Source organism: Staurois parvus, unplaced genomic scaffold (genome assembly GCF_062004578.1).
Source record: "Staurois parvus isolate SC_StPar_1 unplaced genomic scaffold, SC_StPar_1.0 ptg000287l, whole genome shotgun sequence".
Classification (NCBI taxonomy): domain Eukaryota; kingdom Metazoa; phylum Chordata; class Amphibia; order Anura; family Ranidae; genus Staurois; species Staurois parvus.
Genome location: NW_028318083.1, coordinates 22,063,568 through 22,135,656, shown reverse-complemented (window position 1 = coordinate 22,135,656; position 72,089 = coordinate 22,063,568). Strand labels below are relative to the sequence as shown.

The 72,089-nt window shown below is 42.3% G+C and overlaps 1 protein-coding gene across 1 annotated transcript; it reads right to left on the bottom strand.

Annotated features, from left to right (window-relative positions):
• Window positions 1–17,376: 17,376 nt before the first annotated feature.
• On the bottom strand, window positions 17,377–71,070 carry MCUR1 (mitochondrial calcium uniporter regulator 1). Its single transcript, XM_089682298.1, has 9 exons — window positions 70,732–71,070; window positions 58,680–58,796; window positions 52,720–52,823; window positions 47,125–47,226; window positions 44,960–45,001; window positions 43,663–43,734; window positions 41,453–41,506; window positions 25,292–25,406; window positions 17,377–17,795 (listed from the first exon to the last, which is right to left on the bottom strand). The coding sequence occupies exons 1-9, from the start codon at window positions 70,829–70,831 to the stop codon at window positions 17,740–17,742; spliced, it is 762 nt and encodes a 253-aa protein (XP_089538424.1). The 5' UTR covers window positions 70,832–71,070; the 3' UTR covers window positions 17,377–17,739.
• Window positions 71,071–72,089: the final 1,019 nt, after the last annotated feature.

Genomic DNA, 72,089 nt, shown 5'->3' with positions numbered 1-72,089 from the left:
TGATAAGAAAAGCTTAATACCTGGGAGGTGGGAGAGATGAAACGGCGAGGATAGTGGTAGAGGAGTAAGAGCTGATTCACACATATGAGGTGTGGATTGAAGCTCAGGTTTCACAGCTAATTGATACAGTAGTTGTTCAGTTGTTCATGTCAGGTTTTCATCAGGTTCAGGACAGGATTAGGTCAGGATTTTATCCTATTCACACATGTGCGGTTTAGCAATGGTTCCCACAGAGGTCAATAGCCTGTAATCTGCACCTGAACCAGAATGCACTGCTCAGAATTCCTACGGTGCTCTTTTTCAAACCACAATGAATCCACACCGCCAGTGCACAGGACATATGTGAACTGGCACCATAGGAAGCAATGTTATTTCATATGTCATGCGGATTGGATGCCGTTCAAACCACATTCATTTCACATATATGTGATCCGGTACTAAGTTGTAATATTTACTGTATTCCTCATTCTGGCAGGTTCTCTCTAACACCCCAGGTTGTGGGCAAACCCTATTGGTCCTGCATTCTATTTAACAACATCAGTGTGCAACTGCTGGTCATGGCCATGGTAGAAAGAAGATGCTTTGGAGGACCAGCTGGCTAGCAAGGAGGATGTTTGCAGTGCGGTTGCGACGCGGTTGTGGGGCGTTTGCAGAGCGGTAACACCATTCAAACTGCATTATAGGCATTTGTGGGGTGTTTTTAACGCTCGGCAAATGACTAGCAACCTCCGCTAAACCGCGCATGCGGCGTTTTCATAGCGTTTGCAGAGCAGGAAAAAACGCTCCGCAAACGCCGGACCAACGCTTGGCAAACGCTATAGGGGCGTTTGGCAAGCGTTGGTAAAACGAGCCCTAACTCTAGATTTAAAGAGCATTTAACCAGTGCACCACGGGGAGGTCACACTGCAAGGGTGTTTTTTCTGTTACCTGGTGAGGGGATTTAATGGTTTTACTTAGCTTTGCACTTTAACTCACCAATAGGAATGAGCTGAGGCCTATTTGTACATGAGTTTCAACCCGCCTGTACTATCCTGCCTGGAAGCTATCAAAGCTGACAGTCAATCATAGGCAGTGGAAGCATCCCCTGCCATGCAGTTGCATGTATACACACCCCTTACATACATGTGGCTGTGGAGCAGGGAAAGCCTCCACTGCCTGTGATTGGATGTCAACTTCTTCCAGGTTGGATAGTTCAGACAGGTTTGGACTGATGTCACCTGAGCTCATTCCTGCTTACTAATTTGGCTTTTGTTTTGTGGAAGTTTGTTGCAAATACAATTCTGTTACAAATCATGAAATGAATATCTGTCATAAAGTGTTCTAACTTACAAAGCAGGATTTGCTTATGGGGTTTCCAACAAATATTTTGTAAATAAGCATCAAACTACTTGCTTTCTTTTTTTGATTATAATTTTTATTGTAAAAATTCCCAGAGGCAGAAACACAAAAAAAGTCCACATTCCTAAATGATGGATTAAGCCCGATACAAAGTCATGTAGAGTAAAAAGTACAGCAGAAATAGTCATAGATCCAGACGCCATCTTAAGTATTTGCTGAGATCGGTAAAGTTATTGGAACTGTGTGGATGTTGTGTTATAATGTATCCTGGGTGTAGATATAGGTAGGGGTAGTCATTGGTCTCTCTGAACTCTACAGATCCTCATTTTGAAAGTTTTTACAATTTAGATTAGGTTTTGAAAGCAAGAAAGAACAGCGATAGGGTGTTAAGGTTTAGCTAAGTAGAGAGAAGTGAAGTGCCTTGGAGAAGGGATTAAGGGAAGGAAGGGAATGGTTTAGGAAGATAGGGAGGCCTGCAGCAGAGAGGTTGGAATGGAGGGAGGGGGTGGGACAGGAGTTGATTAATGTTGGCATCAAGTAGAGACCAATTAAGGTCAAACTGAAGGAAACAGCTCTGTCTCAATTAGGTTGTAATAATAAGGGGGAGATATATTCCAGGGAAGAGCAAAAGTCTAACCAGTAATACCAGGTATCCCTGAATTTGTTGTCCCTGAATGGAGGGAGGCTGTAAGGTCTTCCATTTGCATTGTTTCATTGATGTGGGTAAACCATTGTGACATAGATGCGGTGTGGTTTGTTTCCATAACACTGGTATTCAGGATCTAGTGGTGTTTAGTAGGTGAACAGAGAGCTTTTATATCTCTTGATGAAAAGGTGGTTGATATAAAATAAAAAAGAATGAGGGTCAAAATTGAGAGGGACTTCAGTTAATTTAGGGCACACCTTCACAGAGGTGAAGAGAGAGAAGATGAGGGCATAGAAAATATGTCTGGGCTAGGCAATGCCAACAAAGTGGGGAGCTCTGAGGGTATATCTTGTGTAGTAGTAAGTCTGGAGTTTTTTTTTTTTTTTTGCCAGTGTGTAAAAAAAGTGTAGAAGTTTATATCCGGATTCCTGAACTGTTCCTAATGGAAATTGAGGATCTATGTGCAAGTAACAAGCTACTTGCTCAATAATGCAAGCAAATCTTCCATGCTGTAATTGTCCCTACTGTTCTCACCAGCCTACATGATTTAGGCTCCTTCATTCTGTGCACGAGAAACCGCACGACAAGCATGTCAAACCATGTTGAAAAGGTGCTGGAGCTTCCTTCGCACATTTGTTGTGCAGCCCATTCAAGCAAATTGGTTGCCCTATGCTTGTCATGCAGAAAAATGTGTTTGACGCAATGCACATATGTGAATGGGGCCTTAAATTAAACTGCTGCTGACGGAATATGTGGACTACCACTTCTGAAAAAAAGATAGAGAACCATAAACTGCCAAGCAAATAGCAAACGGCAGCCTATATACTGTATTTCTCCTAGCTTATTTTTTTATTTCTTTTGAAGCTGAGATCACTATGTTGATTAAAACTTTTCTATTTCTCTGCCCCAGATAATGTTGGCACTATGTTTGCTGTTCTATGTCTGTCTTCTAGTCCCATGCAAGGTTCTATTGTACTGCTTCAAACACCATGCAAGATTCTATTGTACTGCTTCTAGTACCCTGTGAAGTTCTTTTGTAATGTTTCAATACTTGGCATCTAGAGACAGTCAGGACATAGGAGACAATTATTATATACAAATTATTATATTGCAGCTTACTGATTCTTAGATGTTGTGGCTGCATCTGTTTTAGGCTTTTTTTTTTTTTTTACCTTTTTTTCTATATGAAAAGCAACATGCTTGCTTTAATGCCATCCTCCCCAACAGCACATACTTTTTCTTTTCTCATTCCCAACTCCAATCAGTCAACAGGGGGGTGAAGCAAAGGTTATTATATATCAAAAACAGAAAAAGCACTATCTCCAATAAATGTGCCCTCACAAACTCGATAGGATGTGAATGAATGTTTTTAACATATGATAAAAGCTGTCTTCTGAGATACTTTGATGTGCATCCATTGCCAAAGGCCACACAGGGTATCAATGTGCACCTGGCAAGGTGCATCAACTTACATGCATATGTACAAGTGCATTAAGTTTCCAGCAACACCCCCTAGTTTGCAACATGGTGGTCCAATACCAGCCAGCTTGTACTCTAGGATAGGTGTTGCTTCCATGTGTTAGCTGGATTCTAGATCAGTTTACATTTTGTGAACCTGCACATTCTTACCCACACAGCTTTATAAAAATGCATTAATATGGTGTAGTTAGGTGAAAGCAGAATTTCAATTTAATTCCTGTAGATCCAGCCAGGATCATTAATATATGTAAGGTTATTTGAATTAATGAAATTTTATATGAATCTAGATATTTGCATAGCTAAAGACCACAGGTGATGGAATTTAATAAATTCTATTGCCTGCCATTGAATAGGAGTGCTGTTATAGAAGAATGGATCTGCATTGCCCCATCCAAACATCAGTAATAGATGCTTTTGGAGAATGAAAAATCTTAAGATCATTTAATCAATTAATCAATCAATCAATCATTAATCACCAATTGCTTTCTGTTCAAACACATTCTATTTCTGTTCAGTCAGCACTACAGGGTATAGACTGTAGTACTGAACTATGTATTTGGTTGGTGGTAAGCCTTTCTTCTGTCAAAATACGAAGGGCATTCAAGTCAAACCAGGTCTTTTACAGGAATAAAAAGGGATGCTAGCATGGCGGTACTACATGCAGTAGTAAGTGACAAGTGTGTCCTATTACTGATATGCGGTGCACATGTCACGGGCAGTCCAGAGACCATTAATCAAGATGGCAGACAACAATGTTAGTGTGTGCACGGAACAGTGTGTGGTGATTAAGTTTCTTTTGAATGAAGGTGTAAAACCAGCAGAGATTTACAGAAGACTTCAAGCACAGTGCAGTGATGAGATGCTCAGCCGCAGTAAGACATTTGAATAGTATAAACATATCAAAGATGGCCGTACGTCTGTCAGTGATGATCCTTGCCGTGGTGGTTCCCAGCCCACAGCTGTCATTCCTGTGAACATTCAGCGTGTGGAATGCCTGATCCTGGATAATCGATGCATATCCTGTTGTGAAATTGCACAAGAGGCAAATCCTTCTGTGGGAACAGTGAACACAATGATGACGAAATGAAGCAGGCTGCCCTAGAATGGTTCAGGTGTACTGACAGATCCTTCTATGCTGAAGCTTTCTAGGCATTAGTTAAATGCTGGGATAGTTGTATAAATGTAGCAGGGGAGTATATAAAAAAAAATAAATGCAGTTTCTACTCCAACAAATGTTCAACAAATGCTATATCAGCTTAGCTGTCATGCTGACATACTTTGATTAACTGATCCAGGTATGCAAATAGGGACTTCAGACTTTACTTTGGCTTCACTGGTCTACATCCTTGTTTTAGGTCAGTGACTAATTGAAGTCAGTGTATCAGCATAACAGCTGGGTAACTAGTATTTTTAAAAGTAGGAAAGCAATGGCAGCCCCAAAATTAACTTAAAAAAAATAAATGGGGGGGGGGGGAAGGAGTAACCCCCTCATAGTGGGCACAGCAGGCATGCAGAGATCTTAAGCCTGGTTCACAATAGTGCAAAGTGTGATTTGACTTGAGTGGCACAGACAATGTCTTCTGAAATGCTTTGATGTGCATCCATTGCCAAATGCCACCCAGGGTATCAATGTGCACCTGAAGTGCATCAACCTACATGCAAGTGTACAAGCACATTAAGTTTCCAGCAACACCCCCTAGTTTGCAGCACTGGTGGTCCCATACCAGCCTGCTTGTACTCTAGGGTAGGTGTTGCTTCCATGTGTTATCTGGATTCTAGATCAGCACCTTGAGGGTAGTCACATTTTGTGAACCTGCACATTGTTACCCACACAGCTTTATAAAAATGCATTCCTATGGTGTAGTTAGATGAAAGCAGAACCTCAATTTAATTCCTGTAGATCCAGCCAGGATCATTAATATATGTAAGGTCATTTGAATTAATTACATTTTAAATGAGTCTAGAGATTTGCATAGCTAAAGACCACAGGTGACTGAATTTATTAAATTCTATTATCTGTCATTGAATAGGAGTGCTGTTATAGAAGAATGGATCTGCATTGCCCCATCCAAACATCAGTCACAGGGGCGGACTGACAACTCATGGGGCCCCTGGGCAATAGGGGATCATGGGGCCCCTGTGTCCTTGCCCAAACTCAAAAAAGCCTATGAAAAAGGTACCAGGGGCATCTCATGGGGCCCCTACTGACCCCGGGCCCTCGGGCAGTGCCCAAGTTTCCAAATGGTCAGTCTGCCCCTGATCAGTCATATATGCTTTTGGAGAATGAAAAACCTTAAAGAATGAAAAACCTTAAAGGAAATCATTTCATCAATTAATGGCAATGGAAATCTCACTGTTTTCAATAGTGTCTGTTTTAATCAATGAGCAGTGCGATTTACAGTGCAACTTAGTCCCATAGAATATGTGAAGTTGCATCAAAGTCACACTGTAAATCGAATCAAAATTGCATCGCAGTAGTGTACATCACGCCTCAATAATGGAATCCTCAATATATTTTAAAAAATGTCAGTTGATTTAACTCTCTAGGTTCTACCAAAAACTGAAATGTGAGTTTTAAGCAAAATATACTGTTTTTTTTTATTATGGCTGACGTGATGTGTAGAAGATTAGTTTTTCTTGATTTTTTTTTTTTGTGGTGGTGGTGGGGGGCAAATTGTGTGCAATCTAAAATGCAGTCATGAGCCAGCTCCTCATGCTCAGCATTGTATATCCTGACTGGAAGTGAGCTGGCAGAGAAACATACAAAGCACCCGCTCCAGGGCTCAGAGGGATGATTGTTCACTCCTAGGGCTTGAATTGTTTAAAGAAAAATACACTGAGCCAACACTGAAAGCATGAAAGGACCCAGTGTCTGAAGTGAGCGCTTAATAGGTTTTGTACAGATTAACTAAGCCTAAAACCATAACATAAATGGCCACCATTTGATAACACTTGATGTATAAGAGTTTTCCTGAAATAACCAAATATTTTATCGTATCAGATTAACCCTGCCTAAGCCTGGGTTCACATCTGTGCGGTATATCGCATGTGATTCACACAGGAACCACACTGCATTCCTGTGCAAATCAAATGCGATTTGTGTGCAGTGCGATTGGAGCCACACATTTTATATGTCTATATTCGCACCGCACCCGCACTAAAAACGTGCAGGACCCTTTTTTTGGTCTGCACTAAAATCAGATCGCATAGGTATTCACACCCATGTGTGATTATGCACATCGCACCACCTTTTACGGGCCACTTTCGGGGTGTTGTTAACTTAACATACACACCCACGGCGGTTCGCATGAATGGGGTGCGATTCTGATGCAGTGCAGAATTCGCACTGAAAACGCTGCAAATTCCGCACCGCATCAGTGTGAACCAGGGCTCAAGAGGCACTGTTGCAAGACCATTCATTTTAACAACAATCTCCCATTAAAATTATGTATAATATATATGATTATTCAGTATAGGATGATTTAGGGGTAGCACAGTGGCTAAGCGGTTAGCACTTCCATCTGGCAGCACTAGGGTTGTTGGTTTGAATCTCAACCACGGCACCATCTGCCTGGAGTTTGCATGTTCTCCCTGTGCCTGCGGGTGTTGCATGTTCTCCCTGTGGGTTTCCTCTGGGGGTACTCCCATCTCCTCCCACACTCCAGACATGCTGGTAGGTTAATTAGGTCTTGTCTAATTTGGCCCTAGTATGTATGAATGTGAGTTAGGGACCTTAGATTGTGCGCCCCTTGAGGGCAGGGAATGATGTGAATGTATAATACATATGTAAAGAGTTGTATAAATTGACAGCGCTATAGAAGTACCTGAAAAAAATGATATTTAACATATTTTCTGCATGCTATGTACCTGGAAATACCTCCATTGTGTAGATATCCAAAAGCCCCAATGCTACTGCTGTGTGCAAGCATGTTGGATGTGATGTCAGCAGTTCCAACAGACTCAGAGCTGTCACTCACATGACGCTAAAGATGTGCATGAAAGAAAATTTTGTTTCAGATTTGTCTGTTAATAATTTAGTTTCATCATATTTGTTATGTTAGAAATATTTGTTTTCGGAATTCATTTTGTATATTCATTAGTTTCAAATTGATTCAAAATTCGAATTTCAGAAAATGGCTATATTCGTTCTATTTTTTTTCTATTCTACTCTGTTCTTTTATTTTCTATTCTATTCCATTCCATCATTTTCTATTTTATTCTATTCTTTTCTATTCCTTTATTTTCTGTTCTATTTTATTCTATTCTATCCTTTTCTGTTCTAATATTTTCTATCCCATTATGTTTTATTTCATTCTATCCTTTTATTTTCTATTCTATTTTATTTTATAAAGCAGCAGTAAGAATCATCATCTTATTTCACTTTTAGAATTTACTGTATTTATTGCAATGTTTCCATTTCAAATTCAAATTAATTTTCAAATTTGACCTAATTTTCAAATTCGGATCATTTGTTTCGTTATAATTAATTTTGGATTCGTTAAAATTCATTACTGTTGTAATCTGGAAATTCGGATTAATCCGAACCTCCGAATACCAACAATTTCTTCCAAATTTCGATTTGTAACAAAACAAATTGCACATGTCTGCATGACACTCTGTAGCAGCCATGCTCAACCAGAGTTCCAAGGAACCCTAGGGTTCCTCCAGAGGTTTTTAGGGGTTCCTTGGGCTGATTGATGTCACATCTGCCACATAAAAGAGCCACTGGCATGATATCAATAATCTTTTTAGGTATCAGTAAGGGTGGCATTGTGACCACCATTGTAAGGGTTGCATTCTTCTCAATGACTACAAATGTCGAGGTCATGCTTCCAATTGTCCCCCGATTAACTGATTTTAGCAGATCTAAAATTATTTTCAAGGATTCCTCTGGGGTAATAAAAAAGAAAGAAAAGAGAGAAAGGCTGCTCTATAGTATTCCCCTTCATTCCTTTCGTGGCATCTAGATAAAATGTTATGTAGAGAGTTAAATAAAGGAGGTAGAGGAGCTGGCCAGAACATAGGGTAGTTAGACACTCATAGAATAGGAAAGGGCTATGACGTGGAAGCTGCGCTAGGGAACTGACTTATTCTAAAGCAGTCAGATTTGCTAGCAAGTTCAGAGGCACATTGCAAGCCTATAAACAACTGCATATGGAAAGAAAAAAAACTACTATAGCTATTTAAGATTAAGTTGGTGACAGGGTCTCTTCATCGCCACACTGCATTACTGTGCCTTCCTTCTATCCTGCTCCCTGGTCTCCTCCTCCCATGCACGACTGCAGGACTTCTCCAGGTCCTCCCCCATCCTCTGGAACTCACTGCCCCAATCCATCAGACTGTCGCCTTCCCTATTCACATTCAGGCGCTCCCTCAAAACCCATCTCTTCAGGGAAGCCTACCCCACCCTCACCTAACGGCCATCCTCCCTCATTCCTCCCACCACTTCATCCCCCTCAGCCACTTCCTACTGTACCACTACCCCCTCCCTCCTAGATTGTAAGCTCGTAAGAGTAGGGCCCTCTTACCCCTCGTACGTTGTTTGTTGTTGTTGTACTGTGCCATGTATTGTCCCCCCTATTGTACAGCGCTGAGCAAACCCTTTGGTGCTATATAAACTCGTAGTAATAATAATAGTAATACTGTGCCAGTTACAGTTTATTGTACAGACGCCCTACAGCACTATGTACATGCAGACATATTCTAACTAATTGATTAAAGGAGAATTTCACTCCCCCTTCTGTTTTTTTCCATTCCTTTGTTACCTGTTAGTCAGCATTGTCCTCAATTAACATACTCACCTGCCCATTGAACTCAACTTTTTCCTGCTGCAATTCGCTGCCACATGCTGTGTGCTAACCAAACTTTCTAAACAAACGGCCAGTTTACTGTCTTTCAGACTTTAGGGGGGGCCGGAGTGTGGCCAGTGAGAGTAGAAAATGCCCCATCATTAGTGTCAGTGGGAGGCATAGTGCCCCATCGTTGTTATTTGTGGGAGGCATAGTGCCCCATCGTTGGTGTCATTGGGAGGAAAGTGCCCCATCCTTGGTGTCATTGGGAGGAAAGTGCCCCATCGTTGGTGTCATTAGGAGGAAAGTGCCCCATCGTTGGTATTAGTGGGAGGAATAGTGCCCCATCATTAGGGTCAGTGGGAGGAATAGTGCCCCATCATTGGGGTCAGTGGGAGGAATAGTGCTCCATCATTGGGGTCAGTGGAAGGAATATTGCCCCATCATTGGTGTCAGTGGAATAGTGCCCCATCATTGGTGTCAGTGGGAGGAATAGTGCCCCATCATTGGTATTAGTGGGAGGAATAGTGCCCCATCATTGGTGTCAGTGGAAGGAATAGTGCCCCATCATTGGTGTCAGTGGAAGGAATAGTGCCCCATCATTGGTGTCAGGGGGAGGAATAGTGCCCCATCATTGGTATTAGTGGGAGGAATAGTGCCCCATCATTGGTATCTGGTATTAGTGGGAGGAATAGTGCCCCATCACTGGTGTCAGTGGGAGGAATAATGTTTCATCGTTGGTGTCAGTGGGAGGAATAATGTATCACTGGTGTCAATGGGAGGAATAGTGCCCCATCATTGGTATCAGCGGGAGGCATGCCCCATCATTGGTGTCAGCGAGAGGCATAGTGCCCCCTTGTTGAAGCCAGTGGCAGAAATTATGCCCCTTTGCTGGAGTCAATGGAAGGAATAGTGCCCCAAGGGCCAGATAAAGGCTATCAAAGGGCTGTATCTGGCCCCCAGGCCACAGTTTGGAGGCCACTGTGCTATACCACCATCTTTTTCTCTGACATCATTGGGAGCTGGGCTGTCTTTTCTAGGTTCAGGCAGCTGTCCCTCAGTGACATATGCATCTCTGCCCTCCGGTCATTATGTATTTCTGCTCCTGCAGACTCTCGAGAATATCTGCAGACTCTCGAGAATATCGCAAGAGGCTGCGGGTTAAAGGGAAAGGTCACCTAGGCAGAAATGGCAATGGGGCTGGAATTAAAAAAATGCAAAAAAAATGTAAATAGTCAAATGGCCTTTTAAACCTGTGGAGGAAGGTGAGGGGGTGGCAGGATGGAAACAACCAATTTTGGAGTGATATGGGTAGAACAGCTAACAGAAGGCTCAGAAGCACATAAAGTACTACAGTCAAGATAGAAAAAAAAAACTGTAAATTTGCATAATATTGTTGAGTAGCAATGTCTTCATACTGATGGCTGATGGGAGAATTCACTACTAAATGAATAATGTGTAATAATTATTTTAGTGCTTGAAGCTCGCAGAAGAAGGATGTTATCAGAGCAGGCTTCATTTCTTTCTGCAAAATTTAAAATTCATGGAACATCATTTTATTTTCAAATTGTTCATCCAAACTGCAGAGCTAAATAAATGGTTGTTCACTTTATATATTATAAAATTTTGTGTATTGCTTTAGGCTTCTATTAACAGTATGGGCAGAAGTTAACCAGGCCAGGATACTGTATACAGCTGGAACAAAGCGTCTATCCTTAATGCATAGCAATAAATGAAGCCTGTGTAATATAGACAGAATGGCAGATCTAAGCCTCAATACTGTATTTACAGCTATAACCAGATATATTTCCAGAAATGGCGAGACTTAATTCAGGGCAGCTTAAAGTGATTCTTAGGCTCCATGTACACGGGACACTTCTGAACGATGGAAACTGACTGCTGGAAAACGTAGGTTAAAAAAAAAAATGGGACTCAGTGAGCGCTTATAAATAAAAAGCAGCTGATACACTAAAAAGGAAACCATAAACCTTCTAAAGACAAATAAAATAAAAAGTGCAGCGCTAAAATAAATATAAAAATCAATATAAATGCCAAAGACGCATAAAAGCTGAATTTCACAATAAAACAACTGGTAATGACATATAAGACTGTTTAAAGTACTCATAAACCTAAAGGTATTACATTAGAATGAATGATATAAATAATATAAATAATAAATGTCCAGTATAAGTACAGGTAAATAGCAATTAATCCAGGTAGGCGACTCTTATTATCCCAGTGGAAAATCAGGTAATCCAGTGACGTGTAGAGTATAGCAAAAATGCACACTCACCAGATGCGCATTTGAAAATGCGCATCTGGTGAGTGTGCATTTTTACTATACTCTGCAACAGCATCTGGAAATGGAGTTAAAAAAAATTTCAAACGCAAATGCTTGTAAACGCAGTTAGCTGCATTTACAAGCGTTTGAAACGCTGATAAAATCTACTCCTGAACGCAAGTTTTCTGCGTTCAAAAAAACAACTGTAAACTCAACTTCCTCTAAACGAAGATGTGTACAAGGACACATAGGAAAACATTAGGGTGAGTTCAGGGGCTGCTAAAAAAAAACGCAGAAAAGCTCCTAAAGGTCAGTTTATCAGCTGCAGTGTACATGAGCCCTAAAGGCAGAAGGTTTTTTACCATTTAATGCATTATTGTAAAAAACCTTGTGTTCAGTTCCACTCCCAGCCCTCTCTTATAATTACCTTAGCTCAGTCATGATCCAGTGCTGTGCACAAGAACAGCAGAGCTGTTGCCTCTCTCTACTCACTCCTCATTCTCGTTAAGCTCCTGGTGCTGTCAATTACCAGTCTGGAGGAGGGAGCCATGAGGTGGGGGCCAAGTTTTGATATGGGCCCGGATCGACACACAGGGCCTGGATCGAGATTGAGCTCACACAAGTGCCGCCACCTAGCAAGCAGCTTGCTATGGGGTCACTTGGAAGGGGGGAGGAACCCAGAAGATGAGGATTGGGGCTGATCTGTGTAAAACCATTGCACAGACCAAGCAAGTATGACATGTTTGTTGTTTAAAAGAAAAAAATAACCTTTGCAGTCACTTTAACAGACTGATTAGTCAATGGCATACTAATCAATATTAAACCATTACTTAATATCACACACACACGGACACATTTATAGCGTGCACAATTCATCATATTTACTTTGGGTCTAATTATTAAGCATTGAATGTGACTTTAACCAAACACTGTCATTAAAACACATGAACCTGGAATTTTCTCCTGCAGAGAATAATTGCTGAATGTCACCATCACTGCTTTATAAATATGGCCCTTTGTGTTTTATGTATTTTGATACGTGATTTGTCATGTTAGGCCTATTCCAAACAGCCATGTTTTGGTAGCTCAGCTCTGCTATTAAAATTAAGAGAGACTGGGGGCTTATCCCTTTAAAAGTGAAAAGAGGGATAAGCACACCTGTTTGTCTCAATTTGCTAGTTAGGTCCTGTGCTCAGGCTTAGTATGCGCGGCTGTCTGTACGCATGGTATACACTTTTGTTTATTTTGCAGTTTCTGCTACTAAATTTGTAAGAAGGTGTTAGTACAATTCCCTGTTTGGCCACTAAGTGTCGCATTCCCCTCATTTGAGCAAATCAAAAGGTGGGTGGAGTTCAGGTGGAGAACTGGTGAGGATCTAGGCTCCATAGCTGGACCCCGTGGGACTTGATGGGGTCCAATCTGCCCACATGTAGTGCTCCCACTGATTGATATTCCCCGGCTGCGGAATACGTGGAAAGACCTTGGTGTCTTGGATAGAATGGAGTAAGGAGACAGGACAAAGATGACCCAGTCTGGGAAAGTGCTGATGGCCGTTGCCATATTGGTGAGAAGCTGTATACCTTGGAATTGCGTACCTTGAAGCTATGCAAATAAAGCTCTGAAAATTGATTGGACTTGTCTCTTCTTATTACTAAGGGTCTATCCTAGGAACTAGTACGTGGTTCTGCTGGGAAGAATTTGGGGTGAAGTGTTAGGCATGGATAATGTATCGGGGCTGATGGATACAGCTATTTAGCTCCATCGCGCTGATGCACAGTAAGGGCATGAGGCCTGTAAGTGGTACCCCGGAACGAATATATTCCCAAGCTCGTTTGGCTCCACCTATAAAATTGCTTGTAATCCAAGCCAATTTACCATTAGACATATGCCTATAGGCAATGCTAGCAAAGAAGTGACTTTTGCCTGTATGATTATTGCCAATGCATTTTGTTTTCATCAACATTAGGAGCCCTTTCACATGTGCTTTCTGATCGGGTCTTCATTTCAGCCTTTCAAGCAGACCTGAACAGAAACACCATGTAAGGCAGACTCTAGACCAAGGGTCTATAAACTATGACCCTCCAGCTGTTGAAGTACTACAAGTCCCATCATGCCTCTGCCTCTCTAAGTCTTGCCTGTGGCTGTCAGTCTTGCAAGACCTCATGGGACTTGCAGTTCCTCAACACCTGGAGGGCTATAGTTTGGAGACTCCTGCTCTAGACCTTCCAAGCCATCCAGTGACACCATGGAACGCTTGATATCGCTGGAAACAGATGGTAGCTTCAAAGGCTGATAGCAAACAGAAACACGGATAGCATTAAAAAGGGACTCATTTAGAAATGTACTAGGACTTCTTCACAGTTCTGACTCAACATGTACAGGTTGAGCTTCCTATTTAAGTTTGCTTTGAGTGAGTAAAGCAATGACCTTTGCAGGTACTTCATATATGCCTACTGAACATGACAATCTTCAGACAAGTTTATGAACCAAGATTAAAAAGTTCAGTCAAGGCCCATGAGCTGGAGTACATATTTAACTTTATGATTGTAATGACTTCTCAAACTAATAACACTGTTCCCAGTTTTTCCTGTTTTTGATAGATAATGCATCCTTGCTTAACCACATGTGTACCAGTCTGTAATACCAATTCATTTCCAGGACATTTTTTAGTTTGACTGACAATTACTCATTCATACAACGCTGTACCCAAATAATTTTTAAAAAATGTTTTTGGGACACATTGAGCTTTCTTTTTGGTGGTTTTTCATTTTTTTTTCTATATAAAAGGAAGAGGGACCAAACATTGGGAAAAAACAACTATACTACACTTTGTTATAAAACAGCAAATAAAAAAGAGATTTTGAAAATCGGCCATGCTGGAAAATCCTGGGACGATTTGTTAGATCGGCCGATTTTCGCGGTAATTTATGGTCAAAACAGCCGTTCTTCTGGCCGATTTGACAATAAATTGACTATGAAGAAAAAGAAGTAATAGAAGAAGCAGATTTTGCAGGAGAATAAGAAATAGAATATCAAGAAGAAGAATAGAAGAAAAGAGGAGACGATGAAATAGATTTTGCAGAAGAAGATGGAGAAGAAAAAAAGTTGCAACATTGTATCTATTTGTATGCATTTCGGATACAGATGTTTCTATTCAAGCACAAATAGATACAATGTTGTTTCTCTTCTTCTTCTGCATAATCTATTTCTTCTGTCAAATATAATAGCGGGTCTATGCAGGGACACCGCTATTATATTAATTGACGTCCCGCCGACTTTTTTTTTTTTTAGTGGCAACGTCGGCCGTCTGAACGACCAGTTTACAATTTAAAAACAAACGGCCGATTTTCCCCACGTAACGGCCTGCATAAGACTTTCATTTCATTGGGGTGTATTCATTATTGCAACATGGTCTTGAATGAATTTGTTAGGAAAAATATTTTTTTGTGTGTGCAAATTAACAAATCTTGTTTTCAATCAATGGGAGTATTTTGTAGTATAGTGTCCCATAGAAAATGTTGATTCTGAAAGGAAAGTAAAGATTTTCTGACAAATCTGTTGGGGTGTACTCAATTATACTGAACAATATACAGTGGGGCAAAAAAGTATTTAGTCAGCCACCAATTGTGCAAGTTCTCCCACTTAAAAAGATGAGAGAGGCCTGTAATTGGCATCATAGGTAGACCTCAACTATGAGAGACAGAATGAGAAAAAAAATCCAGACAATCACATTGGCTGATTTGGAAAGAATTTATTTGCAAATTATGGTGGAAAATAAGTATTTGGTCACCTACAAACAAGCAAGATTTCTGGCTCTCACAGACCTGTACCTTCATATTTAAGAGGCTCCTCTGTCCTGCACTCATTACCTGTATCAATGGCACCTGTTTGAACTGGTTATCAGTATAAAAGACACCTGTCCACAACCTCAAACAGTCACACTCCAAACTCCACTATGGTGAAGACCAAAGAGCTGTCAAAGGACACCAGAAACAAAATTGTAGACCTGCACCAGGCTGGGAAGACTGAATCTGCAATAGGCAAGCAGCTTGGTGTGAACAATTCAACTGTGGGAGCAATAATTAGAAAATGGAAGACATACAAGACCACTGATAATCTCCCTTGATCTGGGGCTCCATGCAAGATCTCACCCCGTGGGGTCAAAATGATCACAAGAACGGTGAGCAAATATCCCAGGACCACACGGGGGGGACCTAGTGAATGACCTGCAGAGAGCTGGGACCAAGGTAACAAAGGCTACCATCAGTAACACGCTACGCCGCCAGGGACTCAGATCCTGTAGTGCCAGACGTGTCCCCCTGCTTAAGCCAGTACATGTCCGGGCCCGTCTGAAGTTTGCTAGAGAGCATTTGGATGATCCAGAAGAGGATTGGGAGAATGTCATATGGTCAGATGAAACCAAAATAGAACTGTTTGGTAGAAACACAACTCGTCATGTTTGGAGGAGATAGAATGCTGAGTTGCATCCAAAGAACACCATACCTACTGTGAAGCATGGGGGTGGCAACATCATGCTTTGGGGCTGTTTCTCCGCAAAGGGACAAAGACGACTGATCCATGTACAGGACAGAATGAATGGGGCCATGTATCGTGAGATTTTGAGTGCAAACCTCCTTCTATCAGCAAGGGCATTGAAGATGAAACGTGGCTGGGTCTTCCAACATGACAATGATCCCAAACATACCGCCCGGGCAACGAAGGAGTGGCTTCGTAAGAAGCATTTCAAGGTCCTGGAGTAGCCTAGCCAGTCTCCAGATCTCAACCCCATAGAAAACCTTTGGAGGGAGTTGAAAGTCCATGTTGCCCAGCGACAGCCCCAAAACATCACTGCTCTAGAGGAGATCTGCATGGAGGAATGGGCCAACATACCAGCAACAGTGTGTGCCAACCTTGTGAAGACTTACAGGAAACGTCTGACCTCTGTCATTGCCAACAAAGGATATATAACAAAGTATTGAGATGAACTTTTGATATTGACCAAATACTTATTTTCCACCATAATTTGCAAAAAATTTTTTTCAAAATCAGCCAATGTGAATGTCTGGATTTTTTTCTCATTTTGTCTCTCATAGTTAAGGTCTACCTATGATGCCAATTAAAGGTCTCTCTCATCTTTTTAAGTGGGAGAACTTGCACAATTGGTGGCTGACTAAATACTTTTTTGCCCCACTGTATATGTATATATATATATATATATATAAATAAAAGTATATATACACACACACATGCAGGGAGGATTTTTAAAGCAGAAGAGATATGCTTTGTCTCTTCTGCATTAAAGTTACTTTACTGCCTGTATGCCCCTATACTGTAAGCGGAAGACGTGCAACTCACACACATCAGCAATGCTGAAGCTGACGGCACTCCCATGCATATAGGAGTGACATAACCCTTTTCCAGCCACATGAAGAGGTCAGTGGCCACTGGGGAGCTATGGGACGTCGCATCTCAGGATAGAAGGTGAGTATAGTTCCACTTTAAATAACTATTCCAATGACATTGAAACTGAATAAATGGATCTGCAGCTGTTGCTACTGATCAATTAATTTCCCTATTCACACTCTTCTTCTATTGTAAAATGAAGTAGAGAGATCATCCATTGTAACAATAGCATGTGACTGCTATGATGACCAATTACCGCAATCTCAAAGCTATCCAATGATTGCTCAGTACTCAGAAATGAGCGAGCAAAACGTCCGCCCAATGGTTATTTATCCAACACCATTTATAAACAGTGCTGGGTAACTAACAGGCTGCAAATCCACTGATTAAAAATGTACCCTGGTACAAAAGGGGTTAAGGAAAAAAAAAGGAAACTAGTATTAGGAGGAGCTTCAAGTTCTTTATAGCATCTTCACAGTATGTAGTTAGTGTACATTCTATGACTGAAAAGAACAGAAACACACATTTATGCTTAAAAAATATTTTGACAGGGTTTCTTTTTTTGGAAATAAAACATTTGTTGGTATAACGCTTTTTTTTTTATTGAACGGACGGAAAATCATTCACTTAACAAAATGTAATATCTTGTTGTGACATTAAGTATGTGGTTATTTCTCACTCTTTGGTTATGCAGCTCCTTTATAAAACAAATACATGCTTGCCTCTGAATCCATCGTATATCATTTGTTTTAAAAAATAACACAGTGGATTAGGATGTATGAAATTAAACAGATTGGCAAGTGTTACATCCACAAACGGTAAAATCCAAGAGCTATTGTGAGGCATGTGAATACAGAACCTGTTGGGAAGAAAGCACAAGTTTAAAGTCATAAATTGACTCACAACACAGTGTAATGTACACACAGACAGTGATGAGCAATGTACACAGTGCAGTAACCCATGCCAACCAGTCAACAACCATCTTTACATGATAAAACATCACTAAACCTACATTTTGTTGGTTTCGATAAGTTACTGATCATCATCAGACTTTGTACTGACTCATTAAACCTGTAGATATTTTTATAATTATCACTGATATAAAACAGAGGTAGTGTAAGAGCTCTTTCACTCCATAGCTCATGCGTTAATACGTGCACTGACACCGCTAAAAAACCAAACTTGCTCTATCCTAAGGCAGGCCATAGATGAGGCAAAATGTCTTTCCTGGGCTTTCCCATGGGTTGATAGGGGAATCCCTCTGGAAGTGCTATTGTTTTTCCCCAGCAGCGGGTGTGGTGTGAGGAGCAGTCCCTCCTGGGAGAAAACAGTGATTATTGCTAGCGGCCATAGCCGTTGGCAACAATCACATGCTAGACATCCAACATGCTTATTGTACCCAAGCTGATCAATGGATAGACTTGGGTACAATCAGCCTGCCCATACCTGGATGAAATTCCAGTCCCCGCTGAACTGGCTGAGATTTAAACCTTTGCCCAGCTGAAGGGATCTCACATTTCCTTTCTATCCATTATGTAAATAGCTTTTTCAAAGGAAAAATATCAACATCTTGTTTTGCGTGTTTATATTAATAAATGTGTGTAAGTAAATCTAAATTCTACATGAAAAAATAAGTTACAGAAAAGGTATTTTCCTCCAAATAAAAATGGATATACCCGCACGTGTAAGCACTAAAAAAAAAAAAAAAATTATTTTCTACTTAAAGCGGAGTTCCACTCAAAAGCGGAAGCTCCGCTTATTTGCCTCCTCCTCCCCTCCACTGCCATATTTGGCACCTTTAGGAAGGGGAGTGGATACCTGGTTTTGACAGGTACCGGCTCCCACTTCTGGCTCAGTCTGCCGTGGCGAACTGAAGGATAGAAGTGGAGAAGGGACAGTGCAGGTGAGAACATCTACAGTTTTTGTAGCTGCTGACTTTTAATAAACACAAAAACAGCTGGAACTCCGTTTTGACATGAATTTTTGTTTTCTTGGATTACATTACAGGACACAGAATGAGTATTAAGGTGCAAAAAGATATTCTGCTGCCTTCAGGAGATCAAACAATGGCAAAACAAAGCTTCAAGGACAGCCTGGTATAACCCCTTAGACTCCCGTCATGCCTCAGTTTTGTTAGCAAGCAATAGAAGTAATGGATCATAAGAACAGAGGGGAGGAACCAGAATTTATAAAGCTTGTCAGAGTACAGAAAAAAAGGGGGTGGACAGCTGAAATTACACTTTGCAGAGCTCGGTGACGAGAGCTCTGAGAACTGATTGAAGGGAAGGGAAAAACCCGTTCCACACAGCACCCAGGAACAGAGCTGAGGCTGTCAATCAGCTGGAGCCAACTCTCCTGTCACCTTTTTTGTCTTGGGGTCCGGAAAGCTTGTCAGAAATGATTCATGCTAATAGCAGAGGAACAAGGCAGAAGACAGAAATGACACATTGTGCTCTTAATTGAGACAAGTACACATTATAAAGGGACATGCTTTGTTCCTTTTTTCATGCCCGAGGTTTGAAACCACTTTAACTGATCTAGTGGAGTGCTTTTTAGCAGGCAATCTTGCCATTGAGGTCAAAAGTTTGAATGATGAGTGGTGGAATCTACCTGGCAATAGTAGAACGAGAAGTAGGATATTACCTATGGGGAAAAGAAGCAACCGTCACCTATGGGGACCTTCAGGAATGATAAACAAAGAGTCTGGTGAAAGGGAGTTGTAGATAAGAAATGAAATTAAATGGCATGCAACACTTTCAGACAAAGACGGCAAATCCCCTTAAGATGTTTAAATGCAGGACAATATGCCGTAGGCATATAACAAACCAATTAGACTTCTTTTTTTGCAACTTCTATACCTCTACAGTAATATACAAGCCAAAAGACCTAGATGCCTTACTTACATAACATTTCCCTGTCTACTCTGTCTCCTGCACAATGCTCTGAGCTAGAGACAGGTATCACCCAGAGTTGGCCCATGCCATTAAGTCTATCCAGTCTTATAAAACTCCAGGAGCAGATGGACTCCCAGCAGAGTACTACATGCATTATGTTGAAATTCTTGTTCCCCAGCTATAGGCAATATTCACACATGCTTTCCAAATCGGGGCTCCCCCCCCTTCTATGATGGACGCTAATATACTGATAATTCATAAACCAGGAAAAGACCCCAATAAGTATTCCTCTTACTGTCAAATCTCACTTTTTAATGTTGATGCCAAAATCTTGGCAAAGGTACCGACTGGTACATTGAGATCAGTTATTACCACCTTGGTACATAGGTTCATTTTGGGAAAAGGAGCAAATAATAATCTTCGTTGATCAAAGTTTACTCATCTCTCAGGTCAACATGACAATATTGGAACTAGGGTTGTTGCCTCTTTGGATGCTGAAAAGGCATTTGACTCCATAGAGTGGCAACCTTACCTAAATTTGGTTTTGGACTTAAATTCATCCAGTGGATTAGGCTTCTCTATTCGGCCCCTACAGCCGGAATCTTTGCCAGCAATACCCTCTTGACTCCCTTTTTCCTACACAGGAGTACAAGACAGGGATGTCCCCTGTCCCCAGGTCTTTTTCTCTAGTCATGGAACCTCTAGCTACTCTTATTCATACCAACCCAAATATCCTGATAAGGAGCCAAACTTCTTCTTACGACCAAGTCCCTTGTAGTAAGAGGGTACTTAGGACTCCTACCTAGCCCGTTGAGCTAGCATCTGTTGTGTGCACCTTCTAACCCACTGGGAGGAAGGATTTTCCCAATTGTAGTGCCATACTTGTGACCCACCATGCAAGGGCAAGCCTGATCCTGCTGGTCCAGCACACAGAACAATCCAGAGAGCACCCTCTTGTCCAGCACTGCCATAATGTTGAGTTGCAACAGTCTGAGGTGAAATTGGGCATATGGACCTATCTTGAAAGAAGACATCATCAGACCCATGACCTTCAAGCCAAAACGGAGGGTTGGGTGCCTCCTGGACTTCAGAATCAGGAAGCAGAGATATGTGAGTTTGTCCTGGGGAAAGAAAACCTTGGACAGGACTCTGTCTAAGATCAGGCCCAGGTACTCCAAGTGATGAGACCAGAGCTAATTTCTGAAGACTTAAGGTGGACATACATAGTTAGTTTTTTTTTTTTTTGGAGTGCAGCCAACTGGTTGAAATAAGAAAAACAGATTCCTCCATCCATACAAACAAGGTGGATGGAGGACCTCCTTCATGGGATATTGTATTCTAACAGTGGCACCCACCACTGCTAGAATACACTCATCAGCAGCTGCAGCTGACTAATAAGTTGGAGATCCAGGCGCTGCGGCCTTGAACTGGGTTCAAGGTTCTGCCTTGGACCTTGAAGCCTAAGAGAAAGGAACTTTTTTTGAATCTCAGGAGTATAGGATTTCCCAGGTGGAGATTTTGTGTTCTTTTTCAGGGGTAAAAGAGTACTCTTCCCCCCCTAAACCTCCCCCCCGTGACCATAATGTAATTTTCCAGGGATTTGCCAAAAAAGTTATCCCCATCAAAGGGCAAACGCAAGACATTTTTTGCACAGATACCCAGGTACTCCAAGTGGTGTGATTCTTCAGAAAACAAAGTAAAATGATCTGACTCACAGCAATTGAAATCCAGCAACTGACCTGTGGTACCACTGAGAAATGCTGGAGGACAGGAGGCAAGATCTAGGAGACATGCCCTATCCCGGGTGTCGGCAACCCGCGGCTCCAGAGCCGCATGCGGCTCTTTTTCATCTTTGCTGCGGCTCCGGAGCACACTGCCCACCAGGTGGTCGGCAAGCCGCAGATCGCGAGCCACATGCGGCTCTTCTGTGTGCCGGGCGCCCGCTCCCCTCCCTCCTCAAAAATCCGGCCCGCGGAGCGTGGAACATTGGCTGTCAGGATGTAGGTGGGGCAGCCAGGATGTAGGCGGGGCAGAGTGATGAACTCCTCTCTCAGTCCGTCCTGAAGACCAGAACGGCGCGGGAACACAGAGAGAGGAACGCGCGGAGCAAAGGTAAGTGAATTGAGACAATATGGGGGATGAATTACTATGTGGGGGATGAATTACTGTGTGGGGGATGAATTACTATGTGGGGGATGAATTACTATGTGGGGGATGAATTACTATGGGGGATGAATTACTATGTGGGGGTTGAATTACTATGGGGGATGAATTACTATAGGGGGGATGAATTACTATGGGGGAAGAATTACTATATGGGGGATGAATTACTATGGGGGAAGAATTACTATATGGGGGATGAATTACTATATGGGGGATGAATTACTATGGGGGATGAATTACTATGGGGGATGAATTACTATGGGGGATGAATTACTATGTGGGGGATGAATTACTATGGGGGATGAATTACTATATGGGGGATGAATTACTATGGGGGATGAATTACTATATGGGGGATGAATTACTATGGGGGAAGAATTACTATATGGGGGATGAATTACTATATGGGGGATGAATTACTATGGGGGAAGAATTACTATATGGGGGATGAATTACTATATGGGGGATGAATTACTATGGGGGAAGAATTACTATATGGGGGATGAATTACTATATGGGGGATGAATTACTATGGGGGATGAATTACTATGGGGGATGAATTACTATGTGGGGGATGAATTACTATATGGGGGATGAATTACTATATGGGGGATGAATTACTATGGGGGATGAATTACTATATGGGGGATGAATTACTATGGGGGAAGAATTACTATATGGGGGATGAATTACTATAGGGGGGATGAATTACTATGGGGGAAGAATTACTATATGGGGGATGAATTACTATGGGGGAAGAATTACTATATGGGGGATGAATTACTATATGGGGGATGAATTACTATGGGGGATGAATTACTATGGGGGATGAATTACTATGTGGGGGATGAATTACTATGGGGGATGAATTACTATATGGGGGATGAATTACTATATGGGGGATGAATTACTATGGGGGATGAATTACTATATGGGGGATGAATTACTATGGGGGAAGAATTACTATATGGGGGATGAATTACTATATGGGGGATGAATTACTATGGGGGAAGAATTACTATATGGGGGATGAATTACTATGGGGGAAGAATTACTATATGGGGGATGAATTACTATGGGGGAAGAATTACTATATGGGGGATGAATTACTATGGGGGATGAATTACTATGGGGGATGAATTACTATGTGGGGGATGAATTACTATGTGGGGGATGAATTACTATGGGGGATGAATTACTATGGGGGATGAATTACTATATGGGGGATGAATTACTATATGGGGGATGAATTACTATGGGGGATGAATTACTATATGGGGGATGAATTACTATGGGGGAAGAATTACTATATGGGGGATGAATTACTATATGGGGGATGAATTACTATGGGGGAAGAATTACTATATGGGGGATGAATTACTATATGGGGGATGAATTACTATGGGGGATGAATTACTATGTGGGGGATGAATTACTATGGGGGATGAATTACTATATGGGGGATGAATTACTATATGGGGGATGAATTACTATGGGGGATGAATTACTATATGGGGGATGAATTACTATGGGGGATGAATTACTATATGGGGGATGTATTTTCAGTTTTAAAAATGTGGCTGTCAAAATAAATTTCAATCGTGGTTTTGGCGAGATTTGGCTCAGTTGAAAAAAAAGGTTGCCCACCACTGACCTAAGGCTATGATTGTGATTATGAAGATACACTGTGGCCCTGATTAACCCTTTGCTTACTGGGCCCTTAAACCCCCTTCATGACCAGAGTGCTTTTTGCAATATATGCAGTGTCGGATTTGTTATAAATGTTGCAATGGTTTTGCGGCTCCCAGTCTTTTTTTTCCCTTCGGAAACGGGTCCAAGTGGCTCTTTATGTCTTAAAGGTTGCAGACCCCTGCCCTATCCTGATAGACTTCACCCTTCCATTGGACATACTAACTAAGGAGTCTTTAGTGACAGGGTTCCACCAGACAAGTGCACCACAACACTGAACCTATGGAGTTCTCTGTGGCTAACTCAATCTGTTACATGTAGGCTAATGCCGAACACAGAGACCAGTGCCCTAAGGACACATTACAAGCTGGCCTTGCTTCTTCCCAGTTGGGTTTGGATGCAGCTTTCATGGCAATAGTCAATCCAAAAGCTACAAAATAAGCACCTTCGTGCTTGCCAACAATTGTAGAAACCTTCTAGAATATAAAAATGAAACCTTGATAAAAAGAAAATCGTTTGCCTTTCTCAGAGTAGAGAGAAGATATTGGCGACAGACCCAGCCGGGGCAGGGGCTTTTGGAGGGGACTGCAGGCTAGCCTCTTGCATACTATGGGTCCTGATGTTTCAGGGGGCTGTATTTTTTAAAAGGTGTGTGCCTGGGGGACCTTTGAAGTAGTTTTACTTCGGATTTAAGTCCATGTCTCCCTGAAACACAAACACTGAGAACTGATGGACCCAGATACAGATTTGGGGCCTCTGTGTTTTGTTGGAGTATAGAATCAGCAGCTTAAACCAGCATTGATTGCTTCAATCCCCTAGACTCTAGATAATCAAAGTAGAATATTATAATCAGCTCAAAACAACCTGATGCTGGGGTCTCCTGCTGTTATGTATAATCTGTTTATTAATGTTATGTGTTTACTGTTATAATGTGCACCCATGTTTGCCTATCCTGCCTCAGTGTGATGTGTCTTTCTCCCATTGTGTAATTTCCCTATTGTGCGCCTTCTAGGTGTGAATTCCCATTGTTGAGTAACCAACTCTGTCTGTTTGCTAATCCTCCTGCAGAGTCCTACAGGATGTGTTTAGTCTTGTATCAACTTTACCTTGTTACCCAGCCATTGTGGGATGTTTACCCCATTGTGTAATATTTGTTTTTGTTGTTCATGTGGTAACCCCCTCTATTTCTGAAGTGTATAAAACCCTGTATTTCTGTTTAATAAAGTTATCGTTTGGTTTTTACCTCAACATCTTGTTGATATGATGCTTGGGGTAAAAGGCTGGTATTAGCTATTGCTCTGATGGAAGGTTTGGAGGGCAGGAGGCAACGTTTGATGGAGGCACCCAGGCAGGGTGCCAGGCTGTCTGTCACAATGTCCTTTCTCTCAGGACACTAGCAAAAAACTGAGGCATGCTGGGAACAGAAATGGTTATATTGGGCTGTCCTTACAGTATTGTTTTGCCAATGTGAGTCCAATCTCCTGAACTCAGCAGCATAACCCAATGTACCTGGATACCCATTATTTGTCCCATAAAGTAAGATTAAAAAAGATTTTTGACCAATAAAGCAACATATAGTCAAGAAACAATACATATTAAGACCACTTACCTGCAAGATATTTAATTGTGTCAAGTTTATGCGATTCCAGCATCGTTTTCACGCCAGCTACTTCTGTGTCAATCTTCCTTCTGGTTTGTGTCAGTCCTTTGTCTTGATTGGAATGCTACAAATAATGAAGACATTATTAAATAACTAGAACTTCATATTGTAAGCCGTGTTAAAGAGTCTCTGCTACAGCCCTTTATATATGGCTCAAGTGAACCTAATATCCTCTAGTAAGTGCAGCCTTTACTGCAAATTAGTTCTAGGGCAGTGAACCCCATTTCATCCAATGTACTTACCTCAAAACCAATATGTGGCACGGATGTTGCACTGAGCTTTCTAAGAGGATATGTCGTTTCTCAGGGAAGTATGAAATAATCATGAGAGAATCCCATATGGAATCCATGGACATTAAATATAGCTTAACCCAAGAAAAAAAAATTATTATATTGAATCTTCACAGTAATGAAGATCAGGACAGAAGTGGGTGTTTGTAGTCAAAATCAAGAAAGCAACCTAAGAGGACAATGCTGCTTATGCAGAAATACAGTATAGCGAGTAAAGCTGGGTATACACTTGAAGTTTTTTTTTTGTTGTTCAACCCAGCGGTTAGTGTGGTGATCTGCTCCGCTGTGTTACTGTAATCTGACAGAGAGACCCCCCCCACCAGAACACACTGATCAGTACTGGCAGTGCTGACAGGACGTGGTTCAGATGCTGGTTTTCCAACATTCCCATTCTACAGAAGCTGTGGGACAGAAGCATCACAACCAACTTCTGTCAAACATACAGCTGTACACATGGGCCAAAATTTGGACGGTTCCTGTTGAAACAACCAATTTCAGCCAATGTGTAGAAGACATAGGCGTTGTCACTCTAAGACAGGAAGAGTGTCATTGCCAGGATCACAAAGTAAATATAGAGGGAAAAAGAGGAAACTAATGCATCCACTACATCTAAGAATTGATCAAGTACAATGTATTACATTTTTATTTTTGGGTTTAGACCTATTAAATGTTCTTGCATGGCAAGACCACTTACTGTTATCTCACATATATTCTTAATATTATAGCCAAATTTACCACCCTAACTCCTCCCACAGTTTTTACACTAAATAGACAGTAATATACCGAAATGTGAGGATTGTTCCCGATTGGTGTGCTATTACTTTGTGGAACGTTTCGCCAAATGGTTCACAAAATATCGGCGTTTTTGTGGTGAAATTGGTCCCATAGGAATGAATGGCGGAATGTTCAAAACTAGAGTGGGAGCTGACAAAACCTTTTCACAGTTACTCCAGCCACTCCAACCACACAACAGTTACTCAAGCCACTCCACCCAGTTACTCCACCCACTCCAGTTGTAGACTACTGGTGGAGGCAAGAACACGTCACACAATTTCCCTAGAAATTGTAGCTTTTCTAGTTTATTTATAAATCTGCAAATTCTGCAGGAGTGGACAATACTTAGAGTATTTATATAGTACTTGTGATTCCAGCAGAGAGGGCAGAACTTAGTCCACACAAGTACAGTACCAGTACAATATGCAATGAACATAGACTTTTTTTTTTATAGGAGATGCAATGTTTGTTGAAAGAGAACATATGATCTGGCCTTTACAGTGTTTAACCATTTGCCGCCCGCCCTATGGCCGAATGGCGGCCGGCAAATGTAATCAGCGTTCCGGGTGGACGCCATATGGCATCCTCCCGCACATGCGCAGATTGCGCTCCTGCAGAGCCGCGCAGTGGCGCGATCTGTCACCGGCCGTGTACCTTGGACACGGCCGATGACAGATCTGAGTATAGGCCCCCGTTGCCGGTACCATGTGACCTGCTGCGACCAATCATGCCATTGTATACTAGTGTCTAGCTGTGAATGGTCACAGCTAATCACATGCACATGACAGCTAAGCACAAAAAAAAAAAAAAAAACCCTGAATGAATCGATGTCATTCAGGTAAATGCTTGCTTATAGCAAAGTAATTCTTTGCTATAAGCAAATTGTGTAAAAAAAAAAAATACTGATCACTTCCCCAAAGTAGTACAATGTTACTATGGTAACATTGTACTACTTTGGTCATAGTGAAATATGAAAAAAAAATCTTAAAAAAATTTTAATAAAAAATAATAAAAAAATATATATATATATTTTTTTTCCATACTGTCACCAGTCAGTGTCCCTGATCACCGCCATGCCAGTTATATGATGACGCTGTACTGCACTGGTGACAATATGTAAAAAAAAATAGTGAAACTAATTTAAATATTTTCATTTTCCGAAAAATTATGACAAAAAAAAATACAACTTCAAAAAACTCGCCATGCCTGTTATGAAGTACGTCGGACTGTCTACTCTGCAAAAAGGGGTCATTTGTGGGATATCTGTACTATTCTGACATTCTTGGACCTCAAGTAATTAGATTGGCTGTCAGTACTTCAGGATTGATCAATATTCAGATCTATACCATAGTTTGTGAACTCTATAACTTTCCTACAAACTAAAAAATACATCCTAATTTGGGTTATTTTCACCAAAGACATGTAGCAGAATACATCTTGGCCTAAATTTATGAAGAACAATTTTTTATTTGCAAACTTTTATAACAGAAACAAAGAAAAACGTGTTTTTTTTTCAAAATGTTTGGTCTTTTTTTGTTAATTTAGCAAATAATAAAAAACCCAGCGGTGATTAAATACCACCAAAAGAAAGCTCTAGTTGTGTGAAGAAAATGATAAAATTTTAGTTTGGGTACAGTGTTGTATGACCGTGCAATTGTCATTCAAATTGTGAGAGCGCTGAAACCTGAAAACTGGCCTAGGCAGGAAGGTGTAAAATTGCCCGGTATTGAATTGGTTAACAACCAACCATCACGAGACTGCTTCACTTTGCTTTCATGGCTACTGCACAGTGGTGGAGTTCAGGAAGAGTTAAAAGGAATACTTATTTCTTTAAACATGACAGTCACTGGAAATGCTTCTGTGCTTAGCGTAATGAAGAAGTACTCTTTGGAAAGAAATAACAAGACTGAAAGAAATAAGCATTACTATATTAGAAACAATAAATAATGTAAAGGTCATTGCAACTTCAATATTTTGTCATCTATATTTAAACTGCATACTTTAATGCAGACAAGATGTGAGGATTTTGCATAAATGTATAATCTTGGTGCCATTGGAAGAAAGTCTACAGTGTATAGTAAGAATATCTCCATTTTTTAAGGTATTTAGTTTAATGTGGTAGACATATGTTCTTTTTTTCACTCTACATGCACATCCGTTCTTGAGTGCATGTTAGGTGACCTCCCATTGCCTGTGAAATGCCATACCAACTTACAGTATGTAGTTATGTTATGTATATATCTTCAGAAGACTAACAGGAAATTATAGACATGTTGTCATGATCAAATGGCTTTTGTTGAAAATGTTTTCTCTCCACATACTATAAAACTGTTTCATGACTGTACCAAAGTCTTTTTTGTGTAATTCTCTTTTCTGAAGAATGTTTAAAAAATACAGAAAAGAGATGGTGGAAGGCAGGATAACACATGGCAGTTGTTAGAATATCACATCTGGGGTGGGAAAAACAAACAGGCAATTTGGCAACTGTGCTACCAAAGCTTTAACATTTAAACCTCATGCATACTGGGTGTCAAAAACTCAGCTTCTAAGGGCTTTGGAGGACTTTTTTTTCTGCCTGTAAACAAGCCTCCATTTAAAAGGCAGAAAAAAAATCACTTGCAAATTCAGGAGAGGAAAACATACCTAAAACACATTAACACGTTAGAAGTGCTTGAGTGTTCATTTCAGCGGCCAGAATAGATTAATATTCTGGCCAATGGAATGAATGAACACCCAAAAGCTTGGTATACTTAAACATGTTTGAAAAACATGGCTTTGGCTGTTTTTTTTTACCCTACATGCCTGGTGAAGGGGTTCTCTGCGGCTCTGAAACGTAGCACTATGTTTCTGTGATGTGATCATTCTTCAATAAAGATCTGTATGTAATTAGATAATCCTTGGTATGCTGGTGAAAATGTGCATTTTACCCTTCTTTTCTCCCGCCAGGATTAAAGGCGTTCAGAAGAGCTGGGCAAACGCCCAGTGTGCATGAGGCCTAAAGGATTTATGCTTTTGATTTTTCTTAGAAAAGTATAAAGGTTTTTGGTCAGTTGTATTCTATGTTCATGTTCACAGGTTTATTAACTGTTTTTGTTTTAAGGAAACGTAAACTAACAGTCCCCGGCTGTCCCTGGTTTAAATACTTTCTGTGCATTTCACCACAAATGCGGCTTGGTCAACAGAATCTTTGTGAAAGGGTTTAATTCTACTTTAAAGGATAAGTTCACCTTTTTAAAAAAAAATAATGAATCCACATTTTTTTGCATGTAAAAAAAAAAAAGTGTGCATTAATTATTTTTTGTTTTCGGAGCCTCTCCTGCAGACCTGGCAGTAAATTTACGTGCCCGTACAGGATGTATGGGCGAGCAGATAAACTGAGAGGAAGATTCAATAAACTACCATGGCACTCTACAGCACAGCTTGTAGTTCATTGAGAACTACAAGCTGACAGCTGCAAAGGATTCGAGACTTGTAGTTCATTCATTCACAGAATACTGTAATGAATGAAACGGCAATTTTTTTTTAAAACTGTGACATTAGCAGGGAAGGAGAAGATCCACAATGGAGAGTGGGGAGGAGTGGGGGCTGGTCCGTTGGTAACATGATATATGTTACACACTGAACATGGGTGTAACTTTACAAAAGGTGAACTTATCCTTTAAATATCCCAGAACAGCCAATCATCAAGTCAAGGCAGAGCCTGTGATCTTCATACCTGTTTTGAAAGATCAGAAATCAATGGCAATCTCCATAATTCTATTAGTACAGGTTTCATTTAATTACTGCGGGAACACTACAACATACATAAACAGCATTATTAGGGATTCAATGATATGAAATGTGCAGTAGATTTTATGGACATGATATGAACTCTGCATTATTGTCATTATCAGATACATGAATTTTGCTGCAGTAGTGGCATTGAATGGACTGGAGTTGACCATTTATGTTTAGTTATCAGGAAATATTTGGTTCTGTGCATTACTAATGTTTCATCCCTGTGCCTACGAGAAGAAACATGACTGTAATGCTGTAAGTGATCAGAATTGTCAAGTTCCATACATCTCCATGTGACAGACCCAACTGGGACAGGAGCATTTGGAGGGGACCATGGGCTAGCTTTCAACTCACAGATTATGGCCCATAGAGGGATTTTGTCTGCTTCTCCCGTTCAGAGGATGGAGGAGACCGTTTGACTGGTTGGAAGTATCTACTCAGATTATGCGGGCCAGGAAGTCCCCAGAACAGTGGCGTGTCTGTGGTTACATTGTGTTGGACAGATTGTGCAGACGCACCTTCACCAGCCAAGGGTATGTGGAGCTCTTTTTGGGCATATTTCTTATCTTGCCCTGGCTGGTCCTCGAGAGCTGCACGATGCAGCATTTTCCCATTTTGTCCCGGCTACTACCACCTTTATATTATTAACTTTTTATATTATTTCCGCCAAAGAGGTGCCACTTGGTAACATAGATCCGAGCTGGATCTGGGGTGGGACATTTAGAAACAAGTGGTGTAATTTACTTTATGTATCCAGGGCTGTGGAACGGTTTCTGGACATCCTAGGGAGCACGCCCTGGCTAAGCAAGACCTAATGTGGATATGTTTTCCAGCATATAAAAGAAGGCAGGGTGCGGAATTCTTGTGACTACTAACTAGACTGATAAGACTTGTCTAGGTACCTAGCTGTTCATTAGATTAATATTTAAAGGTTTCATTGTTTTTACTGGCTGTATGTCTTATCAATGCTAACATCCCCAAGTGGGGCATGTCCTCCTGGGGGTATAAAGTATGTGTCTGGGTTATAATAAACAGTTATTCCTTTGGTTTTACTTCAACATCTTGTTTGTGTATGAGGCTTGGGGTAAAGGGCTGGTATTAGCTGTCGGTCTGCTGGAAGGGTTTTGAGGCACTGGTTGGCAGAGGCACTCAGTCAAGGTGCAAGCTGGCTTGTCACACTCCATATGACTAGTGGATACCAATCTATACAAAAGAGAAAAATTGTGACGCAAAGGATTCTTGCTGACTTACAGGGGCCAATCTGCTGAGCCATCTAGTTCTACTTATCCTAAATATTATGAAATATGTTGCTTCTATGGTGATCCACTATGCTGTATAGCAGGGGTCTCCAAACTATGGCCCCCCAGGTGTTGAGGAACTGTAAATCCCATGAGGCCTTGCAAGAATTTGACAGCCACAGTCAAGACTCCCAGAGGCAGAGGCATGATGGAACTTTTAGTACTTCAACAGCTGGAGGGCCATAGTTTGGAGACCCCTGCTGTATAGTATTACAAGGACACATTCCATGAATACTGCAGGAGATATTATGAATATACTGATATGAACTTTGTGTCTTTGTTGCTATAATAATCTCTTAGGTGCGGCAGAGGGGAACATGGGAGTGTACTATTCATGTTTATAAACCTGGAGTCATCTGGTGCAATCCATCTTTATTGCTTCACATCGACACCCATGTGATTAAGCATCACTACTTCAATGTTAGTGATTCCATATTCCATACATCTGCATGCGACCAGTGGATATCAATATAAATTAGACAGCTAATCTAGGAAGTTAATTGTTTGCTCTTCCAGACTTTCTGAGCTATCTAGATCCACTTGGATCCTACGACCCAATATGAGATGAATACCTGAGTGGTTTATACATGACCTATTAATTAGGATTATCTTTTGTTTTTTTTAATACAGACTATTGCTAACATTTCTGTGATTATATGAGATCATTAATTTTTCCCAAGCATATGATGAGTGGAGGCAGAATAAAAATATATATATACATATATATATATACATATATATATACATATATATATACACATATACATATATATATATATATACATATATACACACATACACACACACACACACATATATATACACACATACACATACATACACACACGCACATACACGCAACAGCACGTATGTCATGGGCATATATACATGTGGCTGTGAGGAGGCAAATGCTCCGGCAGCAAAAAAAAAAAAAATATAAATATATATTTTACGCAGAGAGACATTAGCAGATCAATTTATTTACAAAAATATGTTTCACAGCCATGTAAATTAATTTCTGACTCGTTCCATACTTAATGTATTCTAGAACTGCCTGAAGCAGTAATCTCTGCATGGCACACACAGGCTATACTTCTGATTAAACTGGAAGAGCCTCTTTAAATTAGATCACCAATAGCACACTGAGCATGATTCACCGGGCCGGACCAGTTTTGCATTCCTCACATTTTCACACTTGGGTTATGTATGCAGGGAACTATAATTTCAAGGGATTTACAATAACAAACTATGTCCTTGAACATTGTCTCTCATATTATTAGTGTTACTCACAAACGATAAACATGGTAACACGAAGTTAATATAAATTGAGAAATTATAGAGCACAGATTGCAAAAAAAAAAAAAGTAACAACTGTATTTCATAAAGGCCTGCAAATGATATCAGCATGTGACTCTCAGTACTCTCTAATGCACTCCTTGGTTCACTGTTTTAGAAGGTACTTAACCAATTGTGGATCTTATGGGCATCCTCTGCTCTCCCTCTGCACCACTGTTGAGCTCAAAACTTGAGGACTAACAGTCTGTATTTTAAACTGACCATACAATATGCACATTTGCTGGTCATGTCAAACCCCCCCCATATAATTCAACATACAAATTGAAGGAGCCAGTCAGAGAACAAAATGCAGCTGCTGTATGGGTAAAGCTGTCTCTCAGAATAAAATATGTGCAGTGGTATATGCTATATAGCATTGATGGAAGAATCTGTAAGATTTTTTTGTTAAAGAGTGTATGGCCAGCTTTAAGATCACTGTCTGTGGCTTCTATGTAAGCAAAGTTTACAAATTATGCTTGGTTTGTTCATTTATGTACAGTTCAAAACCCGTTTTAGGTTCACTATCCTGGCTCTTCCTCGGCACGTTGGCAGGACTGCATACAACCAGGGTCATTCTTACATATTGTATATGGTAGTATTGCCTGAAGATTCAGAAATTCTGGGATGAGATAACTCCATGTGTGGAGAAAATATCCCCATTCAGTATTGCTAAAAAGCGCATGCAATTTCTTTTTCATGATACAGAGGTTCTAGTAAGAGCCCACAAAAGTAGTCAAGTAGCAGCCAAGAGCCTTATCCCCCAATTTTGGAAAAAGGTTAATTGTCCTACTGCACTTGATTGGAAAGTAGAGATAAATATGACAAGTTCTATAAAATATGGGTATGTTGGCTTTATTTTTCCTCCCAAATCAAGACAGATCAACCTATATCTTAGTCCTCCTACAACCCCACACATCAAACTTGCTAGATTTTTAATGGATTGACTTTCTGTTCATGGGGATTCCTGCCTTCAACTGATACCAAGAATTGATACTGATGGATGGCTAGAATTTGCATTGAGAATCAGAATTTAATTTTTGTTGTTTCTATGTACAGTATACAATGCTCAGCATAAATGAGTACACCCCTTTTGAAAAGTAAGATTTTAATCAATATCTCAATGAAAACAAGAACAATTTCCAAAATTTTGACAAAACTGAGATTTATAGAACATTTGTTATTATTAACCTTACATGAAAGTAAGGTAATAATATAACTTAGATTACAAAATTTTCAGTTTTACTCCAATTAGTTGATGCAAAAATAAATACACCCCACAACAAAAACTACTACATCTAGTATTTTGTATGACCTTCATGATTTGTAAGGACAGCACCAAGTCTTCTAGGCATGGAATGAACAAATTGGCAACATATTGCAACATCTATCTTTTTCCATTCTTCAAGAACAACCACTTTTAGAGCCTGGATGCTGGATGGAGAGTGATGCTCAACTTGTTTTTTTGGATTCCCCATAGGTGTTCGATTGGGTTCAGATCAGGAGACACTTGGCCACTGAATTATTTTCACCCTGTTCTTCTTCAGAAATGCAACAGTGGCCTTAGATGTGTGTTTTGGATCGTTGTCATGTTGAAAAAGTGCAGGATGACCAAGGGCACAGAGTGATTGTAGCATCTTCTCTTTCAATATTGAGCAGTACATCTGTGAATTTGTGATACTATGAATGAAAAGCAGATCCCCGACACCAGTAGCACTCATGCAGCCCCACAGAAGGACACTGACACCATGTTTCACTGTAGGCACCATGCATTTTTCATTGTACTCCTCACCTTTGCAATGCCATACAATTTTGAAGCCATTAGTTCCAAAATTATTTACCTTGGTCTCATCACTCCAGAGTCCAGAGTCCGTGTAGTCTTCCATTTCAGCTGTCAGGGTGTACTCATTTATGCTGAGCACAGTGTGTGTGTGTATTTAGTGGCAGTTCTGGGCACTGTCACTGTGAGAATCAAGGTTATACCCCAAGATTCTCAACTAAACAGGTTGAGGGGCTCCAGAGGGTTTATTTAATGCAGAGGAAACTGGTTTTTCAGTTTCCTCATTTGGTCGTAAAGTCCGTTTTGGGATCTGGAGCCTGGAGATTTCAAAGTGATCTGGGAGGGGCTTTGAATAATAACCTGACTAGGGTTCTGGGCTCCACCCCGGCAGACAGGAGGTTGCTACCCAGGAGTCAGGAGGGCTCCACCTAGGAGAGGTGGGAGCCAGAGCAGCCAGGGGCTGTATACCTGAGAGAGCCAGGAGGCTGAATAATTGTTTCATTTGTTTTGATGGTGGATACCCCTGCGTGGGAAACATATGTTATGGAATTTTCATTTAAATAAAATAGGGCTAAAATGGCCCTTAAAAAGAAGGAATCGAGTGGCTGTGCGCTGTTAAAGCTCTACCCTTGGTGCCAAGTTCCCACTATATATATATATATATATATATATATATATATATATATATATATATATATATACATACATACACACACACACACACACACATACACATACACACACACACACACACACAGTCAGGTCCATAAATATTGGGACATTGACACAATTCTAAAATTTTTGGCTCTATACACCACCACAATGGATATGAAATGAAACGAACAAGATGTGCTTTAATTGCAGACTGTCAGCTTTAATATGAGGGTTTTTACATCCAAATCAGGTGAACGGTGTAGGAATTACAACAGTTTGCATATGTGCCACCCACTTGTTAAGGGACCAAAAGTAATGGGACAGAATAATCATCATAAATCAACCTGGAGCCTCAAGTCATCCTTGTCTCTGTAAGGCACAAGAAGGGGTTCTTTATAGGTTAAGGTTGCCAACTCAGAAACTCGCCCCACAGAAGTGATGACTATGAGGAACACAACCTTGCAAGTTGCAGTAGACAGAGGAATATCTCTAAAAGGTTCAAAGGGTAGTTTGTGAAGGACCAATAGAACCAAGTTAAGATTCCTTGGCATCACTGAGGAATGTACAGGACAGACAATGTGAGCGATACCCAATACAAGGGCTTTCACTGAGAATTGTGAAGAAAGCGGTCTGGAGATTTAGGATCCATCTGAACCTCTGCAGAGTCTACATTCTCTCATGAACATTGGCTGACAGAATCTGGACCATTTGTTCCTTTAGCTGGAGGTTGTCCAGGTATCCCACAATGGGAATACCCTGAGAGTACAGCAGATCTAAGACAGGATCTAACACCTTGGGGAAGAGCTGAGGTGCCATTGCAAGGTTAAATTGAAAGGCAACAAAATGGTAGTGTAGCGTGCCCTCAGCAAAACACAGGTATTGCTGGTGCACAGGAAAATGGGAATGTGGAAGTAGGCATCCTTGATGTCCACAGAGGCTAGAAGGTCCCCCAGTTGAACGGAAGTGATGACTGACCTGGAATATTCATATGGAATTTGTGAACCTGCAGGAACCCGTTAAGAATCTTCATGTCCACAATGAGGCTTTTGGTCATGGGGAGAGTGCACAGGTTTTAGTAGTCTGTCCATAGAGATCATTAGTATGTCATTTTTCTAAAATTTTTTTATTTTTTTGGTCTGTGCTGAATCAGCTACTGCCTCAGGGTATAAACTTACATAAGTGTAAGGAACTTTGACTAGGCTCCAAGCATAAATCTAGTACCCTTAGGAACTGTGATACAGGGAGGTACTGGATGAGATGTTTTCATAGTAAAAGTATGGTGTTCCAGTCACCAAGTTTTGAGTAATGTGAGTTGTCAAGCTTTTTTCCATTATTCTGACCATGGCATTCAGAAAATATACTGCTGTGTGTAAAAATGAAATTGTGGAGTTGAATACAATGTCATTGAAAATACTGTTCAAAATGATTATGAATTCAGATAATAATGCATCACTGCTTTTACAAACAACAAAACACATCATCTATATAACTTACATATAAACAATGTAAGTCGAGGTGAAGAAAAGAAAACCACAAATAAATGAGCACATTCTGGTGCAGCAGTACTGCGCATAGTTGTACTTTTAATCTGTCTGAACTTACTTGTGGGAATTCATAAAGGGTGTTGTAGAAACCCTTTGGAATTTTGTCAGGGCTCAGCACCGAAAGTGTCAGTGCTTGTGCTCAAGTCATGTACCTGACACAGACAGATGCATGAATTTGTATGTGTCTGCACTGGGGAATGGATGTCCACACTAGACACTCGCTTCCTTAGTGCACTCACTCCCATTCTCTCCAGCCACTGCACCCATCACACGGACAGGCGCTTGGCCGAGGTGAGCCTGATAGGGAACCGAGTGACTAATTCAGTAATGTTACCAACAAATGCTTTCCTGAATGAGTCACAGGTAGTTCTTAAAGATAAGTTCACTTTTGGGAACATGTTACATGTTCCACCTGTTTTTAGGGTGAGACATGTAAAATGTTCCCACCCCTGGAGCCACTGCATCTAGTGACAGCTAGCTCAAGAAATGTACTTTTTTATGCAACCTATTGTGAAAGGATCCCCAAGTTATATTAAGGATACCAGAAACTTCTTTTGCGTATTATCACAAGTAATGGACTTTGAGCCAGACTGATTTCCTGCCACAATTGATATATCTTCATTTTTTGTACCTCAATACCCAATGTGGTGGGAAGTTGGGCAGTGGAACCTTTTAGATACATTGTTTCCATCACCAATTTTATGACCAAACTCCTGGGGGTTTGGTCACAGAATTGGTGATGGAAACAATGTGTCTAAATTTAGGAAGATTCATACCCTTATTTTAGGCAGTCCATAGATTACCAGGGTTCTAGGGTGTTCAATAGCAAGAAACACAGAACCAATGTCCACGATCCAAAAGTTCTTTAGAGGATACGTTCACCTTTTGGACAAAAATAATACATGCACATTTTTTTGCAGGTAAAAAAATGTGCATTTATTATTTTTGTCCAAAGGAGCCTGTAAACCATTTCACCAGTGATCAGTCCGCTGATGCCATGCAGGTCTCTTGCAGACCTGTCAGAATATCTGCTTGCCATATGGAATGCATGGCCAAGCAGATATTCTGACAGGAAGCTTCAATGAACTACCATGGTGCTGCACAGCGCCATGGTAGTTCATTAAAAACTACAAGGTGACATCCGCTAAGGCTGCTGGGACTTGTAGGCACTCATTCACAGAACACTGTGAATGAGTGACACGGCCGTGTGGGCAGATCCCCGCACAGCCACACTGTTTTCAAATCTGAAAAACAGTACGGGGAGACTTCATGTCTGATAGTTTTAATAAAACTTTCTATAGAGTAAAATTGTACAGGGGAAATATAGTTACTTTTAATTCTGAAGGATAATTTGGCTGTGTCCGGTTTATTGGGTGTCTTTATGCCAAAGTCAACATCAGCCTTAAATGTATCAAAGTACATTGTTGGGCAAAATGATGGTCCTTTAGATAATAATTTAGACTCACCCTGATTCAATGTACCTGTTAAAAAGTTGAATACCTGACTCTTGTAAGGTCTTCTCTTGCTGTTTCTGGGAGATCCCCCTTCTTACTCCAAGTTATTTTCCTTTACCTTTTTGGTCTAAAAAAATGTTTGCAGCTAAAGCTGAGGTGCTGGGTTGATTTATGGAAGCTGTAGAACTTGTGTCTTTATCTGAGGTAGGAGTTCAGTTGGTTTGTCACAATATGGCAGATTTGGTTTTGACACTTTTTATTGCTAGTGGCAGCCCACAAACACGGTTTTCCAGCAGTGGTATAAGACCTGATTCACACCTGTGCGATTTGAAGCTTGATCAGAAGAGGTTCAACACTCACCACTAGGATTTACATTATATTCAAGGACTCCTGTTCACACCAAAGCATACTGTAGCTTGAAGTTTGCTACTCAGAAAAATACATGAGTTTCTTTTGAGGCAGAATTGTATGTTTTGGCCCCAACATACTTCAATGGGAGAGTCTGAAAAATGTCAGAAAACATGTATGTTTTGTCTCGTAACGAGGTTTCTATTGAATACAAAATATTTGAAAAATAGCTCAAGCCTGTAATGCAGAAAAAAAGCATAACAGTTTAAAAAAAGTGTTGTGGTGCCATTATGTAAATTAATAGTCTTGCAGCATACAGACATTAATCCCTAAAGGGATGTGGTAATAAACTCTGAAAGGTGTTGGATTCCTCTTTAAGTAGGCATTGTCCATGTTACTCACTGTTATTCACTAAGGTGTGGTCTGAGTGGCTGACAGGATCCAAGTCAGGGCAGCATGCACAATACCAGTCAGTCTTCATATCTCTGGCAGACATACTACTGGGAGGGTCTTCAAGGACAGGCATCCACCAGATGTCGGTGTTGACCAAGCTGTTTGTTTATGACGTGCCTTGACTTTATTGTCATATGTGAGTACAACACCTACTTTATTTCTTATTAAACATTTTTTATGGTAATGCATTAGGCCTGTGCGCCCTCTGTTTGTTCTTTCCTCATCCACCAGATGTATCATGGCCCTGGACCTGTAAAGGATTTTGTAGCTTAATCACGCTATACAAAAAGTGTCTTGAGAGTGCCACAGCAGAGGTTGGTGCCCTAAAATGACATTACAGGCCAGTCCCAGGTCTTTATCGCAGCAGCATTCAGATACAGTTTCGGTGGCTATGATCTAGAAAGCTGCAAAGTGAGTTCTTCAAGCTTTGCAGCAACTGAAAAATCTTGATTGAAGAAAAAAGAAGCTTGATGAAATGCAGAAAAAAGCAAAGAACTGGGTTTTCTTCTCCTAGGACATTAGCAAAAAACTGAACACGATATGAGTAGTATGGGTTATACTGGCCGTCTTACAGCTTTGTTTGCCAGTGTCCAACAATCTCCTGTAGGCAGCAATATAACCCAGTGTCTCAGAATTACTTTCATTTTGTGTTCCATAATAAAAGATTAAGAAATCCCCATTTACTTATTTTATGTGCACATTTTAAATCTTCACACAATGTATTGCATCAATATTATCAAATCCTTTAGTAAAACATCCTGTTCAAACAATTTTCACAGAGGAAGACTGCAATACTGAAAATATACTGCTCAAAAAAAAAGTTAAAGGAACACTTTTTAATCAGAGTATAGCATAAAGTCAATTAAACTCCTGGGATATTGATCTGGTCAGTTAAGTGGCAGAGGAGGTTGTTAATCAGTTTCAGCTGCTTTAGTGGTAATTAAATTAACAACAGGTGCTCTAGATGGGCAACAATGAGATGACTCCCAAAACAGGAATGGTTTTACAGGTGGAAGCCACTGACATTTTTTCCCTACTCATCTTTTCTGACTGTTTTTCACTAGTTTTACATTTGGCTAGGGTCAGTGTTACTACTGGTAGCATGAGATGATACCTGGACCTTACAGAGGTTGTACAGGTAGTCCAAGTCCTCCAAGATGGCACATCAATACGGGCCATTGCCAGAAGGTTTGCTGTGTCTCTCAGCACAGTCTCAAGAGCATGGAGGAGATTCCAGGAGACAGGCAGTTACTCTATGAGAGCTGGACAGGGCCGAAGACATTCCCTAACCCATCACCAGGACCAGTATCTGCTCCTTTGTGCAAGGATGAACAGGATAAGCACTGCCAGAGCCTTACAAAATGACCTCCACCAGGCCTCTGGTGTGAATGTCTCTGAAAAAACAATCAGAAACAGACTTCATGAGGATGATCTGAGGGCCCGACATCCTCTAGTGGGCCCTGTGCTCATTGTCCGGCACCATGGAGCTTGACTGGCATTTGCCATTGAACACCAGAATTGGCAGGTCCGCCACTGGTGCCCTGTGCTTTTCACAGATTAGAGCAGGTTCACCCTGAGCACATGTGACAGACATGAAAGGGTCTGGAGAAGCCATGGAGAATATTATGCTGCCTGTAACATCATTTAGCATGACTGTTTTGGTGGTGGGTTAGTGATGGTCTGGGGAGGCATATCCATGGAGGCCACACAGACCTCTACAGGCTTGACAATGGCACCCTGATTGCCATTAGGTATTAGCATAAAAGACCCATTGTCAGATCCTATGCTGGTGTAGTGGGCCCGGCTTCGTGTGGCAAGAGTAGGCAGGCTGTCCCTGGAGTATGAAGGAATTGATACCATTGAATGGCCCCCATGCTCGCCTGACCTAAATCCAAAAGAACACCTCTAAGATATCCTGTTTCGGTCCATCCGACGCCAGGTGGCACCTCCTGGACTGTCCAGGAGCTCAGTGATGCCCTGGCCCAGATCTCGGAGGAAATACCCCAGGACACCATCTGTCGTCTCATTAGGAGCATGCCCCGATATTGTCAGGCATGCATACATACATACAAGCATGTGGGGGCATACAAACTACTGAGTACCATTCTGAGTTGCTGCAATGAAATTTCAGCAAAATGGACTAGCCTGCTACATCATTTTTTCACGTTGATTTTTATTTAGATTTTCTGGGTGTCTTTGAATTCAGTCATCTGTAGGTTGATAATTTTCATTTCCATCAAACGATGGGGCATCTTTACGTTCCTAACACATTACCCAGTCCATATCAGTATAGATATCCAGAATGATATTTTTCCCCATTGAGATCTGATAGATTTTCAAAGTGTTCCTTTAATTTTTTTGAGCAGTGTACAATGGTCTCTGATTTTTCAAGCAGCAAATACATACCATTTCCACTATCTCTGTACGAAGTTCTAGGAGTTTTCTTTCATTATCAGCATACTATAAATTAAAATAAAAGGATTGTAAATGTACAACACAAAAAAAAAAAAAAACAACAACTCAGAACTTGTTGAACATATCATGTTCTCAGTGACAAGATGGTACAGTGCCCACATCAAAAGTACCTGTCACAGTCTAGAATTCCCAAATCTGACCCTTATGGCTTTGTCACTATAATTAGCAGCTTACTAAGAATTGACTTCAAAGGGTTGTCTATTGGAATAGAGAGTTAGTTTAACTTCACAAATGAACCACATGCTGTTATTAAAATGAAATAGTGCAATGAACAATGCATACTTAAACAGCTTTAAATGCAAATTAGCAAATCATGTTGTTGTTAAAACATTACTATACAGTAGGAGTACTCCAAACCTAAAATTATTTCCTGACTGTTATGCAATAATGTATGAAAGAACATATCTTTACCTACCTCTAAAATCAAAAATAACATTTAAAAAGGTTAACAAAAAGGTATGCAACAAATATGATTTATTGCCAAAATCGCTCCTCTTACTATTTCAAGCCTATTTTTACTTTCGAAACAACAATCACAAGTGTGCAACATTATGGGATGTAACTGAAACCACACTATAATTTCCATATTTATTCATGGAAAAATGTATTGCCTATTTTAAAGCAGAGCTCCAGGCGAACATCTGCATAATATGTTGTTTTATCTGCCAAACAAAATTAATTCTCTAACCCATCGTTTATTTTACATTATTTTTTCACATTAATTTTCACATAACTCATCCAGAGGGGGGTGACACTATTATTCTCTTTTCAGCTTCGTAGCTGTTCTTGTGTCACTTGCCTGTTCACTGGGTGATAAACATCAACCATGCTAGGTATCCCCTTCTGATGTATTTGCAAACAGAACTTTGAAGTGAACCTGTATTCAAGAAAACCAATAAAATGAGACATGAAGCTTCTTTTATTGAAAATGCTAGATGCTTGGCTGAACTTTTGCTCAATACTTTAAGCCACTGTCTCAGAAATAAGAAGTTAAGGACTTGGTTCTCTGTGACTTTCCCAATCTGCATACTTGCTCCAAGTGGGTGACTCAGAAAGTAGTGAAAGCAGAGGATCAGCTTAAAAGGATAGTGAAGAACCTAGCATTTTTCGGGAGGAGATTAGCATAGGTAGCCCCTGGGGCGTCCTTAGGGATGGTGTCATCCGGTGCGTTAACACTTGGTGACACCCCCTCCGACTATCCCCGCAGGATGGATCAGGTCTGCGGATTGAGCATAATGGATCGGAGTCTGATCCAATATGCTCCCCAATCCGCAGGTCCGATCTATCCTGTGGGGATCATCGGCATACAACCTATACGGGGTGAAACCTGACCCGCTCCACGAAAAGGTAAGTTGTAAAGCAAGCCGACAATCCTCGCAGGATGGATCGGATCTGCAGATTGGGGAGCATAATGGATTGGACTCCGATCCATTATGCTCAATCCACAGATCCGATCCATCCTGTGGGGATCGTCGGCTTGCTTTACAACTTACCTTTTTGTGGAGCAGGTCCGGTGTCACCCCGTGCAGTAGGTGTCACACGGTGCGGCGCGCACCCCCCATACCTGCCTAGGAACGCCACTGGGTAGCCCCTTTATTATCACAGGACAGCAGAGAGAATACTCAAGTGTCTTGCTGTTGCAGCATTTCAGCTAATGAGTAGTTGAGTAGTTCTGAGGGAGTAGGTGAGTGCTCTCCTTGACTGGCAGAGTCAAGCAACAGGATCAATAGGGTGACATTATAGTCTGGGCCTTTTGATTTCCCTCACGGGGAGCTGCTTAGAAGGCAAGCAAAATATAGAACCACCACTGGCTTCCCAACCATATAATTTGTTACACTGATCACTACAACTGAGCAGATTCATAGGGTTTGGTGGTGAGGGGGTATGAAGAAGCATGAAACACTTTAAAGAATATAGCATACACTCACAATTATATGTTCTAGCTCAAACTAATCCTAACCACATGAGACACATTAGTTCTGTAATTATGGCAAAACAATTTAATCCTATGCTCAATAAAGGGAGAGTGATATCATAGTAGTGCAAGTTGGGTGGATTTTATATGAAGTACAAATCCATTGATGGGTGGTTTAAAAGTTACTGCAAGTGAAAACAGATGTGTGGAAGTGGAACACACTTACCATTTCCTTTACTCTGCTTTTCTCTGAATTAAAGTCCATTTTGTTGTTTGCTCTAACTTTAAGAATATGATCCTTAGAAAAAAAATAAGATTTGTAAGGTTCTGGTTTACTAAAGGTTAAAAAAAATTCTGCAACAGCATTCCCTATTGGTATTATTATTAATACAGGTACTTATATAGTGTCAATTTAGGCAGCGCTTTACATATACAGTATATTGTACAATCACATCAGTCCGTACCTTCAACCTTACAATCCAAGGTCTCTAACTCACATTCATACATACACTAGGGCCAATCTCGACAGGAGCCAATTAATGTACCAGCATGTCTTTGGAGCGTGGGAGGAAACCCGTGTATCCAGAGGAAACCCATGCAGGCACAAAGAGAATATGCAAACTCCAGATAGTGCCATGGTTGGGATTTGAACCGATGACCCTAGTGCTGCTATGTGGAAGTGCTAACCACTTAGCGACTGTGCACCAAATGCTTTGCAAGCATAGTTATTACCTAAAGTACTGATGACATCATCATTATGCTGCCCATGCCCTGTGCATAAAAAAAAGTTGTGGGAGGAACCCAGCAATCCCACCCCTATAGGCTGTCTGCAAAAAACTACTGGGGGGGCTGACACAAGACCAGTCACCCTGAACAACAAGGAGAGAGAGCAGCAGTGACTTGTCTTTATTACGGGAAGCTCCTGTACAGAGGAAAGTTTCACACTGGATTACTGCACACATTTGGAAGAAATACACAAAGCACACCAATATGCAAGTAAGAATAAAAATGTCTCTTGTATTTAGATAATTTTTCTTATTTCAAATTTCAGCTGTAAACTCGTGCTGTGTAACATTTCATCTCTCTGTTTCCTACATCATCGACCACATTGAAACTTCCATGGCAAGTTTTGAAAGCTATGAACAACTTCCAGTACAGTAACATTTATTTTTGACTCCCACCTTCCATTTCCTCCTGGCAGTACTCACCTGTGCCCAGTGCAGCAAATTCCCAACTTTGCAGTCTTGAAGATTCAGTCAGGGGGCTGTGCAGTACTGAAGTACTGAGCTCTCACTGGACTGGGGACAGGTGAGTAGAAGACTGGAAGGCGGTGTAGTTGTGTGGGGTTTACAAAAAATAGGCAAGACAAGCACAAGTGTAGTTACACTTTAGGTAATCCTCTACATTAATAGTACACAAAATTTTCCTTTAGGAAGCAAAAAAAAAAAAATTAAGGTTTACAAACAGTTTTTATTTATTGGACATTTATTAGAAGCCAAAGATTAATAATGAGAAAAACTTACAATTAACTGTTTCTTCAGTTGCTGTAGTTCAATGTTTACTTTCTTTGAGAGAAAAAAAAAACAGCAGTTAAATTCTATTTTTACATTTTGCTGTTATTTTTTTCCCAGTTAGACAGCTGTGGCAACTACTATGTTGAAAGCCAATAGATAAAAAAAACTATAGATCTACATGCTAAAGCCACTCTTAAAACACACACACACACACACACACACACACACACACACACTTGCATACCCCTGGCAGAAATCATGACATTTTTGCATAGATATTGAAAACAACTGCTCATGTCAAAAAACTGCCTTATATTGAATGATGATGATCATATGAAGCGGTTTATTATCACATTGTTGTTTGGCTGTTTTTCAAAAACAGAATAATAACAGAAATCACCCAAACAGCCCTGATCAAAAGTTTACATACACTGGAATGTTGGGTCTTGGTACAGACACACAAGGTGACACACACACAGGTTAAAATGCCAATTGAAAGGTTCATTTCCTACAACTGTGGCTTTTTAAATTGCAATTAGTGTTTGTGTATAAATAGTCAATGAGTTTGTTAGCGCTCATGGATGCACAGGCTAAATACTGAGCCATGGGGAGCAGAAAAGAACTGTCAAAAGACCTGAGAAACAAAGTAATAGAACTTTCTAAAGATGGAAGATGACATAATTCAAAGCCTTGAATATGCCAGTCAGTACTGTTTAATCACTTAAGAAGTAGAAAAAGTTCTGGGATCTCTGAATACCAAGCCAAGCTCAGGTAAACCAAGAAAGATTGCAGCCACAACTGCCAGAAGAATTGTTCGGGATACAAAGAAAAACCCACAGATAACCTCAGGAGAAATACAGGCTGCTCTGGAAAAAGACGATGTGGTTGTTGCAACATAACTATACTTGAACAAAAATGAGCTGCATGGTCAAGTTGCCAGAAAGAAGCCTTTGCTGCACCAATGCCACAAAAAAGCCTGGCTACAATATGTCCGAAAACACCTTGACACACCTCAGAGCTTCTGGCACACAAGAACAAAATAGAGCTTTATGGTCACAGCCATAAGGGCTATGTTTGGAGAGGGGTCAACAAAGCCTATAGCGACAAGAATTGCCATCCTCACCATGAAGCATGATGGTGGTGCACTGATGTTTTGGGACTGTGTGAGCGCTAAAGGCACAGGGAATCTTATAAAAATTGATGGCAAGATGAATGCAGCATGTTATCAGAAAACACTGGCAGACAATTTGTATTCTTAATATCATACAGCCACTCTGGGGAGATCTCAAATGTTTGGTTCATGCAAAACGACCAAAGACTTTGCATGACCTGGAGGCATTTTGCCAAGACGAATAGGCAACTATACCACCTGCAAGAATACGTCCCATACAACTATTACAAAAGACTGAATGCTGTCATTGATGCTAAAGGGGGAAATACATAGTATTAAGAACTAAGGGTATGCAGACTTCTGAACAGGGGTCATTTCATTTGTTTACTGGTTGCCATGTTTTTGTTTTTTTTAATTGCACCATTCTGTTATGAGCTACAGCTGAATATGACTCCCAAAAGAAAAAAAAAATGGTACGCATTGTAAATTACCATTTCTCCAAGAATATGCAAACTTTTGAGCACAACTGTATATACAGTATATACACACATTTTAAAACATGCACAGAGAAAATATGTAGGCTTCCATCTCTGACCTCTTTCTATTTAAAATGCTAACTTTCTAAATTTTCTGGCTGCTGCAGATATTCAAAGGCTTCAATACTTGCAGTCATTCACCTGGACAAGTAACCAAATAGGGAGTATTGGCATTACATCAACTTTCCTTGCTGTTCCTTGTCAGGCATTGAGACTGGAAACAACCAGGCAACTAGCATTTTAGAAGGCGTGAAAATGGCAGCCCTCACAATTCTCTCAGCACAGGTTCCTTTATGTAACTGAACTAAAGCAAACGCGTAAAGTGTAAAATTCAGTTTACTAAAGGCAGATGGCTGACATCTAAATCTGGTACTCTGTATCACTGTACTTTGCACACTGTCATTTCATTACTGCAAATACCCATTTTGGTGACTATTATATTTGAATATAAATGTACTTTATGCGCAACAATGGATTGATAACATTAGGACATCTCAATAACACTTAATTTGGTGTGTATTAAGTACCTCATTCTGTGTTCTGAGAGCAGAGAATTCACTTTTCTCCAGGATGATCATATCCTTTTTTACTGAAGCTATGTGTGACATGACCTGCTGAAGAGTGATCTCCTGTAATAAAAGATGCATAAGCCCTGCATTAGCTTAATGGCAGTGATATATTAGTAGAGCTGGCCCATACTCTTAGGTTTAACAATTCATTTTTAACATAATGGGAATGGCAGGGCAATTGAAAGTTTGTATATGTGTTATATAATATATTGATATCAGAAATTACATTACTCCTATAATGTAATGGTTAATATAATCGTTTTTGGGTCAATTATAGTTTCATCTTTTTATGCTAATATATTGCATCATATACTGTAGTATATTATTATTTATTACAGGTACTTATATAGCGCCGTCAATTTACACAGCGCTTTACATACAGTCAGGTCCATAAATATTGGGACATCGACACAATTCTAACATTTTTGGCTCTATACACCACCACAATGGATTTGAAATGAAACGAACAAGATGTGCTTTAACTGCAGACTGTCAGCTTTAGTTTGAGGGTATTTACATCCAAATCAAGTGAACGGTGTAGGAATTACAACAGTTTGCATATGTACTTCCCACTTTTTAAGGGACCAAAAGTAATGTGACAGAATAATAATCCTAAATCAAACTTTCACTTTTTAATACTTGGTTGCAAATCCTTTGCAGTCAATTACAGCCTGAAGTCTGGAACGCATAGACATCACCAGACGCTGGGTTTCATCCCTGGTGATGCTCTGCCAGGCCTCTACTGCAACTGTCTTCAGTTCCTGCATGTTCTTGGGACATTTTCCCTTCAGTTTTGTCTTCAGCAAGTGAAATGCATGCTCAATCGGATTCAGGTCAGGTGATTGACTTGGCCATTGCATAACATTCCACTTCTTTCCCTTAAAAAACTCTTTGGTTGCTTTTGCAGTATGCTTTGGGTCATTGTCCATCTGCACTGTGAAGCGGCGTCCAATGAGTTCTGAAGCATTTGGCTGAATATGAGCAGATAATATTGCCCGAAACACTTCAGAATTCATCTTGCTGCTTTTGTCAGCAGTCACATCATCAATAAATACAAGAGAACCAGTTCCATTGGCAGCCATACATGCCCACGCCATGACACTACCACCACCATGCTTCACTGATGAGGTGGTATGCTTAGGATCATGAGCAGTTCCTTTCCTTCTCCATACTCTTCTCTTCCCATCACTCTGGTACAAGTTGATCTTGGTCTCATCTGTCCATAGGATGTTGTTCCAGAACTGTGAAGGCTTTTTTAGATGTCGTTTGGCAAACTCTAATCTGGCCTTCTTGTTTTTGAGGCTCACCAATGGTTTACATCTTGTGGTGAACCCTCTGTATTCACTCTGGTGAAGTCTTCTCTTGATTGTTGACTTTGACACACATACACCTAACTCCTGGAGAGTGTTCTTGATCTGGCCAACTGTTGTGAAGGGTGTTTTCTTCACCAGGGAAAGAATTCTTTGGTCATCCACCACAGTTGTTTCCTGTGGTCTTCCAATGTTGCTGAGCTCACCGGTGCGTTCCTTTTTTTTAAGGATGTTCCAAACAGTTGTTTGGCCACGCCTAATGTTTTTGCTATCTCTCTGATGGGTTTGTTTTGTTTTTTCAGCCTAATGATGGCTTGCTTCACTGATAGTGACAGCTCTTTGGATCTCATCTTGAGAGTTGACAGCAACAGATTCCAAATGCAAATAGCACACTTGAAATTAACTCTGGACCTTTTATCTGCTCATTGTAATTGGGATAATGAGAGAATAACACACACTTGGCCATGGAACAGCTGAGAAGCCAATTGTCCCATTACTTTTGGTCCCTTAACAAGTGGGAGGCACATATGCAAACTGTTGTAATTCCTACACCGTTCACCTGATTTGGATGGAAATACCCTCAAATTAAAGCTGACAGTCTGCAGTTAAAGCACATCTTGTTCGTTTCATTTCAAATCCATTGTGGTGGTGTATAGAGGCAAAAATGTTAGAATTGTGTCGATGTCACAATATTTATGGACCTGACTGTATATGATTATTGTACAGTCACATCAGTCCCTAACCCTCAAGGGGCGAACAATCTAAGGTCCCTAACTTGCATTCATACACATACTAGGGCCAATTTAGACAGGATCCAATTAACCTACCAGCATGTTTTTCCGAGTTTATATAAAGTGTTTGTTTTACAGCTAAACATTTAAAACAGTGCACAGATGACATAGTATTTACAGAACACTATTTTATAAAGACCGTAGATCTAAAAAACATCAGGGTGGCAGAAAAGGTGGGTAAGGAGCCACTCAGTGGTGTAGGAAAATGTCAGCTTAAGCAACTAAGCTCTGTAAACATGTGAAAAAGGAGCCTGAAGGGCAACCTGACGGCTGAATATGTGTAAAATATTCAAATGCAAGATTTCTTACAAAAAGAGAGAATGTACACAAATATATACTGTACATCCCCTTTATCTTAAATTTCCACTTCTGGTTTAGAATAAAATATTTGGAACTAGTTAATGTAAAAATATTGGTGAGTGGCAAGAGTCCCAATCCCCAGAATTCCATAATTTGTCAGCAACAACGAAAACAGGAAAGCTTTCTTTAACTGAACAAATGCCATCATCTTTCTAGTTTCAGGAGCCAATAGTTTCAGACATCAGCTATGATGACAAATGTTTCATTTTAACCACTTCCCACCCGGCCTATAGGATATTGATGGCTGGGTGAGACTTTTATCGTTCGGGTGGACATCCAATGACATCCTCCCAGAACGGGCCTCACGCGTGACCACTCTGTGGGCACGATCTGTCACCAGACACAGCCGATGACTGATCAGTGCACCGGCCCGCTGCTGGTACCATGTGGTTGTTGGGACTAATCACAGCAGATCACATAAAAATTGTAAACAATGAATGACTTTGATTCATGCCACTCATTGTTACAATTGTATTGTTAGCTGTGATTGGTCGCAGTGATTACATGGTACAGACAGGGCTAGTCACATCCCATCTGTACCATGTGATTAGCTGAGGCCAACCACAACAAAACAAACTGAATGAATCGATTTCATTCGGTAAAAGGCTTGCTTATAGCAGTGAAATTCACTGCTATAAGCAATCATATTGTGTAAAAAAAAAAAAAGAAAAAAAGAAAATCCTGATGACTTCCCAAAAGTAGTACAATGTTGCTATGGTAACGTTATACTGCTCTGGTCACAGCGATTAAAAAAAAAAAAAAAATCATAAAAATAAAGAAAATAATTTATTAAAAAAAACAAAAAACAATTTAACATTTTTTTTTTTTGTACTGTCACAAGTCAGTGTCCCTGATCACACCGGTTATTAACTATATTGCCAAAAGTATTGGGACGCCTGCCTTTACACCAGTGTTTCTCAACTCCAGTCCTCATGGACCCCCAATAGGTCATGTTTTCAGGATTTCCCTCAGATGAAACAGCTGTGGTAATTACTAAGGCAGTGAAACTGATCAAATCACCTGTGCAAAATAATGGAAATCCTGAAAACATGACCTGTTGGGGGTCCACGAGGACTGGAGTTGAGAAACACTGCTTTACACACATGTAAAATTTAATGGCATCTCAGTCTTAGTCTGTAAGGTTCAATATTGAGTTGGCCCACCCTTAGCAGCTATAACAGCTTCAACTCTTCCGGGAAGGCTGTCCACATGGTTTAGGAGTGTGTTTATGGGAATGTTTGACCATTCTTCCAGAAGCACATTTGTTAGGTCAGGCACTGATGTAGGACAAAAAGGCCTGGCTCGCAGTCTCTGCTCTAATTCATCCCAAAGGTGCTCTATCAAATTGAGGTCAGGACTCTGTGCAGGCCAGTCAAGTTCCTCCATCCCAAACTCGCTCATCTATTTCTTTATGGACCTTGCTTTGTGCACTGGTGCGCAGTCATGTTGAAAATGGAAGGGGCCATCCCCAAACTGTTCCCACAAAGTTGGGAGCATGAAATTGTCCAAAATGTTTTGATATGCTGACGCCTTAAGAGTTCCCTTCACTGGCATTAAGGAGCCAAGCCCAACCCCTGAAAAGCTCCTTCACACCATAATCCCCCCTCCACTAGGCACAATGTAGTCAGGCAAGTACCGTTCTCCTTACAACTGCAAAATCCAGACACATCCATTGGATTTCCAGACAGAGAAGTGTGATTCATCACTCCAGAAAACATGTCTCCACTGCTCTAGAGTCCAGTGGTGGCGTGCTTTATACCACTTCATCTGACGCTTTGCATTGCACTTGGTACTGTAAGGCTTGGATGCAGCTGCTCGGCCATGGAAACCCATTCCATCAAGCTCTCTATGCACTGTTGTTGTGCTAATTTGAAGGCCACATGAAGTTTGGAGGTCTTTAACTATTGACCCTGCAGACAGTTGGCGACGTCTGCGCAATGTGCACTTCAGCATGCGCTGACCCACTGTCATTTTACGTGACCTACCACTTCGTTGCTGAGTTGCTGTTGTTCCCAGTTGCTTCCACCTTGTTATAATACCACAAACAGTTGGCCATGGAATATGTAGTAGCAAGGAAATTTCAAGGATGGACTTATTGCAAAGGTGGCAAGCTATCATGGTACCACGCTTGAATTCACTGAGCTCCTGAGGGCGACCCATTCTTTTGCAAATGTTTATAGAAGCAGTCTGCATGCCTAGGTGCTTGATTTTATACACCTTTGGCCACGGAGGTGATTGGAACACCTGAATCTAATGATTTGGAGGGGTGTCCCAATACTTTTGGCAATATAATGTATGATGACCCGCTACTGCACTGGTGACAGTATTTAAAAAAAAAAAGAAAAAGACACACACACACACATATATATATATATATATATATATATATATATAGTGAAAACAGTTTTTTTAATTTCTTAATATTTTCCAAACACATATGACACAAAATTACGACTTAAAAAAAACTCCCCGTGCATCTTACTAAATACTTTGCACTGTCTACTGTCCAAAAATGGGTCATTTGGGGGATATCTGTACAGTCCTGACATTTTTGGGCCTCAGGAAATGATAGGCCATCAGTACTGATCAATTTTCAGATATATACCAGTTTGTGGACTCTATAACTTTCCTACAGACTAACATACACTGGTTTGGGTTATTTTCACCAAAGAAATGTAGAATATATTTTGGCCTGAATTTAAGAAGAACAATTATTTGCACAATTTTATAACAGAAAGAAAAATGAATTTTTTTCTTAAAAAATTTTCAAATTAAGAAAAAAACAAACAAAAAAAAAAAAACAGTGCCGATTAGCTACCACCAAACGAAAGCTCTATTTATGTGAAAAAAATGCAAAAGTTCATATGGGAACAGTGTTGCATGACCATGTAATTATCATTCAAAGTGCGATAGTGAAAAATGAAAATTGGCCTGGACAGGAAGAGGGTAAAAGTTCCGGGTTTTGAACAGTTAAGAACTTAGTGCTCATTTTTCTGCCACAGGAGACATACCCAGGAAGATTTTAAGTTTTTGGGTATTTTGTTTCTGGAAAGCTATACCCACCCTTAGTTCCCATTCTTCTTGTTTCTAACCTGTTGTACTTTGGAAACCATGTCCTGGTATATGAGATCCATGTTAGTATTCATGATTTTCACTAGTGCTGACACAATGACCTCCGACTGCTGAGTGCTGAATCCTAAACAAAAACACAAAGCTCAAATACATAGTATTGGAGGACACTCCATTGAACAAAGAGTGTGACAATTTTAACAGTTTTTCTTTGTGTGGACCAATGATCCGATCAGGTGAAATACAGGCCTTACAATGTAAGGAAATGTTGCACAGCAGCAAAACACATGTGTCTGTTTTTTAAGAGTCAACAACTATTAAGCATTGTATTTTGAACAAAAGCTAACAATTCTCATTGAAGACCAGAGAAAGTAATTCACTTTCATGCTCTGCTTCCATATATGAACTATGACTAACCAAACAAAAATAAAATGGGAAAATACCAATGGAAATGGAACTTTTAGACATTGGGGTTGATTTACTGAAAGCAAACAGATTGCACTCTGTAACTGCAGTTGATCCAGAGCATAGCAAATGAGGTGATGGTTCACTTTGCAAAGAATATCCAATCATTTGCAAGAAAAATAAAAAAACAGCATTTTTGCTTAACCATGACTGGATGATGGAAGTCAGCAATGCTTCCCCTCATTTACTAACCTTTGGAAAAACTGTACAGTTGGTTTGTCTTTAGTAAATCAACTCCATTACAGCATAAGCCAACCTATTACATTTCCCAAAAGTGTTCTCATAAAGTAGACCTGTCAGTTTGAAATGTAGGTAAGCATAAAGCCTTCCTGATAGTCCAGCAAGCCTTTCTTAGCAGTTACAAGAGCCAGTTCATCAATCCCTACCACCTTCCACTTGGCCCAGCACTATTTTAGGCATCTCAATGGCCAACAAAAAAAAGAGAGAGGCAGGAAGGGGTAAAATACTGACAGATGTACTTTAAAGTGTGAGCCCAGCCTGTCGTTTTGATGTTCTGTACAGTGTTGTACTGTGTTTAAATGCAATGTGCTTGATTTTTTTTATCAGATATTATTATTATTATTATACAGTATTTATAAAGCGCCAATAGTTCGCTCAGCGCTGTACATTACAGAGGGGAACAGAACATGTGACAGAACAATACCAATACAATGCAAAACATGAGGGGATCGAGGGCCCTGCTCTTTCGAGCTTACAATCTAGGAGGGAGGGGATAGTGGCACAGGAGGAGATAGCTGTGGGGGATGGAGTGGTAGGAAGAGTGGAGGAGGTCGGCAAGTTAGCAGGGGGCGGGGTAGGCTTCCCTGAAGAGATGGGTTTTCAGGGTGCACCTAAAGGAGAGGAGAGTAGGTGATAATCTGATGGGTTGGGGCAGGGAGTTCCAGAGGATGGGTGACACCCTGGAGAAGTCCTGGAGGCGGTATTGGGAGGAGGAGACCAGGGAACTAGAGAGAAGGAGGTCTTGTGAGGAGCGGAGTGTGCGTGCTGGGCGGTACTTGGATATTAGGTCAGTGATGTAGTTCGGGGTAGTATGGTGGACAGCTTTGTACGTCAGCGTTAGGATTTTGAATTTGATCCATTGCGCAATCGGAAGCCAGTGGAGGGATTGGCAGAGGGGGGGTGGCGGAAACGGAGCGGTTGGAAAGGTGAATGAGTCTGGCAGCCGTATTCAGGATGGACTGAAGCGGGGATAGCCAGCGGCGAGGCAGGCCAGTGAGGAGGGAGTTGCAGTAGTCGAGTCGTGATATGATGAGGGAGTGGATGAGTTGTTTAGTGGTTTCTGGGGTTAGGAACGTGCGGATTTTGGCGATGTTGCGGAGGTGGAGTCTGCACGAGTTTGTTAAAGAGTGGACTTGGGGCTGGAAGGATAGGTTGGAGTCCAAAATGACACCAAGTACTCTGGCCTGCGTGGCGGGTTTGATGGTGGCGTTGTTGGACATGATGGAGAAGTCAATGGGGGGGGGGGGGGTGTCCGGGCTGGAGGGAAGACAAGAAACTCGGTTTTGGAGAGGTTCAGTTTAAGGAAGTGGAGCGATATCCAGTCTGATATGTCACTCAACAGGTGTGTGATTCGGGCGGAGACCGAGGGGGTGAGGTGGGGGGTTGAGAGATAGATTTGTGTGTCATCGGCATAGAGGTGGTAGTTGAAGCCGTGAGAGTGTATGAGTTGGCCAAGGGAGGAGGTGTAGATGGAGAAGAGAAGGGGCCCGAGGACAGAGCCTTGAGGGACCCCAACAGAGAGGGGGAGTGAGAGGGAGGTGGTGGCATTATAGGTAACGCTGAAAGAGCGTTGTGACAGGTAGGATGAGAGCAAGGAGAGAGCAGAATCTCTGAGGCCGAGGGAGTGTAGTTTTTTGAGGAGGAGGGGGTGGTCGACTGTGTCAAAGGCCGCAGAGAGGTCAAGGAGTAGGAGCACTGAATAGTGGCCATTAGCTTTGGCGGTTAGCAGGTCGTTGGGAGAGTTTGAGTAAGGCAGTTTCGGTGGAGTGTAGGGGACGGAAGCCGAACTGTAGGGGATCGAGGAGGTTGTTGTCGTTGAGGTGAGAGCATAGGCGGGCGTAGACTAGGCGCTCGAGGAGTTTAGATGTAAATGGGAGCAGGGAAATGGGTCTGAGGTTGTTCGGATCATTGGGGTCCAGGGAGGGCTTTTTAAGTATGGGGGTGATGTGTGCATGTTTCAGAGGGGAAGGGAAAGTGCCGGAGGAGAGGGAGAGATTGAAGATGTGGGTGAGGAAGCGTAGGATGGAGGGGGAGGGAGGTTGTAGGAGTTGTGAGGGGATAGGGTCGAGGGGGCAGGTGGCGAGGCGGGCATCAGAGAGGATCTTGGAGACTTCTTCGATGGTAGTAAGGTCAAAAGGTGCGGAGTGTTGGGGGAGCTTCAGTATGAGGAATGTAGGGTGGGGTGGGAGAGGAGGTCAGAGCAGTGGTGGGGCCGTGGGAGAAGGATGTAGAGGGGGTAGCTGAGTGAGGGGGAAGGGGGTTGGAGGGAGTTTGAGCAGTGATGAAGTCCCTGTGGGTTATGTCGAGGGGGAGGGGGGATGAGGGGGTAGCTGTGTGAGAGGGGACGGGTTGAGAGGGCGTGTGAGTTGCGGCAATGTCCTTGCGAATTGTGTCAATCTTGTTTTTGAAGTGATTGGCAATCTCAAGGGCAGTAAGTGAGGTGCTGGGTGGAGGTGGGGGTGGCGAGAGTAGAGAGTTGAAGGTGGAGAAGAGTCGGCGAGGATTGGAGGAGAGGGCCTTGATGAGGGTCAGGAAGTAGGCTTGTTTGGCAGTATGGAGGGAGGAGGTGTAGGTGTGGAAGGCAGATTTGTATCGGGTGAAGGCTTGTTGGGATTTGGTTTTGCGCCATAGTCGCTCCAGGGCACGACTGTGTCGTTTGAGGGTTTTGGTGTGATCAGTCTGCCAGGGCTGGAGCGGTCGGGGTCTGATGTTGCGTGTGGTTAAAGGCGCTAGTGAGTCAAGGGCTGTTGACAGCGCATTGTTGTAGGCGGTCATAGCCAAGTCGGGGCAGGACTGGGGGAGGATGCGGTCATGGAGTTGTTCAGCTGCGGAGTGGAGGGAGGCAGGGTTAAGGTTGCGGAGGTTACGGCTGGTAGAAGTGTGACATTTGGAGGGGTAGGCGTTGGAGGATGAGGAGATAGAGAAGGTAATCAGGTTGTGGTCAGAGAGAGGGAAGGGGGTGTTAGTGAGGTTGTGGGGAACGCAGCGGTTGGAGAAGACAAGATCAAGGATATTACCGTCGGAGTGGGTGGTGGATTGTATGCACTGTGCAAGTGCAAAGGAGGAGGTTAAGTGGAGGAGACGGGCTGTGTCCGGGTTGTCGAGGTTGACAGGGATGTTGAAATCCCCAAGGATGATAGTGGGTAGCTCAGAGGAGAGGAAGAAGGGTAGCCAGGAGGAGAAGTCTTCCAGGAAGCGGGGTATGGATCCAGGAGGCCGGTATATCACAGCAATCTTCAGGGGGGTTGGGGAGAATAGTCGGGCGCAGTGGGCCTCGAAGGAGGAGAAGGATAGGGAGGGGGGGTTTGGGAGGACTCGGAAGGTGCTCAGCGGTGACAGGAGCAGGCCAACCCCACCACCTTTACGACCGTTGGGCCTGGGTGAGTGGGTCCAGGTGAGACCTCCGTATCAGCACAGTGCATTGGTGTGAACAGGACCTATTGGAAGCAATGGATGGCTCATCATTATTATTATACAAGATTTATATAGCGCCAACAGTTTGCTCAGCGCTTTACAATAGAGGGTTAGGAGGGCCCTGCTCCTTGGAGCTCACAATCACCATTGCTTTGTGCCAGCGTTGAGCATGCAGCCCAACAGATGTGGTGTGAGTGGGCTCTAAGTCACAGATTAATAATGTAGCAAATCCGATACTGCCAGCATAGATCTGCTTCTAAGCCTATGGAGGTCATTTTGAAAAAAGAGACAAAGAAAACTGATAGGATCACCAAGTATTTAGTAGCAGTACACAAAATGAAACATTTCCAGAAGAAGGAAGACGTTGCAGGTAACTGGATAAAAAATAAAATGAACGTTTGAAGGATATCACAGAAAATGGGGAGTTGCGTTCTTTTTTAGAATTAAAAGATAAGAGGGATTTGTTTTTTTAGGTTAGATGTGTGGCGGTACCACCAATTGAGGCATTTTGTATCAGCTCTTCCACAACCCTTAAGGACGGTGGACAGTATGGGGTTTATTTACTAAAGCTGGAGTCTCCAAAATCAGACTCCCTTCTGCATAGAAACCAATCAGCTTCCAGGTTTCATTGCCAAAGCTTCATTGAACAAGCTGAGGTTTGAAGCTGATTGGTTTCTATGCAGAAGGGAGTCTGATTTTGGACTCTCCAGCTTTAGTAAATAAACCCCTATGTATCCTCTGGAACGATTATTTAGTCAGGAGACGAAATGTAAACATACAACTTCTTGTATTTATAAGATTCTTACTAATTATGCAGGAGCTGTCTGCCTGCTGTACCTTGACAAATGGGAAAAAGCTTGGAACAAAGCTAGAGGAAGATGATAAGAAGAAAATATTTAGATTGGTCCATAGTACTATAAATCTGAATATAGTAGAGATGAACTATAAATGTCTAGTAAGATGGTACTGTACACAGAGTGTAGCACATAAACAATGATCACAAAATTCACTATGTTGGAGGGGATGTGGGTTTGAAGGAACTATAGCACATATATGGTGGGATTGCCTTTTATTCAAGAGTTTTGGCAAGGAATAATTCAACAAATTCAGGTGATAACAAGAATATCAAATAACCCTTGGGTGTATATTTCACAAAGGAGACTTCACGGTGAAGCAATATAAGAATACGTTAATAGTTCACTTAATAAATGCAGCTAAAGGGTTGATTCCGAAATTTTGGCAGAGTAAGGAAACCCCTAAATTAAAATATTGGTTTAGCAGAGTGGAATATGTGTATAGGATGGAGAAACGTTACCATATTGGAGAAGATAAAACCAATGAATTTAAAAAAACGTGGGAGGAGTGGATAATTTATAAAACAACTAAGAGTTATGCAGAATTGAAAGGAATGTGAAGGAAAGAGAAAGGAAAGGGAGAAGGGGAAGAAGAAGGAAGATGAAAGAGAAGGGGAAGTCTGCGATAACGGAAGGAATGAGGTTAATTGAGGGTTAAGGTGACTGGGGAGGGAAGGGGGGTTGGGGAGGGTGGTGTGTAGGGTTTATTCTTTGTTTAGTGTAAACATTTTTGATATGGAAAAATACTGTTGTAGAATGTAAAATAATGTATGGTAATTAAAATTAATAAAAAAATAATAATAAAAAAGCAAACATTTACAGACTGTATTTACTATGAGTAACTAAACACATATATTGATTCTTTATTTTTGGGGTAACATACAACAAAGGAAATTATACACGATTAAATAGTAGTAGTTCCTAGGACACTACAGAAATACAAAATGTAATATGGTTCCCAAAGCAACACAGGCCATGTTTTGTCTGTGGTAAGCTCACAATATTGTTACCTTTGTCTTCCAGAACTTGCACAACAGCATGAGTGTCAAAGTAGAACTTCTTCCCCACAGATGAAAATATGGTCCTTTTATGTGTGTCTCCAGTTAATGAAGTGGATGTTCTGTAATCTGGAAATCACAAACACTAATGTTGTAGTGCTTATCAGGTCTATATAAACAAACAATGTTAAAAAAGATATGCAGGTAGACTCAACACAGTTACTGATATGCATTTAGTCTCTCCGACCACCACCTCCTCACGTTCTCCATCTCCCCTTCCCCTAACTCCCCCCCCCCAGAGCGCCAAACCATCACCAGCCGCAACCTCCGCAACCTGAACCCGGCCCCCCTCCACTCAGCTGCCGACCGCCTACACGACAGCATCCTTCCACTGTCTTGTCCTGACCTAGCCACCACCGCGTACAACGACTCACTATCAGCCACCCTAGACTCTCTGGCACCCCTAACCACACGCTACATCAAACCCAGACCGCTCCAACCATGGCAGAATGACCACACTAAATGCCTCAAACGTCGCAGTCGTGCGCTGGAGAGACTATGGCGCAAAACCAGGTCCCCCCGTTCATTCTCCCTCTACAAATCTGCCTTCCTCACTTACACCTCCTCCCTCCACGCCGCCAAGCAGGCTTACTTCGTAAACCTGATTAACACCCTCTCCTCCTGCCCTCGCCGACTCTTCTCCACCTTCAACTCCCTGCTCTCTCCCCCCCCTCCTCCACTCAGTACCTCACTCACCGCCCACGAGATTGCCACTCATTTCCACAACAAAATTGATACAATCCGTCAGGACATAGTCAACTCGCAATCTACCTCCCCACCTAGCCCCCCCCCCCCTCAACTCTTCCCTCCTCTGACCTCGCAACCGCACTGCCCCCCTCCACACCCAAGACCCCGCTTACCGTAACCCCACCAGCTCTGCACTCCTTCTGCCCCGCTACCACTGAGGAAGTCACCAGGGTCTTCTCTGAAGCCCGCCTCACTACCTGCCCCCTAGACCCTATCCCCTCTCGACTCCTCCAGTCACCCCCCTCTTCCCTCATCTGCTCCCTCACCCACATCTTCAATCTCTCCCTCTCTACCGGCGTATTCCCCTCCCCCCTAAAGCATGCGCACATCACCCCCATACTCAAAAAGCCCTCCCTGGACCCCTCTGACCCAAACAACCTCAGACCCATCTCCCTGCTGCCACTCACTTCCAAACTCCTGGAGCGCTTAGTCTACTGCTGCCACTCACTTCCAAACTCCTGGAGCGCTTAGTCTACAACCGCCTAAGCGCCCACCTAACTGACAACAACCTCCTTGATCCACTACAGTCCGGCTTCCGTCCCCTACACTCCACCGAAACCGCCCTCCTCAAAATCACCAACGACCTACTAACCGCCAAAGCCAAAGGCGACTACTCTGTCCTCCTCCTCCTGGACCTCTCCGCGGCCTTCGACACAGTTGACCACCCCCTCCTCCTTAATAAACTATTCTCCCTTGGCATCAGAGACACCGCTCTCTCCTGGTTCTCCTCTTACCTATCCCGACGCTCCTTCAGCGTTTCCTACAATGGTGCCACCTCCCCTTCCCTCCCCCTCTCTGTTGGGGTCCCCCAGGGCTCTGTCCTTGGACCCCTTCTCTTCTCCATCTACACCTCCTCCCTTGGCAAACTCATACACTCCCACGGCTTCAACTACCATCTCTATGCTGATGACACTCAAATTTACCTCTCCACCCCTCACCTCACCCCCACATTCTCCGCCCGCATCACTCACCTCCTAAACGACATCTCTGACTGGATGTCGCTCCATTTCCTCAAACTCAACCTCTCCAAAACCGAGCTTCTCGTCTTCCCTCCTGCCCGCGCCCCCCCCCCATCCTATCCATCACTACTAACATCACCACCATCAATCCCGCCCCGCAAGCCAAAGTCCTTGGAGTCATTCTGGACTCTAACCTCTCCTTCCAACCTCATGTCAAATCACTGACAAACACATGCAGGCTCCACCTCCGCAATATCGCCAAAATACGCTCCTTCCTTACCCCAGACACCGCTAAACTACTTGTGCACTCCCTGATTATCTCACGCCTTGACTACTGCAACTCCCTCCTCACCGGCCTACCCCAGTGCAGGCTCTCCCCGCTTCAGACCATCCTCAACTCAGCGGCTAGACTCATCCACCTCACCACCCGCTCCACCTCTGCCACCCCCCTCTGCCTCTCCCTCCACTGGCTCCCTATCGCCCAACGCATCAAATTCAAACTACTCACTCTGACCTACAAAGCCATTCACAACACTGCCCCTAACTACCTCACCGACCTGATTCCCAAGTACCACCCTACCCGTACCCTTCGCTCTTCACAGGACCTCCTTCTATCTTGCTCCCTGGTCTCCTCCTCCCACGCACGACTGCAAGACTTCTCCAGGTCCTCCCCCATCCTCTGGAACTCACTACCCCAATCCATCAGACTGTCACCTTCCCTCCTCACCTTCAGGCGCTCCCTGAAAACCCATCTCTTCAGGGAAGCCTACCCCACCCTCACCTAACTGCTGCTCTCCTTCATTCCTCCTACCACTCCATCCCCCACAGCCACTTCCTCCTGTACCACTACCCCCTCCCTCCTAGATTGTAAGCTCGAAAGAGTAGGGCCCTCTTACCCCTCGTGTGCTGTTCGTAGTTGCTGTAATGTTTCATGTATTGTCCCCCCCTCTATTGTACAGCGCTGAGCAAACCCTTTGGCGCTATATAAACTCAATGTAATAATAATAATAATAATAATTTAGAAATAGAATATGAGCACCTGAATTAGGGGGAAATTCCTCAGAGCTACTGACCAGCCTCAGGCATCACCAGCAAGGTTCCCATCATCCATCCACTACACATCTGCACCAGAGGCTGGTCAGTAGCTCTGAGGAAAGGGTTTCGTCCCCGAAACGCGTCAGCCATTTGACCGCACTGACAGTTGGAACACATTGCTTGCCATTGTGGCCATCGTCATTATGCAAATGGTTTTTAGATACATGCTTCGTCTGTGAGTATGTTTTTACTTTTCATACCTTTCAATAAACCTTGGATAATGCACTAGGTGTGTGCGCCACTTGTATACAGCTTTTTCATCATTTAATTCTAGTCTATGTCCAGCTTAAATTTGTGCTATGGTCACTGTCCCAGATTACCTGTTTCAGGGTGTCCTATGGAGCCACGCTTGCATGCAGGAACTAGAGTTGTGTGTCCCTACATTGCATGCATCAACAAAATACACACATCTCCATACTCTAGAACAGGGGGCTCCAAACTGCAGCCTGCAAGCCGGATGTGACCTTTTGCTTGTTTTTATCCAGCCCTTGGGGCACTTTTCCTTCCACTGATATGAAGCAGTATTCCATCCAATGACACCAACAATGGGGCTCTATTCTTCCCACTGACACCAACGATTGGACGCTATTGATGCAATCCGTCAGGACATAGTCAACTCGCAATCTATCTCCCCACCTAGCCTCCCCCCCCATCTCCCCCTCATCTCTTCCCTCCTCTGACCTCGCAACCGCACTGCCACCCTCCACACCCAAGACCCTGCTTACCATAACCCCCCCAGCTCTGCACTCCTTCAGCCCCGCTACCACTGAGGAAGTCACCAGGGTCTTCTCAGAAGCCCGCCTCACTACCTGCCCCCTGGACCCTATCCCCTCTCGACTCCTCCGGTCACCCCCCTCTTCCCTCATCTACTCCCTCACCCACATCTTCAATCTCTTCCTCTCTACCGGCGTATTCCCCTCCCCCCTAAAGCATGCGCACATCACCCCCATACTCAAAAAGCCCTCCCTGGACCCCACTGACCCAAACAACCTCAGACCCATCTCCCTGCTGCCACTCACTTCCAAACTCCTGGAGCGCTTAGTCTACGACTGCCTAAGCGCCCACCTAACTGACAACAACCTCCTTGATCCACTACAGTCCGGCTTCGGTCCCCTACACTCCACCGAAACCGCCCTCCTCAAAATCACCAACGACCTACTAACCACCAAAGCCAAAGGCGACTACTCTGTCCTCCTCCTCCTGGACCTCTCCGCGGCCTTCGACACAGTTGACCACCCCCTCCTCCTTAATAAACTACTCTCCCTTGGCATCAGAGACACCGCTCTCTCCTGGTTCTCCTCTTACCTATCCCGACGCTCCTTCAGCGTTTCCTACAATGGTGCCACCTCCCCTTCCCTCCCCCTCTCTGTTGGGGTCCCCCAGGGCTCTGTCCTTGGACCCCTTCTCTTCTCCATCTACACCTCCTCCCTTGGAAAACTCATACACTCCCACGGCTTCAACTACCACCTCTACGCTGATGACAAATTTACCTCTCCACCCCCCACCTCACCCCCACTTTCTCCGCCCACATCACACCTCCTAAACGACATCTCTGACTGGATGTCGCTCCATTTCCTCAAGCTTAACCTCTCCAAAACCAAGCTTCTCGTCTTCCCCCCTGCCCGTGCCCCCCCCCCATCCTATCCATCACTACTAACATCACCACCATCAATCCCGCCCCGCAAGCCAAAGTCCTTGGAGTCATTCTGGACTCTAACCTCTCCTTCCAACCTCATGTCAAATCACTTACAAACACATGCAGGCTCCACCTCCGCAACATCGCCAAAATACGCTCCTTCCTTACCCCAGACACCACTAAACTACTCGTACACTCCCTGATTATCTCACGCCTTGACTACTGCAACTCCCTCCTCATCGGCCTACCCCAGTGCAGGCTCTCCCCGCTTCAGACCATCCTGAACTCAGCGGCTAGACTCATCCACCTCCCCAACCGCTCCACCTCTGCCACTCCCCTCTGCCTCTCCCTCCACTGGCTCCCTATCGCCCAACGCATCAAATTCAAACTACTCACTCTGACCTACAAAGCCGTTCACAACACTGCCCCTAACTACCTAACCAACCTGATTCCCAAGTACCACCCTACCCGTACCCTTCGCTCTTCACAGGACCTCCTATCTTGCTCCCTGGTCTCCTCCTCACACGCACGTCTGCAAGACTTCTCCAGGTCCTCCCCCATCCTCTGGAACTCACTACCCCAATCCATCAGACTGTCACCTTCCCTCCTCACCTTCAGGTGCTCCCTGAAAACCCACCTCTTCAGGGAAGCCTACCCCACCCTCACCTAACTGCTGCTCTCCTTCATTCCTCCTACCACTCCATCCCCCACAGCCACTTCCTCCTGTACCACTACCCCCTCCCTCCTAGATTGTAAGCTCGAACGAGTAGGGCCCTATAACCCCTCGTGTGCTGTTTGTAGTTGATGTAATGTTTCATGTATTGTCCCCCTCTATTGTACAGCGCTGAGCAAACCCTTTGGCGCTATATAAACTCGATGTAATATAGTTCCTCCCACTGACCCCAACGATGGGGCACTGTTCCTCCCACTGACCCCAAGGAAGGGGCACTGTTCCTCCCACTGACCCCAAGGAAGGGGCACTGTTCCTCCCACTGACCCCAAGGAAGGGGCACTGTTCCTCCCACTGACCCCAAGGAAGGGGCACTGTTCCTCCCACTGAACCCAAGGAAGGGGCACTGTTCCTCCCACTGAACCCAAGGCAGGGGCACTGTTCCTGCCACTGAACCCAAGGATGGGGCACTGTTCCTGCCACTGAACCCAAGGATGGGGCACTGTTCCTGCCACTGAACCCAAGGATGGGGCACTGTTCCTGCCACTGACACCAGCGATGGGGCACTGTTCCTCCCATTGATACTAGACATGGGGAACTAATTATCCCACTGACACCAACGATGGGGCACTGTTCCTCCCACTGACCACCAAGCCTAGGGTATGGTTTACTCCCACTGATGCCAGGGAATTTTCTACTCCCACTGGCCACAATCTGGCCCCCCTAAAGTTTGAAGGGCAGTAAACTGGCCCTTTGTTTCAAACATTAGGAGACCCCTGGTCTAGAACAGTGGCCTCCAAAATGCGACCCAAGGGCCGAATGGAGCCCTTTGCTTGCTTTTATCCGGTCCTTGGAAAATTATTCTTCCCATTGATACCAATGATGGGGCACTATTGCTTCCATTGATATGAGGCACTATTCCTCAAACTGACACCGGTGATTTGGCACTCTTCCTCCCACAGACAGCAGCGATGGGGCCCTATTCCTCCCATTAATATCAATGAGGGGGCATTAGTTACATCTACTAACACAGGGGCATTTTCTACTTCTACCGGGCAAAGTCTGGCCCCCCTAAGTCTCAATGTTTGTAAATTGGCCTTTTGTTTGGAAAGCTGGAGATCCCCAATCTAGGATGACAATCACTCCCTTCTTCAAGCTAACAGACTGACCCTAGACTGAACTGCCCATTGTTAACTCTTTGCTGTGAAGACTGGGCATTCAGGCAAGCAGCACTGAGAGAGCAAGAGCCAGCAGCTTTGAAAATTGTAAACCACAAATGTGTTAAAATAAAAAAAAAAAAAAAAAAAAAAACACTGAGTGTTTAATATTGCTCTAAACTGGACACGAGGAAACCATGGAGATTGCCATCAATGAGCTCTGCTTTGGAATGCTAATTCACTGGCTGCCATATTGATTATTCGGATTCAAAGCTATCTGAGTAGCTGACCTGTGACAAGTATCGAAATAAAAATGAACTACACTTTTCTGACACTTGTTTAAGCATGCTTGTTCTGAGTTTAAGATTCAAAGTACTTAAAATCTAGCATTTTCATAGAGGGACAAGCAAAGGCAGACCTCATACTTTCCTCCTGGCAGTAAGAAGGAAATAAAAAAAGACTTGTTAAAATGTGTGCTGCTCAACCATTCAGAAGGTCTTTCTCTGATTGGCTGAGCTGGAGAGGCGGGTGGATCCCATCACACTCTCCACCTTGGCCATTCAAAGGAGGCCTTGTATTCATTCATAAAATACAAAGCTTCTAAATGGCTGAGCAGAGCTTTTGTCCCAGGAATGGAACAGGAATTCTCCATCACGCACAATGCAGTATACTGTAAGCAGCTGATTATTTCAGCAAGCACATGTATTAGTGATGTAAATAATACATTTGGACCAACTTGGTACAAACAATTTAAAGCTAAAGCAAACCTGAAGTTAGGCTTTAATATTGCAGCAGGAGTGACTTTTCTATTTTCTCAAATGCTGGGCAATAGTTCTTCATCTTATAAAAGAAGGTTCACCAGTAAGTTGTGGATTTTTTTCTGGTGACAATATTGCACTAAAAACTAACTCCAGGTTTTCTGGCTTCCTCTGCACCCAATTGTATTTTTTCTCTCACTTTATACACATGACATCATGGGCCTTTTCTCTACCAGCATGATCATTATAATAGCCTGGGCTCCCAGAAAGTGGGTTAAAGAGGAACGTCACCCAACTGTGATTAAAATTAAATTATAAATTCCTATTAATGGCCTCAGTATGTATAAAAAACATACTAACTTGTCTATGCAGTCTAGTATTTTCTTCCTTGCAGACAAATTTTTCCTTTGCAACACTGCTCCCACACCACCAACTTGAAATGGAGATCCACACATGCCCAAATATGCCATGAGGTCATTGTCAGGTCTATGGGACAATGTACATGTGCAACATTACATGCTGAAACACTGCCTGCTAGGATGTGCTATAGACATCTGAGGAGGCAGCGGGTGACTGGAGCTATGTCATCCTCACCTAGGGGAGGACTCAGGAAGGGAAGCATTAAAAAAGGCATTTATGGTACAAAAGAAATATCTGCAATTGTCTAAGAGGAAGGCTGATAAGGGAAATTGCCTTTCAAGGTCCGCTTTAAATGACGCTGGGTAACAAAAGGCGAGACATCAAGTGGACAAGATGACTTCTCATGGGGGTTGGTGATGGACTGAAGATGGGTATTGCAGTGAAAGCTGCATTATTTTTTTCAAGTGGGCTTTGAGGGTAGCTAGCATAGTAGCTAGTCTGGCCTGTATCTAACTGTAGGTACATTTGAGGAAATTCATAAAGAGTATTGTATACACTCTTAATAATTCAGTTAAACCTCTGCACCAAAACTGTCTGTATTCACAAAAGAATCATGTACCGTTCTTAGGAGGAGGCCATGCCAGACACCTGTCCAAAGTGCAGCTCAGCATTATTGGGCTCCCTCCTTGGCCACTGCACCTGTCACACAGACATGGCCAAAGAGTTTGTAGTGGGGTGGGCATAGGCTGATGGGGAGGCTAGTTCCCCATCAGGTCTACCTTCCTTTTGACTGACAACGCAAAGCAGTGGGCAGCTGTGGGGTCAAGTGGGTAAAGCCTGATGAAAACGCTGAAACTAGTTTCCAATCAGGTCCACTTTCTGTGTTAGGCATTACCATATTTTCATAACAACATCAGCCAATGTCCTAATACCCTTTGTTTACATATAGCGTTCAGCTGGGAAAGTTTCCTCTGAAGGGGACCAGGGATAAGTCATTGGTTGCTAGCTTGGGTGTCTTCTGAATCATCTGTAGCTGAACCCTGAACTTACCCCTTTTTTTTTTTTTTTTTTTTTAACTCAAATGAGCTGCGGGCCGAGCCATTCTCTCCCTGCAGATCAAGTAAACAAAGAGGTGTGCTGTGGGATGGGAATGACCCAGTCTGCAGCCCTTTGGATCATAAAAAGCCCAAGTGCGAAGACTGAAGAACATATAATCTCTATTTCTAGAAGGTTAGCAGCAGCCGCTACTACAAACCCTATGCAGAAAGATGTCACAGTTATGACAGCTTCCCAGGAAAGACATGCCCCACTCTGAGAACTGATGGCTCTCTGTACGCCAGCTCAGAGCTGGTCTTAGTAGATATGAAGGATACAGTCAGATTGTAAGGTGTATGGTGAGCCCAACAAGTATGTAGCAAAAGGCCCTGCTTTTGGATACAAAACTGATTGGATAGTTCAGGTAGGCCCTCATATTACATAGTTTTGGCTGATTGCACAAAGATGGTCAAATGGTAATTTTTACAGTGAGCTTTAATTACTGTCAGTCTTCTAAAGGACAGTGATTCTTTTTGAATCCATTGCTGCCACAGTGACAGGTTCCTAAAGCGGAACTAAACCCATGGAATTAAGCATTTAAAAAACAGTTCCATTCCCAGCATGCCATAAACGATAACTGTCACATTTGCTTATGTTCTCAACCAAACTGTCAAACCATCAAAATACTGGTGTCATAACTGATCACATGTGCAGCACTGTGGCAGTTGCAGATCAAACAGAGGCAAAGATGGCAGCTTCCTTGGCTGAAAAGGAGGGCTTAGCTCCAATTTAAACGGAAATAGTCTTTTTTTTTATTGCAAGCAGGCAGGCTGTTTATTGTAGAAGAGATATGCAATGTCTCTTCTGCAATAAAATAAACCTTCCTACCTGCTCACAGTCTTCCTTAGAATCTACACAGGGTGGCACATGTGCAGCCCATTATACATTTTGGCACAGTGCCTGTGTTCAGGCATGACTGAACTCCTGTGCATGCACAGGACTTACGTCATATCACACCAGCCAATCAAGATGGTCGAAGATCGGCACCCAGAAGCAAGGGAGATGATGCTGGTGCCGGTGAGGCGCATTGTGAGCGTCAGTCCATTGCAGCTGGGGTAAGTATAGTGTACTTTATTTCTGCTTAAACCATTCTGGAACGTTACTGGACTTCAAGATGTTGTACCAGGATGATACCTGCAGCTACACGCCTCATCCTGGTACCCTTTATTAAGAGCCGATGGTCGGCTCTCTTGCAATAGCAATTGGAGTGGCTAACTAGCCACTCGATTGCTATTGCAAGCAGCGGGGACATCCCCCTCCTCCCACCACCTTCCGCAGCTTTACTGGGATCTCCTGTCCCACCGAGAATCCCGATCGATTGCCGGATGATCATAGAACCCAACGAACCGTATCAGCTTTGTTGGGCTCTAGAATATAGTAACCAGGAAATGATGACCTTACATCACATCCGCTTTAGTCCTAAATACAGGGCACCATTTTTAAAAAAGAAAAGCATTTAATTACACCGATCTTGCAGAGGAGGGATTTGGGTTCTTATTGACCCCAGATCCCTCCACAAAGAGTACCTAGCGCATGCCTATTGCTGTCACAAGGGATGTTTACACTCCATGTGACTGGAATAAAAGTGATAAAAAAAACAAAAATCTTTTAAAGCAACAGTGTAAAATAGATAATTAAAAAAAGAATGTAAAGTGCCCCTGTCCCCCCAGTGCTTGCGCACAAAGGCAAACACATGCCTTGGTCATGCACGCACACAAACAATGATTGTCCCACACGAGAGGTATGGTCACAAACGTCAGATCATGGGCGGTGATTCTAGCACCAGAACTCCTCTGGAAATCTAAACTGGTAACCTGTAAAGGCTTTTAACACCTTCCCGCGGGGTCTATAGCAGATTGATGGCTGGACAGAACACTCGCCGTTGTGTCTGGGCGTCATATGATGTCCTGTCAGAACCCATCATCAGTGTCACCTATCAGTGCCGCTTATCCGTGACAACTCATTAGTGCCGCCTATCCGCAACACCTCATTAGTGTTGCCTACAGGGTGGATAAAAATCAATGATTTAAAAAAAAAAAAATCGGATTTTTTTAATTTAAATTGATGTTTTTTTATTTAAATTGGATTTTTTTGATTTAAATCGGATTTTTTTTAAATAAAATGCTTTTTGAGGAAAGTATATTACCATCCAAAGGTTATTCCATCATGAAATAAAGATTAGTTTTTTAATTATGTAGAATAAGGCTGTATATGTTTATTTTTTTTGGTAAATAAATTCCATGAATCCATTCACAATGTCATGCTCTTCCAGAGGTTTTTGTAAGATTATTGGGCAGTTTCTCTGCCTACAAGATATTATCACAGATGTTTGGTTTACTTTTGCAGTTCTCAAAACTGAATTTGACTCAGCGGAGATCACATGCCTCTTCTTCACAGCAAAAATGTTATAACATGAACAGAGTTAAGAAAAAGACCTTAATCCTAACTTCTACAAACCTATGAATACAGAATCAACCCCTTCACTGCTAAGTTTCAAGAAGTTCAGTGAATAGAATAGAAACAATATTTTTCTGATTGTTTGGAGTGGAATAGATCTGCACAAGAAGAAAGTGAAACTAAGTGTGAGGAGGAAGGGGCTGACAGTCTAAGTTTCTTAAAATATATATATTTTGTTTAGCCAAATTAGTTAACAAACATGGATGTTTAAGCAAATAACATATGCTGGAATGTTATTGTTTCAGTTGAATAAATCTATTTAAATTGTTATTATTAAGGTAATGATTATTTTTCTCCTTCCGAAGTACAACAGAAAAGTTGTCCAAATATGAATGATTAACCTATTAACTGGGGATAAAAAAACTAATATGGAAAGTTGTTATTCTAAAAATCTTCATCTACTTGCATATTAAAGTTATAAAAGTAAGAATTAGTCTTTATGTAGAAAACTAGGATTTAAATCAAGCCTTACTGACTAGTGATTTAAATCAGTTTGATTTAAATCAAATCCACCGTGGCTGCCTATCAGTGACATTCAGTGCTGCCTATCAGTGCCCATCAGTGCCGCCTATCAGTGCCCATCAGTGCTGCCTCATCAACGCACATCAGTGAAGGAGAAAAATTACCTGTTTGAAAAATTTTATAATAGAAACAAAGAAACTTTTTTTTTTTTCAAATTTTTTGCACTTTTTTGTTTATAGTGCAAAACGTAAAGCACCCAGCGGCGATTAAATACCACCAAAAGAAAGCTCTATTTATGAGAAAAAAAATTATAAAAATTTCATACGGGTACAATCTTGCATGACCGCGCAATTGTCAAAGTGCGACAGCGCTGAAAGCTGAAAATTGGCCTGGTAAATAAGGGGGTAGAAGTGCCCGGCAGGCAAGGGGTTATAGCGACCTACCACCAGAAAAGAGCTGGAAAAGGTTTATTTCCCTAGATAATCTCTACAACATGTTAGTTCCCTATAATCGTCCTGTTGCTGTACAAATGATTACTCTGCCTACAGATGAATGGTCCACCATGTTCTCCTACAGCAGCAGGTCACCCTGCCTGCCAGCTATCTCACCTCTCAGACACGCTCTGGGCAGCCCCGTACAGCGCGCACCCCCTGTGTAGGAGGATACAGCGCGCTCCCTGCAGGCGAGGACGCGCAACAGCGGCTTCATGACGAGACGGTTCCAATAGACTCCTCAAGAACCGGACCGCTCCAGAACTCCGTGACCAGACCATGTACCCTATGAGTCTTCAGAGCTCCTCCATGTCCTGATTTGCTAACGTGGCTCTCTTCGCATACAAATATTACGATACCAACGTGCTCGCCTGATATTGCTTCAGCTAAGAGTGATCTAATTCCAACGACAGATTTTAACTTCTAAATCTAAAATGTTTTTGTGAGAACACGGAAATAGGCGGGGCACTGAGGTATAGGGAAGTGAATGTTTGTCTGCACACCAGCAGCCATGATGGCTGAGATTTCCCTATTGACTGCAATGATTGTTGGTCTTCGGAAACATGCCTGTGCACTAGCCAGTCACAAGCAACTGATTTTTCGGGTTTTATTAGTGAAATCAACTTTGTCAGGACGAAAAGTGGTTGTAAACAGTGTTTTTTAACTTGTACTTACAGGCAGGAATTTTTTTCACAGAGAAAATGTGCAGTAACTCTCCCCCTCCCCTAGATCACATTAGTCTCTGCTGCCAAACTTTATAGTACAGGGAACCAAGTAAGCTTTGGCTGGACTGTACAAGTAATTTGTATGGAATTGTTTTTAAAAAGCAATGCAGTTAAACATACAAAATATTTGAAATATGCAGCCCTTACCAAAGTAAGCTCAGAGGCACTTCCAGACTTCCTTGTCATACTGTATGTATCTTCTCTCCTTGCTTTTCACATCAGAGACATCTCCCATATCCAGCAAAGAGACATCCCCATATTTAGCAAAGGGACATACCCATATCCAGCAATAGGCAGCCCCATATCCAGGAAAGGGTCATCCCCCATATCCAGCAAGAGACAGTCCCATATCCAGCAAAGAGACATTCCCCATATCCAACAAAGAGACATCCCCATATCCTGTAAAGAGACACTCTCCATATCTAACAAAGAGGTACTCCCATGTCCACCAAAGAGACAGCCCTATATCCAGCAAAGAGACATCCCCCATATCCAGCAAAGAGCCCAATCCAGCAAAAAGACATCCCCCATATCCAGCAAAGAAACATCCCCATATCCAGCAAAGATACAGCTTACTCCACTAAAGAGGCATCCCCTGTATCCAGCAAAGAGACAGCTCCCAAATCCAACAGAGACAGGATAATCCAGCAAAGAGACACTCCCATATCCAGCAAAGAGACATCCTCCATATCCAGCAAAGAGACAGTCCAATCCAACAAAGAAACACCCCCATATCCAGCAAAGAGATAT

Bases quoted from the DNA above. Each gene is read 5' to 3' on its own strand.
- MCUR1 (XM_089682298.1), bottom strand. From the start codon at position 70,831: ATGAAGCCGCTGTTGCGCGTCCTCGCCTGCAGGGAGCGCGCTGTATCC. The intron at 41,507-43,662 runs GTAAGTGTGTTC...TTTAATTTATAG, and splicing joins AAAGCAGAGTAAAGGAAATG to TATGCTGATAATGAAAGAAA. The intron at 25,407-41,452 runs GTATGTATTTGC...CATTATTTGTAG, and splicing joins GTACAGAGATAGTGGAAATG to CATTCCAATCAAGACAAAGG.